The sequence below is a fragment of the Trifolium pratense genome, linkage group LG2, assembly GCF_020283565.1.
Source record: "Trifolium pratense cultivar HEN17-A07 linkage group LG2, ARS_RC_1.1, whole genome shotgun sequence".
NCBI classification, from domain to species: domain Eukaryota; kingdom Viridiplantae; phylum Streptophyta; class Magnoliopsida; order Fabales; family Fabaceae; genus Trifolium; species Trifolium pratense.
In genome coordinates, this window is record NC_060060.1 from 15,222,954 (window position 1) to 15,283,901 (window position 60,948).

At 34.4% G+C, this 60,948-nt stretch overlaps 4 protein-coding genes, 1 long non-coding RNA gene and 1 pseudogene across 16 annotated transcripts; all 6 read left to right on the forward strand.

The window, feature by feature from the left end:
• The first annotated feature begins 1,560 nt into the window (after positions 1 to 1,560).
• LOC123907509 lies at positions 1,561 to 5,076 on the forward strand (annotated as a pseudogene).
• A 7,351-nt stretch (positions 5,077 to 12,427) lies between these two features.
• LOC123907510 (probable LRR receptor-like serine/threonine-protein kinase At3g47570) lies at positions 12,428 to 16,199 on the forward strand. Of its 2 annotated transcripts, XM_045957811.1 has the most exons (4): positions 12,428 to 12,965; positions 13,074 to 15,278; positions 15,381 to 15,750; positions 15,897 to 16,199. In XM_045957811.1, the coding sequence occupies exons 1-4, from the start codon at positions 12,557 to 12,559 to the stop codon at positions 15,910 to 15,912; spliced, it is 3,000 nt and encodes a 999-aa protein (XP_045813767.1). In that variant the 5' UTR covers positions 12,428 to 12,556; the 3' UTR covers positions 15,913 to 16,199. The 2 variants fall into 2 exon arrangements, with proteins under 2 accessions (XP_045813767.1, XP_045813766.1); XM_045957810.1 differs by having other exon boundaries at positions 12,428 to 15,278.
• Positions 16,200 to 20,047: 3,848 nt separating this feature from the next.
• Positions 20,048 to 23,158, forward strand: LOC123907511 (putative receptor-like protein kinase At3g47110). The gene is given in 4 exon segments (XM_045957812.1): positions 20,048 to 20,994; positions 20,997 to 22,640; positions 22,643 to 22,738; positions 22,839 to 23,158. Coding segments are annotated over 4 exon segments (2,727 nt in total). The 5' UTR covers positions 20,048 to 20,327.
• A 4,459-nt stretch (positions 23,159 to 27,617) lies between these two features.
• On the forward strand, positions 27,618 to 31,020 carry LOC123907512. 8 transcript variants are annotated; one of them, XR_006809255.1, is made up of 7 exons: positions 27,618 to 27,928; positions 28,116 to 28,567; positions 28,728 to 28,819; positions 29,783 to 29,902; positions 30,221 to 30,297; positions 30,415 to 30,459; positions 30,585 to 31,020. It is a non-coding gene; the product is annotated as an uncharacterized LOC123907512 (long non-coding RNA). The 8 variants fall into 8 exon arrangements; XR_006809257.1 differs by having other exon boundaries at positions 30,226 to 30,297; positions 30,415 to 30,485; XR_006809256.1 differs by having other exon boundaries at positions 30,229 to 30,297.
• A 2,231-nt stretch (positions 31,021 to 33,251) lies between these two features.
• Positions 33,252 to 37,154, forward strand: LOC123907515 (probable LRR receptor-like serine/threonine-protein kinase At3g47570). 2 transcript variants are annotated; one of them, XM_045957818.1, is made up of 4 exons: positions 33,336 to 33,902; positions 34,119 to 36,215; positions 36,334 to 36,702; positions 36,864 to 37,154. In XM_045957818.1, exons 1-4 carry the CDS (start codon positions 33,485 to 33,487, stop codon positions 36,881 to 36,883), a joined length of 2,904 nt encoding a protein of 967 aa, XP_045813774.1. In that variant the 5' UTR covers positions 33,336 to 33,484; the 3' UTR covers positions 36,884 to 37,154. The 2 variants fall into 2 exon arrangements, with proteins under 2 accessions (XP_045813773.1, XP_045813774.1); XM_045957817.1 differs by having other exon boundaries at positions 33,252 to 36,215.
• A 16,771-nt stretch (positions 37,155 to 53,925) lies between these two features.
• On the forward strand, positions 53,926 to 57,645 carry LOC123907514 (probable LRR receptor-like serine/threonine-protein kinase At3g47570). Of its 3 annotated transcripts, XM_045957816.1 has the most exons (4): positions 53,926 to 54,373; positions 54,482 to 56,686; positions 56,803 to 57,171; positions 57,333 to 57,569. In XM_045957816.1, exons 1-4 carry the CDS (start codon positions 53,986 to 53,988, stop codon positions 57,350 to 57,352), a joined length of 2,982 nt encoding a protein of 993 aa, XP_045813772.1. In that variant the 5' UTR covers positions 53,926 to 53,985; the 3' UTR covers positions 57,353 to 57,569. The 3 variants fall into 3 exon arrangements, with proteins under 3 accessions (XP_045813772.1, XP_045813770.1, XP_045813771.1); XM_045957814.1 differs by having other exon boundaries at positions 53,926 to 56,686; positions 57,333 to 57,645; XM_045957815.1 differs by having other exon boundaries at positions 53,934 to 56,686; positions 57,275 to 57,556.
• Positions 57,646 to 60,948: the final 3,303 nt, after the last annotated feature.

The following is a 60,948-nucleotide window of genomic DNA, read 5'->3' on the forward strand; positions in this document are numbered from 1 at the left end:
CGTTAGCTTTCTGGAAATGTAAATACTATTGAAAAATGAGCTACAGGGTGAGAGACAGTACAAACATACCAGTAGTAGTTCCATACATTAATTGATTTGGACAGACCTTCACTAAAATGATAATTAATCTCTCTCTGTAACTCCAAATTTTATGGAGTTTGATTCTGTGAAAAACTAACTCGATTTCGGTCATTTCGGTACCAATTTGGTAAATTATGGATCCAAATGGAATTCTGTGCGAAGTTTTGAAGTTGTGACTCGAAAGCAGATTTTGTGCAGAATATTTGGGGGACATACCTTCACTAAAACGGTAATTAATCTCTCTTTGTAACTCCAAATTTAGTGGGGTTTGATTCTGTTGAAAGATAACTCGATTACGGTCATTTCAATATCCGTTTGGTGAATTATTGATCCAAATTGAGTTGTGTGCGAAGCTTTGAAGTTGTGACTTGAAAGCAGAATTTTATGGGGGGCAAAATCCAAAAAATTATAAAACAAGGGGGGTAAAAGTCCACGTTTTAAAACAGGGGGGGTAAAATTCTGATTTAATCAAAATAGGGGGGCAAAATTGCATTTAAGCCTTTAATTTATTTTTTTAACAACTCATATGAAGTGGTGGTAGTTTCCTTTTTTATTTTTCCTATTTTTCAATTTTCATAAATCTACTCTAAAAAATAACTAATTAATACACATGTTTTAAAATTTATATTTTTGTTTGGAATTTTAGAATTTATAGGATTAGTTTGTTATTTAAAATATATGATTTATTTAGAATATGAGAAAGAAAAATAAGAATTCTCCATATAACAATATATTTTCTTCTCCGTATATATATATATATATTAGCGCAGTTTTCCTTTCTACTGGTTCAAAGAGTTTTGTTGCAAAGAGATTCCAAAAGTAATTACAAGAAATAGCCTTCAAATCCTGATTCTCTACCTGAATACATTAGGATCTGTTTGGATTGATGGTACATAATGGAACAGAGCGCAATAGAATGAAGCGGGACGGAATAGAACATAAATTTTATGAAGAGGTTGTATTCCACTCATTTTTAAGGAATCCAAACTATGAAACTCCACTTCATGCCACTATATACCACTCGATTCCATCCCATTCCTCGATCCAAACAAAGATTTAAGGAAATTGGTTGAAATTAACAAACATATTCAATTCATATTCCACCATGTAAGTGATGTATCGAAAAGCTCGTGGCTTGACTTTAATATTTCCGTAACATGGCAAGTAAGTTACGTATCACGCAGGGCATGACTATAATGACTATATTAGTCTCTGTCTGTGTAGCAACATCTTCCACCTACTCCACTAGCCAGCATCACAAAATCTCATAGAAACTGTTGTTAAGTTGAAATACTACAAGCAAATGACATTTGTGAACAGAACAAACATTGACTTTACATAAGAAATAATTCATAATTAAATGATTTGGTCATAGTTAGTTGTTACTAATACTATATATATATATATGTTGCCATAAGAAAGGCACATTACATGTAGCCATAAGAAAACCAACAATCAAATATATATATACTTCTTGTTCCAAGATAAAGAAATGAAGTCTTTTTCTTTCTCGTTATCTATATTTTTGCATGCAAACCTTCATATGCATATTTTCTTTGCTTTAAGCATAATCTGGTTTGGCTCAAATAAAACTATGGGCTTAGCATTTGGAAATTAAACTGACCATTCGGCTTTGCTCAAATTCAAAGAATCGATATCCAATGATCCAAATGGAGTCTTAGATTCTTGGAATAGTTCTATCCACTTTTGCAACTGGCATGGAATCACATGCAGCCTCAAACACCAAAGAGTAACAGAGATGAACATGTCGGGACACGACTTGCGTGGATCCTTATCTCCTTATGTTGGCAATCTCTCTTTTCTGAGAAGTCTCAATCTCGGAAACAACCGCTTCTTTGAAAAAATTCCGCAAGAATTGGGACGATTGTTTCGATTGCAACAACTCTCTCTCCCCAATAACTCCTTCATAGGAGAAATTCCTACAAACTTAACAAATTTATATAATCTCAAAGGCTTAGACTTAGGTGGAAATCATCTGATTGGTAAAATACCAATTGAAATTGGCTCTCTTTGGAAGCTTCAGACATTAAAGATTGTGGAAAACAATTTAACCGGAGCAGTCCCACCATTCCTAGGTAACCTTTCATCCTTGACAACTTTTTATGTAGGTTATAACAACATAGAGGGAGTTATTCCACACGAAGTATGTCGTCTCAAAAACTTGACCAAATTATCAGTGGTGGCCAACAAATTGTCTGGTACACTCTCTTCTTGTGTTTATAATATGTCATTTCTTACTATAATCTCGGCTGCAATGAATAACTTCAATGGCTCTCTTAGGTCCAACATGTTTCACACCCTCCCTAGCCTCCAATATTTTGCAATTAGCATGAATCAAATTTCAGGTTTAATACCCACTTCAGTTGCAAATGCTTCTACCTTGACACTTTTTGATATCAGTCGAAATCATTTTTTGGACAAGTTCCAAGTCTAGGTAAGCTACAAAATCTTTATTGGCTAGATTTGTACCTCAACAATCTAGGTGACAATTCAACTAAGGATTTGGAGTTCTTAAAACCACTCACAAATTTTAGTAAGTTGTCTACACTTGGTATATCCTTTAATAATTTTGGAGGTAGTTTGCCAAGTTACATAGGTAACTTAACCACCCAACTTAGTCGACTGTATCTTGGGGGTAATCAAATATTTGGGAAAATTCCTTTAGAAATAGGAAATTTAATTAATTTAATTCTCTTGACCATGGAAAGTAACCATTTTGAAGGGAAAATTCCTTCTACTATTGGAAAGTTTCAAAAGATACAAGTGTTAGATTTGCGTGGAAACAGGTTGTCAGGAGAAATTCCAGCTTCCATAGGTAACCTTAGTCAGATGTATCATTTGGGTTTAGGGAAAAATATGTTAGAAGGAAATATTCCTTCAAATATAGGGAAGTGTAAAAGCTTACAAATGTTATACCTTTCAGAAAACAACCTTACAGGAGTGATACCCTCAGAGGTTTTCAGTCTTTCATCTTTAACAGTAGGACTATTCTTATCGCAAAACTTGTTGCGTGGCAAACTACCCGATGAAGTCGGTCATTTACAGAATATTGAGCAGATTGATGTCTCTGAAAATCATCTAACTGGTGAAATTCCTGGAACCTTGGGTGAATGCATAAGCTTAGAATACATTCTTTTGATGGGGAACTCATTCAATGGAAGCATACCATCCTCTTTTGCATCTCTCAAAGGTCTTCGATACTTAGACCTTTCAAGAAATCGATTGTCTGGATCAATTCCAAAATTTCTGCAAAATATTTCTTTCTTAGAATACTTCAATGTGTCTTTCAACATGTTGGAAGGAGAGGTACCAAGTGAAGGTGTGTTTCGAAATTCAAGTGCATTAGGAGTGACTCAGAACAAAAATCTTTGTGGAGGAATTTTGGAGTTGCATCTACCGCCATGCCATACTAAACACAATAACTTCAAGGAGATAGTTGTGATAGTTAGCGGGATTTCTTTTCTTCTCATTATGATATTTATTATAACAATCTATTGGATGAGGAGAATAGACAAAACAAAAAAATTTGATTCACAAATAAATGACCAAATGGTTCCGATTTCATACAAAAACCTGCACAATGCAACCAATGGATTTTCAACAAGTAACTTGATAGGATTAGGAAATTTTGGTTCTGTCTACAAAGGAAAGCTCGAGTCAGTTGATGGATTTGTTGCCATAAAAGTCCTAAACCTTAATAAAACGGGAGCCCAGAAGAGTTTCATTGCTGAATGTACTGCACTAAAAAATATTAGACACCGAAATCTGGTTAAAATTTTGACATGTTGTTCCAGCATAGATTACAAAGGCAATGAGTTTAAAGCTCTCATATTTGAGTACATGAGTAATGGACACTTAGAAAGTTGGTTGCACCCCACAACAGAAATTCCAGATCAACCAAAATCATTGACTCTTGAGCAAAGGTTAAATATTATTATTGATGTTGCGTCAGCATTTTGTTATCTTCACTACGAATGCGAGCAACCTGTTGTCCATTGTGATTTAAAGCCTGCAAATGTTCTTCTCAATGACTCTCTGCTAGCTCGAGTTAGTGATTTGGCTTAGCAAGGTTGCTCCCAAGTGTTGGAATCTCTCTAATGCAAAGTAGCACAATTGGAATAAAGGGAACAGTTGGCTATGCACCCCTAGGTAGGACTTGACATTATTTTATTAAGTTGTAAAATTTGTGAGTTTCAACTTTTAGTTCTTATTTCTTCTAACTATAAGAATTTTATGCATTACATTTCAGAATATGGAATGGGATCTGAGGTGTCAATTGAAGGTGATATGTATAGCTTTGGAATACTGATATTAGAAATGTTAACTGGAAGAAGACCAACAGATGAAATGTTCAAAGACGATCATAATCTCCATAATTATGTGAAACATTCAATTCCAAATCACCTTTTCCATATTGTGGACCAGTCTATTCTAGATCTCCCCATTGAATTAGACCACAATACTGACAATGGGAACCTTGGTGGTGGTATTATACATCCTAATTTAGAGAAATGTTTACTTGCAATTTTTAGTATTGCACTTTCTTGTTCAGTGGAATCACCAAAAGAAAGAATGAATATGGTTGATGTTATAAGGGAGCTCAATATCATTAAAAGTTTCTTTCCTATTGAGGCTCAATAAAGAAGAATTGCATTAATTACGACCACAAAACACACCATGCTTAGGTATCATCATACTATTACTTTCCTTGTTTTTCTTGCTTTAATTTCTTTTATTCTAAACTTGTTTTTAAGTTTATTTATCTTTTTGTTTATTTAAGCTTGATCTTCAGAAAAGAAGTTGCCAACAGAAGACGAGAATACGACAAGCAAACGGAGCTTTCAGAGCTCTAGGGTTTAGCTGAGGAGTGATTTGTTGGATGCTAGTTATGATTTATGTTTGTTATCCATCCAATGTATTAAATATTAATACCTCTCTGATTATGTGATATATATCATGTTGGTTATACTTTCTACATGGGTTTATTTTTCAAAGTTTTTAATTTATGCTTATTTTCCCCTATCTGGTTTGGATCGAATGTGACAGTTTAATATTTCTTTATGACATAGAAATTATGCTTTTTATCTATTGAATTGAATGTATGTATCTCTTCATCACTTTGATCACATTAGAGGGATACATTTTATTTGGATATGTAATAGTAGACCGCTGAGTTGAAAAATTCTATTAGGTCTAAGAATTAATAAATACTATTTGTGAACCAATTAGAATTATCCACCTCAACGGTGTATTGACACATATCTAAATAAGATGTTTACCGAAAGAATTCAGCCTGATTAAAAAGAGGGGAGATTGTAAAATTTGCAAATCAAATAACTAGATATCAGAAGAGGAGGATACAAATTGTGAAGAAGTAAGAGGAAAATGGCCATGGAGAACAAAGGGGAATTGATAAGAATGTTCACATCTAATGAATGGACATCAAACTGTCACGAATATCGAGGCCTAACTCATCCTTACAAAACCGGCTTGTAAGGTGAGGATTGCTTCCTCTTTATAAACTCTTCTCAAGAGTCCTATCAATCCGATGTGGGACTAAATCCCACCGAGTGTTGGCCGCTAACACACCCCCTCACGCTTCAGCCCGGCCCAATGGGCCCGAAGCGTGAACGATGTCGGAAGCCCAACGATGGACCCAATAGACTCTGATACCATGTCACGAATATCGAGGTCTAACTCTCATCCTTACAAAACCGGCTTGTAAGGTGAGGATTGCCTCCTCTTTATAAACTCTTCTCAAGAGTCCTATCAATCCGATGTGGGACTAAATCCCACCGAGTGTTGGCCGCTAACACAAACAAGTTCGCAAAAACAAAGGAAGGGACAGTGAAGAATTGATTATGGATATAAAAAGTTGAGGAGTGTTATTTAAACACAAAATTGACACATCTTTTTATGAGTCACATGCACGAAAATTCATGCATGCAAATAATATTAAAAAAACTAAAAGTATATATTTGTTGTATTTTTGTTTAAAAATTGTGTTGGAATAACATTTTCCTAAAAAATTTTAGAAAAATATTGTTATTTGCTGTAAAGGTACTTTGTTTAGTGGATTCAGATGAATTAGGTGTAATGGGACTTGGATTTACTGCAGTTGTAAATCCTGCAGTTTGGTGCTGTTGAAATAATTGTGAGGGAGAATCTTTTTTTTGTTAAGAGAGAGAAAACATGTTCCAACAAAAATAATAAAAAGGTTTTTTGTGTGTGTTAACAGCAGGAACTGCACCCAAATTGGACTGCAGCAAATCCAATTTCGGTGTTAATGGGCATGTAGAGAGAAGCTATAAATTAAGTATTAAGAGTGGAGGGTACGTAGTCAAAAAAAGAATGTGATGCTGAAATGTTAGTATTGGTTTTTAACTTTTTATGATAAAAATAAAGAGCACTCATATCATAGGGAACGTATTAAGCACTGCAGGGCAAGACTAAACTAATGATGGTCGATGAATGACTAGCAATAGTAGTTTCCATCCCAAAACACACGATTCTCAAGTTTGAAGTCAAGCAACTAATATTTTACATAAGTAGTGGATGGTAAAAAAATTTCAAAAGTTTGCACGATTTAATATTCCACGCCTCCTAGAAGCCCTGTGAGAATAATTTTATTCATTTCATTACATTTAACAATGAATATTATAAGATAAAACATTAAAAAAATTACGTTTTAAAGAAAGATTACATTCGATTAGTCATAATGATCAGTACCCTTCTTGGGTGGGTAAAAGCCGACTTTTGGGGACCTCCCACGATCAGCCCTATTGGGGTAAAAATAGATCTCGATGGGTCCCTTTCGATTAGTCATAACAATCCTAATAGGTCTCAAAAAGTCTCTTGTAGATTAGCATAACGATCTCAATCACCATCATCAAAGAACATAGATGAGATCATCATGACTAATCAACGATGGACATTGAGACCGTTTATGCCTAAAATAACGAAACTAAAAAACCACTAAACTAAAGAAAAAAGTAAAAAATAAACTAAGGGAGTATTTTAGAAGAAATGAGAATGAGAAAGAAATGCAAAGAAAAGGTTCCAATGCATAGATTTTTTGGTTGAATTTCATTGGCTAAACTACACTAGTCAAAAGTTACAATTTTAAAACAAACAATACTTGGCAAGAAAGAAATTATAACTCGAAAAGAAACAAAATTAAAGACCGACGCTCCTTGTTAAGGTAGGGGGTGACCATTTATATATGAATGGGATTCCTTCTTTTGAAAATCAACTGCTTGTTTGACGTTGATAAGGTCTTGGACCTCCTTGGTGGCCTTTGTCTCCTCAATTGGACTCGTCTGATCAAATAGGCCACCGTCCTTGACCGTTAACTATTACCAAAGACCCAAAAAATTGACCACTTGGCAGACCTTTGAGTGTGGCAGGAGACCTGACCACCGACTGGTCCGTAACTCAAGTGGTGGATGACATTTTCAAAATTTCACATTTTAATAATATCTATTACTTAAGTAACGGAATGGTAAATATAGAAATGCGTATGGCGTGTGAAATGTAGGTAGGGTGGCAAACAAATTCTCAAATGTAATTACCTTGCCTTGGACTGAGGCACTATCCCCTCACCCTTTTTTTATAATAAAAAAAAAGATTAATAACATTTTAGATAATTTAACTATATATGACATTACATTTCAATTTTAGGTTATAATAAAAATGTATCCAAAAGTCCTTTAAGTTTTACGTTTATATTTAGGTCATTTAACTTTCTAACTTTTCGTCAAAAAAAAAAAAAAACTTTCTAATTTGTTGCACCGTTACACCTCCGGTTAATCTCCTCTAACATATGTTACCTAAAAAATTAAAAGACCTAACTGTTACCTAAAAAATTTAAAGGATTACTAATACAAAACTTCAAAGACCTCTAAATACATTTTGCCTATATTTAAATATGCGAAAACTATTTCTCTCCAAAAGTATAGCAGTAGCAGCCAGAAACCTTAATTTCTCACAAGCTTCGGTAAGTCAAGGAAAGGTGAGACACTATTTCTATGAAAGTTGATGAAATAAATTAAATATAATCTTTCTTTTTCATTTTTGTAGAAATCTCTTTCTTTTCTTTTCTTGCCACCAGTATTTAAATGCATGCTTCTTTCCCACATAATTATCAAACCCAAGTAAAGCTATAAAGCATAAACCTCTTACTACTCAACCAAATGAAGCCTTATTCTTTCTTACCACCTATTCTTTTTATGTTCACCTTATATTTAATGTGCTTTGCTCCAAAAACAATTGGAGCAGTTGCATTAGGAAATCAAACTGATCATTTGGCATTGCTCAAATTCAAAGAATCAATTTCTAGTGATCCATATAAAACTCTTGAGTCTTGGAATGCTTCCATCCACTTCTGCAAGTGGCATGGAATCACATGCATCCCCATGCATCAAAGAGTTATAGGGTCGAATTTAGAAGGATATAACTTACATGGATCTTTATCTCCCCATGTTACCAATCTCACTTTTCTAAAAAATCTCACAATTGCAACAACTTTATCTTACCAATAACAATTATCGAAAAACAGAAAGTTTTGTGGAGGTATTTCACAGCTGCATCTACCACCATGTCCTAGCACACATAGGAAACACACAAAACACCATAAAGTCAAGTCGATAGTTGTGATAGTTAGTGTGATTTCTAGTACCTCTCATAAGAATTCTAGTACAATTGGAAATCATGAGAATCTTATTGCAACAGTTGAGGAGTGCTTAATTTCACTTTTAGGATTGGAATTATTTGTTCAATGGAATCACCAAAAGAAAGAATGAATATTACAGATGTCCCTAGAGAGCTTAGCAAAATAAAAAAGGTCTTTCTCTCCGGTGAGTTAAAGATTTTTATTTTCTTTTCAAAATCTTGCTTTAATTGCATAGTGAAATATGGGTTTGAAACAAATGCTTATGCTGCCTGCTACTGAGTCTGTGCGGAAACTGTTTGATAATATTCCTGACTGGGATGTTGTTGCTTCGAATTGTTTCATTCATGCCCATGGGTATGTCATTTCAATTGAGTGCACTAAATACATGCACAAACTTATTTTAAACATATTAATTTTGCTTGGACTTGTTTCATTCATGGGTATGTCATTTTGTAATTTATATAATCTAAAAAAATTAAAATTCTACTAAAATTATAATATTTTAAAGTAAAATAATTATTAAAAAATTGCAAAATAGGAATATTAATTTAAATTTTATAACAAATTAAATATAATTCTTTTGCAATTTATTATTTACCTATGAGATATATCATATATTTATTTAGATTATCTAACATGTATAATTGAGTTATTTATTTGATTATGATTCATATAAAAAAATTAAACTTGATTATTTTCTCATGATTTTTATTTAAAATTATATAAAGTTATTTGATTACTTATTTATATTTTTTATTTACAAAAATTCAAAGTATTACAAAATAATTTTGAAAAAATAATAATTTTTTACAAGGATAATTTTGTAATTTAAATATATTATATATCTTATCAAATTATTATGAACAAATATGTATTAAAAACATGATATAATAGTTATCTTATGTGTATCAAACACGTGATAGAATAATTGAGGATAACTGTTATTCTGCTAATATCATTTCTTAGACTGATTTTAGTCCTCCCATACATCAATGCCGTTTTCATGGTAAACAAGTGTTTGTGCAATTGGTTCAGAAACAAAGTTTATGGTCCATCAATAAAATTAGGTGATTGCAGTGTTCCCACACACCTCGATTAGTATTCAAAGGAGTTAAGAATTGGAGTAGATCTATCAATGAAAACAAGTTTGTTTTTCGCACCTAATGATCGACAATAGAACAACTTCATGCAAGATAGTTTGATTCATTGAGATGAGGAGTAACTATAACAAAATTTGATCCTTCACTCGGATGAACGTAGTAAACTGAGTCAGAAATCAATTGCAGATTCACAATTGGAGGTGGAATTTGGCAAAGGAGGCATGGTGAAAAAGGAAGATTTAGAACAAAAAGAGGAGAATATAGTGGCGTTAAATAAATGAGAATCATAAGCAAATCAAACTAATTTGATGAAGATCGTGATGAAGGCGATAGATGAACTTCGAAGAATGCAATGGAAAATGGTTATGGATTGTAAAATGTAAAAACTTTCCTTCTAGAAGGTAGAAGCTGATATCATATTAGAAACTCAATAGAATGAAAGCTTTTTGTTCCATAAATGAAAACTGAAAACCAAGGGCGGATCCCGCGTAGCCAGGGGTGCAACTGAACCCCGTCAATTTTATAAATTAAACCTGATATTTTGCTGTTTTTATGAAATGAACCCCTGGAATTTTATGGTGCGATAGAAGCTATGGGATTGGTAAATTGATCTAACTAAGTTTTTTATTCAACTTCTTTGTCCTTGTGTTCATGGTGCAATAGGCTCTTGAAAATTCCTGCTTATATTTTTTATCATGACTCCTGCAGTGGAAGATAAAATTAGGCAAATTTGTATTCATATGATAGAGCTCAAGAATCAATTAGTTTGGAAACACCCTGTATATGGTATATACCTTATCAACTAATCTAGTTTATTTGCATCTCAAGCTACGTACAAGTCAACCTTGTTAATTGGGGTAAGAAATTAATTTGGTGTTACTCCATCCCTCCCTCCCTCATATTCCTTCATTTTCTAGAGATTCATTCATGCAATGTTTCCCACTAATAACAATCTTTGGTCGAGGGGTTGCATAATGATTGGGAAACTACTGATCACCTCTTTCTTAATTGTCCTTTTTCAAATCAGATATGAGATTGGCGATCTTATCGAATTTGATATACTATATATTGATACAACTTTTGGTTTAGCTCTTCTTAATTATAGTAACATGTTAAGAAGTCTCACATCAGATATAAGATGGTCTGAACATAGATTTATAAGCAGAGGTAATCCTCACCTTATAGTTGGGTTAGTTTCTCGATTGTATGATGCAGCTGCATGCTTCATAGTTCATCTTAAAAAAAATAAAATCATAAGTGATAAATTGCTTAAGAGCGAGGTTATAAAAAATTATAAGCCTCTCAATTACACAAGTTATCCCATTGCAAAATTATCTTTAATTATGTAAGGTCTGAATACATCCCTCACACTAAGCCAAATTGAATATAAGTTGCCCCATCATCGGGGTAATGGTTTTGGCTTATCTTCCAGTTTTCTACCCCAAAATAAACGGTTGTCATGTTGAAATACTAGCTAGTATTTGTTTGTTTTTATCGTAAAAGCACTGATCATATATCATCAAGAAAGACGTATTTGCATTAGTCAAAAAAACAATTTATTAAGTGATGGCTTTGGCTTATCTTCCATTTTTCTACCCCAAAATAAACGGTTGTCATGTTGTGGGAATGAATTCTCTCGAGTGTAATTTATACTTGAGAGAATAAAGTGTGGTTTGTTACCATTGATTAAGAGAGAGAAACATATAAAAATTTAGAGAAAATGAATTTAGATGGTGTTAGATTACACTTTATTCTCTCAAGTGTAAATCACACTTGAGAGAATCCATTCCCAGAAATGCCAGTATTTATTTTTATCGTAAAAGCACCGATCATATATCATCAAGAAAGACTCATTTGCATTAGTAAAAAAAAAAGACTAATTTGCATATCATTTTTGTATAGTATTATTATTATAACTAGCGGGCCAGGCAGGCATGATGAATTTGTTAATAAAAGATTTTTATTGCTAGAAAAATAAGGATATTGTTGATATTATGAAAAATCGACACCAAAAATATTTGTATTATCTTTTTATATAGTATAGATGTAGTAATAAGTTGGTAATCATTCATGTATAGGCAACCCATTTGTCATTTATTCACATTTTTATGATTTGAATTTATTTTTTATTTTTTTAAATTGATTACTTAATGGAAGTTGTGAAACTAAGTCAAGGGTAAAATAGGTATATTGAAAAGTCCATCCCAATCTCACCTATCCTTTTTATATATTGTTATAGATTTAAAACTAATTTTCTCTAATTATTTTAATTTTTTTAAATTATAATAATTACATATGAACAAAAGGTAGACGGACAACAAGCTGCGCCGCTAAATTTTTTGAATAACAAAACTCAATATTTAAAAAACTACAATCATCGACCTAAGCGACAGAACATTACTATGCATGATCTTTTGAACTCTGTTTAAAAGGTTTAAGGCCTATATCCGAAAGACTAATTTGCCACATTTAGTTGTCCACATAATATAATAATAATATACAGAACACTGTCTGTCACTTAGTTAGTTTTGGCTCCCACCATGTGTTGTGTTCCTCTGTCTGTTCAATCAATTGACTTGACTATTCAATATAATCTCTATCTGTTTTTTTTTTTTTGGTGTGTTAAGTTAATAAAAATTTAAATTTCCATTACGTTATATAGTCCATTTCCACCAGTATTTATATGCATATGCATGCTTCCTCTCTGTTCCCACAAAACCGCTACTTCTTTCTTCTAAATCAAATGAAGTCATTTTCTTTCTTGTCACCTACACTTTTTCTGTTTACCTTCAATTTAATTGTGGCCGTGGCTGCAATATTAGGAAACCAAACAGATTATTTTGCATTGCTCAAATTCAAAGAATCAATATCCACTGATCCGTATAAAAGTCTGGAATCTTGGAATTCGTCCATCCACTTTTGTAAGTGGCGTGGAATCACATGCAGCCCCATGCATCAAAGAGTTATAGGGTTGAATTTAGAAGGATATAGGTTACATGGATCTTTATCTCCCCATATTGGTAATCTCACTTTACTGAAAAATCTCAACCTTGGAAACAACAGCTTCTATGGAGAAATCCCAAAGGAGTTAGGTAAGTTGCTACAATTGCAACAACTTTATCTCACCAATAACTCTTTTGTAGGTGAAATTCCTACAAACTTGACATATTGCTCCAATCTTAAAGACTTATTCCTGTCAGGGAACAATCTCATTGGTAAAATACCAATTGCAATTGCCTCGTTGAAAATGCTTCAAAGAATGTTTCTTACTAGTAACAAATTAACTGGAGGAATCCCTTCATTCATAGGGAATCTTTCATGCTTAACGCGGTTTTCGTTTACCGATAACAACTTAGAAGGAGATATTCCACAGGCAATTTGTCTCCTCAAAAACTTGACAGCTTTAGGAGTGGGTGTGAACAATTTGTCAGGTACCCCTCCTTCTTGTCTTTACAACATCACCTCACTTACTATATTTTACATGCCAATAAATAACTTTCATGGCCCTCTTCCACCCAACATGTTTCACACTCTCCCAAATATCAAACAGTTTGGTATTGCAAAAAATCAATTTTCAGGTCCAATCCCCACTTCTATAAATGCATCTTCTTCCATTACTCATCTCGATATCTCTGACAATAATTTTGTTGGACAAGTTCCAAGTCTAGGAAAGCTAAAAGATTTAAACCATCTGAATTTGGAACTCAACTATTTAGGTAACAATTCCGCTGAGGATTTAGAGTTTTTAAAACCTTTGACAAACTGTAGTAAATTGTATATAGCTTCTTTTAGTCAAAATAACTTTGGAGGCGTTCTGCCAAATTCTATAGGCAATTTAACCAATGAGCTTATAATGCTATATCTTGGGGGTAATATGATATCAGGAAAAATTCCTGCTGAATTAGGTCGTCTAGTTGGCTTAGTGTCATTGTCCCTGGAATCTAACCACTTTGAAGGAGTTATTCCAACTACTTTTGGAAAGTTTCAAACCTTGCAAATGTTAAGTTTAAGAAATAACAAGTTGTCAGGAGATATACCACCCTTTATAGGCAATCTCAGTCAATTGTTTGCATTGGAATTAAATCATAATATGTTTTATGGAGATATTCCTCCAAGCATAGGAAACTGCAAACAGTTACAAAAGCTAGAACTTTCGAATAATAAGCTTACAGGGACCATACCAATAGAGGTTTTTAATCTTTCTTCTATAACAAACTTATTGAATTTGTCACGTAACTCTTTGAGCGGTAACTTACCAAGAGAAGTAGGTATGTTAAAAAATATTTATTGGTTAGATGTCTCTGAGAATCATTTGTTTGGGGACATTCCTGGAACTATTGGTGAATGCACAAGCTTAGAATACCTTCTTTTGCAAGGGAACTCCTTCAACGGAACAATACCATTCTCTTTGGCTTCTCACAATGGTATGCGACATTTAGACCTTTCAAGAAATCAATTGTCTGGATCAATTCCAGATGTTATGCAAAATATCTCTAGCTTAGAGTATTTGAATGTATCTTTTAACATGTTGGATGGTGAGGTACCAACCAATGGTGTCTTTGGAAATGCAACCCAAGTAGCAATTATTGGAAACAATAAGCTTTGTGGAGGTATCTCACAGCTACATATACCACCATGCCCTATCAAGGGCAGAAAACACACAAAACACCATAAAATTAGGTTGATAGCAGTGATAGTTAGTGTGGTTTCTTTTCTTCTCATACTTTCATTTATTATAACTATGTACTGGATGAGGAAAAGAAATCAAAAACGATCTTTTGATTCACCAACAATTGATCAACTAGCTAAGATTTCATACCAAGAATTGCATCAAGGAACCAATGGGTTCTCTCCTACAAACTTGATCGGATCAGGAAGTTTTGGTTTTGTGTACAAAGCAAATCTTGTGTCGGAAGATCATGTTGTTGCCGTAAAGGTCCTGAACCTCCAAAAAAAGGGATCTCACAAGAGTTTCATTGTTGAATGTAATGCACTCAAAAATATTAGACACCGAAATTTAGTTAAGATCATGACATGTTGTTCGGGTACAGATTACAAAGGTCAAGAATTCAAAGCTCTAGTTTTTGATTATATGAAAAATGGAAGCTTAGATCAATGGTTGCATCCCGAGATTTTAAATGAAGAGCATGCAACAACATTGGGTCTTGGTCAAAGATTAAACGTAATTATCGATGTTGCTGATGCATTACATTATCTCCACCAAGAATGTGAGCATTTGGTCCTTCATTGTGATCTAAAGCCAAACAATGTTCTTCTTGATGATCATATGGTTGCTCATGTGAGTGATTTCGGAATAGCAAGACTTGTCTTATCCATTGGCGGCAGCTCTTGGAAGGATACAAGTTCAATTGGAATTAAAGGGACAGTTGGGTATGCTCCTCCAGGTATGGTCTAAATTCTTGAATCATACATTGTTTCTATGTTTTGTTGCAGACTCAATAATTTACTAGTGACATAGTATTAACAGCTTTTGCTTCATGTTTTAGAGTACGGAATGGGTTCCGAAGTTTCCAAATGTGGTGACATGTATAGCTTTGGAATCCTCATGTTGGAAATTCTTACCGGTAGAAGACCTACTGATGAAGTTTTTGAAGATGGTCAAAATCTGCATAACTTTGTTGCAATTTCATTTCCTGATAACCTTATGAAGATTTTAGATCCACATATTGTATCAAGAGATGTAGAAGTAGCAATACAAGATGGAAATCGTGAAAATCTTATTCCAACTATTGAAGAGTGCTTAGTTTCACTTTTTAGGATTGGAATTCTTTGTTCAATGGAATCACCGAAAGAAAGAATGAATATTGCAGATGTCACTGGAGAGCTTAGCAAAATCAAAAAGGGCCTTTCTCACCGGTGAGATAAACTGATATTTTCGTATGCTTATTTGAATCATAACAAACTCGTTAATTATATATTGTTATAATTTGATTTTAATAATCTTATTGTGCATTTAAAATTCCTAAACAGCTAGATGTGCTTTTTCTTGATTGAAATTTCAGGTGTTCACGCTCATAATTAGAAATTAAAGCTTAACTAAATTTCTAAGATGATTCGTGGAAAGAGAAGTGTATTCAGCTTGAAGCCTTGTTGTTTAGACACTAAATGGTTCAGCTGGAAGCGCATGTGCTTTGCTTAGTTTACTAGTTTGTTACTCTAAATTTGGTTATGTCATTTGATTTTGTATCATCGTGTTTAATGTAGATTTGCTAGCTTCAACCTACTAGTTGCTATAAATAAATAAGTAATCATGTTGTATTGTATTGGTTTCTAATTCAATGAAATGAGAATTGATACTTCTCCCATATTTATCTTCATTTTCATTTCTTTGTCATGCATTTTCAAGATCTAAGGCATTGCCGCGCTGTTAAAACTGTGAAGCCAATTGAACATAATGAAGCCAATTGACTTGTTGAACAATCCCTTGATTCCCTGCTAGTGAAGTTGGTACATTCAAACCCCAAAGCATTACTTACATTGTCATATAAGTAATGATTTTTATAGGAAAAGCATGTTCACATGGTAATTAAGGAAACATAGCTTCTGTATATTTCCAAGAATGCTCAAGAATTTAACAAAACTAAATCACAAACATGTTGCATCTACAAAGTTTGGTTGCAAAATTTCCACATAATTATCACACACCACTATCACTTCACTTATGACATGCTACTTTCTTTGTTCAATTAATTGCCATCCTGAGTAGTGAATAATGATATGATAATGAATGAGTGCTCCATAAAGCATGTTAGTAGTATTTTATTTTCCATCCCAAAAGACACGATTCTGAAGTTGGAGGAAGTCAAGCAAATATATATTATCCCTACAAGGTAGAGAATGTATGCAATACTCCTAACTATTTTGACCCCTATGTTTCAGAAACTTGCGATTTTGGCTCCCTATGTTTCAAAATAGCACTTCTAGCCCCCCCTATGTTTACCCAATTATCCCTTTTGCAAAAGGTCAATTTTGACCAAGTCAACCCTGATGTGGCAAGTCACCTAAGTGAAAATTAACAGATTTTAATGATGATGAAGAAGAAATGAATAACACATAATCAATTAGGACGGTTTAGTAACAAAATCGTTACATGAAATTTTTCTGTGATGGCGAAAAATAATTCATGAAGGAAGAAGAGAGAAAACAATTTGTAGTGAATGTTTTTCTCTAAAATGTTAGAAGAGTAAAGTAATTTAGTTTGCACAGTAAAAAACTATTTCTTATAACCTCTTATAATTCATGTTGTATTGTATTGCTTTCAAATTCAATGAAATGAGAATTGATACTTCTCCCATATTTATCTTCAATTTCATTTCTTTGTCATATGTTTTCATTTTCTAAAGAATCGCCACTGTAGTATAACATTAATCATTTGGTATAAGTTTACATCAATCTCAGTTATATACTTAGCAGTAGGTGTGAATTAGAGACACTGCAATAGGGCAAAAGGATGATTTGGTTCCTCTGCTATGAATATTTTAGAACAAGCCTTAAAATAATTTGTCCTATGATATATCACAGTTCTAATTCGTAAAAGGTCGAGATAATGTTCACAATACAAATTAAAAGATACATTTGCGCCGGACCAGGGTTGGCTGCAGATAAAAACTGTTGCATTCACGCATTTCGTACATTATCAGTCGTTACATAATGATCAATCAGTTTAGGTTTTAAGCTCGACATTTTAAATTTTGAAACAAATTTAAAATTACATTGAAACATGTATAATTTTGATCAAACTACAGAGCTTTGTCGAATACATGAATGCGGAATTTTAAAATTACATTGAAACATGTATCTTATTTGATTTGAACCAAAATAAAAGCAGTGTTCGGAGAACAAGTCATATAGGTCAACTCAAAAAAAAGCGCTTTCATTTTTATTTTTTTGAAGGAATAAAAAGAAAAACGTGTTCATGTCAATGGCTTATTATTAAAGGAAAACGGGTAACAAAATGTGCCGCTAACCCTTTTTGGATGACTTATTTAATTTAGGCTTAAATGCAGTTTTGCCCCCCTGTTTTGATTAAATCGGAATTTTACCCTCCTGTTTTAAAACACGGACTTTTACCCCCCTATTTTATAATTTTTTGAATTTTGCCCCCCCCCCTAAAATTCTGCTTTCAAGTCACAACTTCAAAGCTTCGCACACAACTCAATTTGGATCAATAATTCACCAAAAGGATATCGAAATGACCGTAATCGAGTTATCTTTCCACAGAATCAAACCCCACTAAATTTGGAGTTACAAAGAGAGATTAATTACCGTTTTAGTGAAGGTATGTCCCCCAAAATTCTGCACAAAATTTGCTTTCGAGTCACAACTTCAAAGCTTCACACTCACACACAACTAAATTTGGATCAATAATTCACCAAATGGATACCGAAATGACCATAATCGAGTTAGATTTCCACAGGATCAAACCCCACTAAATTTGGAGTTACAAAGAGAAATTAATTACAGTTTTAGTGAAGGTCTGTCCAATTACTAATTTTGTAGAAATCTACTTATGACCTTAAAATTCAACATCGTCTACCAAACACATCGTAACTCCAAATTTGACGAAATTTAAATGAAAACAAGGGTAATTTCGTTAGCTTTCTGGAAATGTAAATACTATTGAAAAATGAGCTACAGGGTGAGAGACAGTACAAACATACCAGTAGTAGTTCCATACATTAATTGATTTGGACAGACCTTCACTAAAATGATAATTAATCTCTCTCTGTAACTCCAAATTTTATGGAGTTTGATTCTGTGAAAAACTAACTCGATTTCGGTCATTTCGGTACCAATTTGGTAAATTATGGATCCAAATGGAATTCTGTGCGAAGTTTTGAAGTTGTGACTCGAAAGCAGATTTTGTGCAGAATATTTGGGGGACATACCTTCACTAAAACGGTAATTAATCTCTCTTTGTAACTCCAAATTTAGTGGGGTTTGATTCTGTTGAAAGATAACTCGATTACGGTCATTTCAATATCCGTTTGGTGAATTATTGATCCAAATTGAGTTGTGTGCGAAGCTTTGAAGTTGTGACTTGAAAGCAGAATTTTATGGGGGGCAAAATCCAAAAAATTATAAAACAAGGGGGGTAAAAGTCCACGTTTTAAAACAGGGGGGGTAAAATTCTGATTTAATCAAAATAGGGGGGCAAAATTGCATTTAAGCCTTTAATTTATTTTTTTAACAACTCATATGAAGTGGTGGTAGTTTCCTTTTTTATTTTTCCTATTTTTCAATTTTCATAAATCTACTCTAAAAAATAACTAATTAATACACATGTTTTAAAATTTATATTTTTGTTTGGAATTTTAGAATTTATAGGATTAGTTTGTTATTTAAAATATATGATTTATTTAGAATATGAGAAAGAAAAATAAGAATTCTCCATATAACAATATATTTTCTTCTCCGTATATATATATATATATTAGCGCAGTTTTCCTTTCTACTGGTTCAAAGAGTTTTGTTGCAAAGAGATTCCAAAAGTAATTACAAGAAATAGCCTTCAAATCCTGATTCTCTACCTGAATACATTAGGATCTGTTTGGATTGATGGTACATAATGGAACAGAGCGCAATAGAATGAAGCGGGACGGAATAGAACATAAATTTTATGAAGAGGTTGTATTCCACTCATTTTTAAGGAATCCAAACTATGAAACTCCACTTCATGCCACTATATACCACTCGATTCCATCCCATTCCTCGATCCAAACAAAGATTTAAGGAAATTGGTTGAAATTAACAAACATATTCAATTCATATTCCACCATGTAAGTGATGTATCGAAAAGCTCGTGGCTTGACTTTAATATTTCCGTAACATGGCAAGTAAGTTACGTATCACGCAGGGCATGACTATAATGACTATATTAGTCTCTGTCTGTGTAGCAACATCTTCCACCTACTCCACTAGCCAGCATCACAAAATCTCATAGAAACTGTTGTTAAGTTGAAATACTACAAGCAAATGACATTTGTGAACAGAACAAACATTGACTTTACATAAGAAATAATTCATAATTAAATGATTTGGTCATAGTTAGTTGTTACTAATACTATATATATATATATATGTTGCCATAAGAAAGGCACATTACATGTAGCCATAAGAAAACCAACAATCAAATATATATATACTTCTTGTTCCAAGATAAAGAAATGAAGTCTTTTTCTTTCTCGTTATCTATATTTTTGCATGCAAACCTTCATATGCATATTTTCTTTGCTTTAAGCATAATCTGGTTTGGCTCAAATAAAACTATGGGCTTAGCATTTGGAAATTAAACTGACCATTCGGCTTTGCTCAAATTCAAAGAATCGATATCCAATGATCCAAATGGAGTCTTAGATTCTTGGAATAGTTCTATCCACTTTTGCAACTGGCATGGAATCACATGCAGCCTCAAACACCAAAGAGTAACAGAGATGAACATGTCGGGACACGACTTGCGTGGATCCTTATCTCCTTATGTTGGCAATCTCTCTTTTCTGAGAAGTCTCAATCTCGGAAACAACCGCTTCTTTGAAAAAATTCCGCAAGAATTGGGACGATTGTTTCGATTGCAACAACTCTCTCTCCCCAATAACTCCTTCATAGGAGAAATTCCTACAAACTTAACAAATTTATATAATCTCAAAGGCTTAGACTTAGGTGGAAATCATCTGATTGGTAAAATACCAATTGAAATTGGCTCTCTTTGGAAGCTTCAGACATTAAAGATTGTGGAAAACAATTTAACCGGAGCAGTCCCACCATTCCTAGGTAACCTTTCATCCTTGACAACTTTTTATGTAGGTTATAACAACATAGAGGGAGTTATTCCACACGAAGTATGTCGTCTCAAAAACTTGACCAAATTATCAGTGGTGGCCAACAAATTGTCTGGTACACTCTCTTCTTGTGTTTATAATATGTCATTTCTTACTATAATCTCGGCTGCAATGAATAACTTCAATGGCTCTCTTAGGTCCAACATGTTTCACACCCTCCCTAGCCTCCAATATTTTGCAATTAGCATGAATCAAATTTCAGGTTTAATACCCACTTCAGTTGCAAATGCTTCTACCTTGACACTTTTTGATATCAGTCGAAATCATTTTTTGGACAAGTTCCAAGTCTAGGTAAGCTACAAAATCTTTATTGGCTAGATTTGTACCTCAACAATCTAGGTGACAATTCAACTAAGGATTTGGAGTTCTTAAAACCACTCACAAATTTTAGTAAGTTGTCTACACTTGGTATATCCTTTAATAATTTTGGAGGTAGTTTGCCAAGTTACATAGGTAACTTAACCACCCAACTTAGTCGACTGTATCTTGGGGGTAATCAAATATTTGGGAAAATTCCTTTAGAAATAGGAAATTTAATTAATTTAATTCTCTTGACCATGGAAAGTAACCATTTTGAAGGGAAAATTCCTTCTACTATTGGAAAGTTTCAAAAGATACAAGTGTTAGATTTGCGTGGAAACAGGTTGTCAGGAGAAATTCCAGCTTCCATAGGTAACCTTAGTCAGATGTATCATTTGGGTTTAGGGAAAAATATGTTAGAAGGAAATATTCCTTCAAATATAGGGAAGTGTAAAAGCTTACAAATGTTATACCTTTCAGAAAACAACCTTACAGGAGTGATACCCTCAGAGGTTTTCAGTCTTTCATCTTTAACAGTAGGACTATTCTTATCGCAAAACTTGTTGCGTGGCAAACTACCCGATGAAGTCGGTCATTTACAGAATATTGAGCAGATTGATGTCTCTGAAAATCATCTAACTGGTGAAATTCCTGGAACCTTGGGTGAATGCATAAGCTTAGAATACATTCTTTTGATGGGGAACTCATTCAATGGAAGCATACCATCCTCTTTTGCATCTCTCAAAGGTCTTCGATACTTAGACCTTTCAAGAAATCGATTGTCTGGATCAATTCCAAAATTTCTGCAAAATATTTCTTTCTTAGAATACTTCAATGTGTCTTTCAACATGTTGGAAGGAGAGGTACCAAGTGAAGGTGTGTTTCGAAATTCAAGTGCATTAGGAGTGACTCAGAACAAAAATCTTTGTGGAGGAATTTTGGAGTTGCATCTACCGCCATGCCATACTAAACACAATAACTTCAAGGAGATAGTTGTGATAGTTAGCGGGATTTCTTTTCTTCTCATTATGATATTTATTATAACAATCTATTGGATGAGGAGAATAGACAAAACAAAAAAATTTGATTCACAAATAAATGACCAAATGGTTCCGATTTCATACAAAAACCTGCACAATGCAACCAATGGATTTTCAACAAGTAACTTGATAGGATTAGGAAATTTTGGTTCTGTCTACAAAGGAAAGCTCGAGTCAGTTGATGGATTTGTTGCCATAAAAGTCCTAAACCTTAATAAAACGGGAGCCCAGAAGAGTTTCATTGCTGAATGTACTGCACTAAAAAATATTAGACACCGAAATCTGGTTAAAATTTTGACATGTTGTTCCAGCATAGATTACAAAGGCAATGAGTTTAAAGCTCTCATATTTGAGTACATGAGTAATGGACACTTAGAAAGTTGGTTGCACCCCACAACAGAAATTCCAGATCAACCAAAATCATTGACTCTTGAGCAAAGGTTAAATATTATTATTGATGTTGCGTCAGCATTTTGTTATCTTCACTACGAATGCGAGCAACCTGTTGTCCATTGTGATTTAAAGCCTGCAAATGTTCTTCTCAATGACTCTCTGCTAGCTCGAGTTAGTGATTTGGCTTAGCAAGGTTGCTCCCAAGTGTTGGAATCTCTCTAATGCAAAGTAGCACAATTGGAATAAAGGGAACAGTTGGCTATGCACCCCTAGGTAGGACTTGACATTATTTTATTAAGTTGTAAAATTTGTGAGTTTCAACTTTTAGTTCTTATTTCTTCTAACTATAAGAATTTTATGCATTACATTTCAGAATATGGAATGGGATCTGAGGTGTCAATTGAAGGTGATATGTATAGCTTTGGAATACTGATATTAGAAATGTTAACTGGAAGAAGACCAACAGATGAAATGTTCAAAGACGATCATAATCTCCATAATTATGTGAAACATTCAATTCCAAATCACCTTTTCCATATTGTGGACCAGTCTATTCTAGATCTCCCCATTGAATTAGACCACAATACTGACAATGGGAACCTTGGTGGTGGTATTATACATCCTAATTTAGAGAAATGTTTACTTGCAATTTTTAGTATTGCACTTTCTTGTTCAGTGGAATCACCAAAATAAAGAAGAATTGCATTACGTACGACCACAAAACACACGATGCTTAGGTATCATCATACTATTACTATCAGTTATTCTTTCCTTGTTTTTCTTGCTTTCTTTTATTCTAAACTTGTTTTTAAGTTTATTTATCTTTTTGTTTATTTAAGCCTGATCTTCAGAAAAGAAGTTGCCAACAGAAGACGAGAATACGACAAGCAAACGGAGCTTTCAGAGCTCTAGGGTCTGTTTGGTTCAAAAAAATGAGAGTGGAGGGGAGGGAAGGGGAGGGGAGGGAAGGGGAGGGGAGGGTAAACTTTTAATTACATGTGTGTTTGGTTCAAAAGAGGGAAGGGGAGGGGAGATGAGGGATTTTAATTATAGATATGTTTGGTTCACGAGGGGAAGGGAGGTATTTTAAAATTAATTTACATTTTTATCCTTATAAACAACGTCAAAGAGTCTACAAATCAAACCATATATTCACAACGATTTCTCAAATTTGATGATACATCTAACAAAAGGCTATATAAAATTTTAAAATATTTATAAATACATGAAAATAATTTATTCATAATTATTAACATAAATGGCAACTGTACAACAAAAATAGTAAAATATAACCGCAAATAATAATATGTAATGTTTCAAAAAAAAATCTAGAAAAACGTAATAATACAAGCAAAACGTTAACTTAATAACAAACAGAATATACATTGTAATAAAAAACAAAAAAGTATTAATTTAGTCCAAAAAAAATATATTGAGGGCACGCAAAAGAAACTTTTTTTACCCACAACAAATAAAATATGTAGGATATAGCATGAATAATAGAGAGATAATTTCCCGTAAACAATGTACCAAAAAAAAATCCCATAAACAAAAAATAGAGATAATTAATCTTTAAAATTTTAATAATGATAGTTTTGGATTTCAACATAAAATTAGGGATAATTTTGTCAATGTAATTAAAATGATAATAACACTAGAACTTTGACCCATGCGGTGCATGGGTCTAATTAGGTGTAATATGTAACAATAAAAAATAAAATACAAAAATTCTAAGAGCATTTTCAATAAGAGTAGTATAGGAAATTTCATGGACTAATTATTCTATATTTGTTAATGTGCTTATTTTATATTTTATATATTTTTTAAATAATTTTGGAACCCAATCGTTTTGTTTATTTATTAAAAAAAAATTGCTGATAACTAAAGGTTAAAAAATTGATGATAATTAAAGGTTAAAAAAAAATTAAAGACATAATCAAGAACATAAACTTAAGTAGACATCCATAAATAAATAAAAACTGTGATTAATTCCGCCGTTCAAATTTATCGAAAACAGGGTTAACATATTAGGATTCCTAAATTCTTTCATAATTAAAATCAAAATAATGAATGTGATTAGTGACATGACTATGGTTGTGTTTGGTTGTATTGCAAAAAAAATTGATTTAGCAGAATTGAGTTTGATAATAACTTTCTAAATTACACGTGATAATAACTTTCCAAATCTCACATGATAATTATTCTCTAAATTTATGATCCGGTAGAAAAAAAATCATTGATCAAGAAAGACATAAAAATATTTCGTGATGAATAATATAGTCAACAATAATTTTGATCTGATATACTTTTAAAATTGATGGTGCTTATCAATTATTGCACATAATTTTAATTACAATTGATATACTTGCCATAATGGTTGGAAATATTGCCTTGCACCGAAGGGTTGCGGGTTCGAATCATTGTTAAGACAAAATTGTATTATTTTTTAATAAAAATTGCAAAATAAATTGGAGGGAAAACATGGAAAACAAATTAGGGTTTAAAGTTTGCTTACGTATACAAACTTATAATATAAAAGATTTATTACCTTCCCTCCCCTCCCCTCCAAATCCCCCAATTTGGGGGTTGCAAAAAATGAGTTTATGAGGGATTTGGCTCACCTCCCCTCCCCTCCCCTCCCCTCCAAAAAAAATGAACCAAACACATAAAATCTAAAATATTCTCTCACCTCCCCTCCCCTCGAGAAATCCCGAACCAAACAGACCCTAGGGTTTAGCTGAGGAGTCATTTGTTGGATGCTAGTTATGATTTATGTTTGTTATCCATCCAATGTATTAAATATTAATACCTCTCTGATTATGTGATATCATGTTGGTTATACTTTCTACATGGGTTTATTTTTCAAAGCTTTTAATTTATGCTTATTTTCCCCTATCTGGTTTGGATCGAATGTGACAGTTTAATATTTCTTTATGACATAGAAATTATGCTTTTTATCTATTGAATTGAATGTATGTATATCTTTATCACTTTGATCACATTAGAGGGATACATTTTATTTGGATATGTACTTGTAGATCGTTGAGGTGGAAAATTCTATTAGGTATAAGAATTAATAAATACTATTTGTGAACCAGTTAGAATTATCCACCTCAACGGTGTATTGACACATATCTAAATAAGATGTTTACCGAAAGAATTCAGCCTGATTAAAAAGAGGGGAGATTGTAAAATTTGCAAATCAAATAACTAGATATCAGAAGAGGAGGATACAAATTGTGAAGAAGTAAGAGGAAAAAGGCCATGGAGAACAAAGGGGAATTGATAAGAATGTTCACATCTAATGAATGGACATCAAACAAGTTTGCAAAAACAAAGGAAGGGACGGTGAAGAATTGATTATGGATATAAAAAGTTGAGGAGTGTTATTTAAACATAAAATTGACACATCTTTTTATCACGAAAATCCATGCATGCAAATAATATTAAAAAAACTAAAAGTGTATATTTGTTGTATTTTTGTTTAAAAATTGTGTTGGAATAACATTTTCCTAAAAAGTTTTAGAAAAATATTGTTATTTGCTGTAAAGGTACTTTGTTTAGTGGGTTCAGATGAATTAGGTGTAATGGGCATGTAGAGAGAAGCTATAAATTAAGTATTAAGAGTGGAGGGTACGTAGTCAAAAAAAGAATGTGATGCTGAAATGTTAGTATTGGTTTTTAACTTTTTATGATAAAAATAAAGAGCACTCATATCATAGGGAACGTATTAAGCAGGGCAAGACTAAACTAATGATGGTCGATGAATGACTAGCAATAGTAGTTTCCACCCCAAAACACACGATTCTCATGTTTGAAGTCAAGCAACTAATATTTTACATAAGTAGTGGATGGTAAAAAAAATTCAAAAGTTTGCACGATTTAATATTCCACGCCTCCTAGAAGCCCTGTGAGAATAATTTTATTCATTTCATTACATTTAACAATGAATATTATAACATAAAACATTAAAAAAATTACATTTTAAAGAAAGATTACATTCGATTAGTCATAATGATCAGTACCCTTCTTGGGTGGGTAAAAGCCGACTTTTGGGGACCTCCCACGATCAGCCCTATTGGGGTAAAAATGGATCTCGATGGATCCCTTTTGATTAGTCATAACGATCCTAATAGGTCTCAAAGAGTCTCTTGTCGATTAGCATAACGATCTCAATCACCATTATCAAAGAACATAGATGAGATCATCATGACTAATCAACGATGGACATTGAGGCCGTTTATGCCTAAAATAACGAAACTAGAAAACCACTAAACTAAAGAAAAAAGTAAAAAATAAACTAAGGGAGTATTTTAGAAGAAATGAGAATGAGAAAGAAATGCAAAGAAAAGGTTCCAATGCATAGATTTTTTGGTTGAATTTCATTGGCTAAACTACACTAGTCAAAAGTTACAATTTTAAAACAAACAATACTTGGCAAGAAAGAAATTATAACTCGAAAAGAAACAAAATTAAAGACCCCAGGGATGAGCCTAGCTCCTTGTTGATCCACTGACTTTAAGAGAAGCTTTTTGACGCTCCTTGTTAAGGTAGGGGGTGACCATTTATATATGAATGGGATTCCTTCTTTTGAAAATCAACTGCTTGTTTGACGTTGATAAGGTCTTGGACCTCCTTGGTGGCCTTTGTCTCCTCAATTGGACTCGTCTGATCAAATTGGCCACCGTCCTTGACCGTTAACTGTTACCAAAGACCCAAAAAATTGGCCACTTGGCAGACCTTTGAGTATGGCAGGAGACCTGACCACCGACTGGTCCGTAACTCAAGTGGTGGATGACATTTTCAAAATTTCTCATTTTAATAATATCTATTACTTAAGTAACGGAATGATAAATATAGAAATGCGTATGGCGTGTGAAATGTAGGTAGGGTGGCAAACAAATTCTCAAATGTAATTACCTTGCCTTGGACTGAGGCACTATCCCCTCACCCTTTTTTTATAATAAACACTAGTAGAAAATAGACTTTTGGATAGGAGATTCCACTACTGATATGTGAATACCAGTAGTGAAAAGTTGACACGGTGGCAATGTTGTAATTACATTGAAATTTGTTTTAATTGGATTTCACTACTGTTTTTGTTTACACGGTAGTTAAATCCCTTACCTTGAAAATTTAGAAAGGTTTTCTTTAATTCAATATTGCTGAAACGCGTACCCTTTCCTTCTCATTCTCTCGTACGCGAAATCTTTCTCACTCAAAACCCTAAAACGATTTCCCTTCCTCTTTCTCACTCAAAAATCCTTCAAATCCGCTGCACGTCATAAATCTTCTATGCTGCACATTGTGTAACATCAGTTTGTCATCAAGTTTGAACTCTTCTCTCACAAACCCCAACCGAGCAGCAGCCGTCGCCGTTCTTTCCTTGATATCTCGTCGTTGGTTGTGTCTGTTGAACTCAAGAACGCAGATTCTGTTGATTCTTCGTCTTCACCCTCTCTGGTAAGTTTATTTTCTCGTTATTTATTGTTTTTGTTATTATAGATCTATACATGTATAAGCATGATTATAATGATTTTCGCATTATTTTTGGTTTCTACTTGTTCATCAATCTGTTCAACTCTTCATTATGTTGTCTTGAGAGTGAGTATATGGTAGTAGAACTCTAATTTCACTCTCATGGTAGTAGAACCATAAGGAATCAAGTATGAAAGAAACAACTATTCATCTTCCTCTAAAAAGGGCGTGAATCCCCATCTCACAACCAAAGGGGCAAACTCTAATTTCACATGATTTGGTCATGCATGTGTTAAATTAATACATCACTGCATCTTCTGAGTTGATCAAGGATTAAGGTGAGAATAATTAGACTTTCTCTTTCCCTCTGATTTCCCCATTTCTTTTGTTTAGATGTTTCATAAAAACTCACCAATTTCCATTTTGGTAATTGCATGAGAAATCTATGGTTTGAAAGGGGTTTAAGGACCATAAGAACAGTGGGTAATTGGAAGATGCAAAAGCTTCAAGTAGAGGGAGGCAGTAGCATCATGGGAGATTTGGAGAACTAGATTGGTGAAATAGGAATAGGGAATTGGAAGAAGTATGTGAAACCCGTATTCTGGACAGGGTCTTACTAAAACGGTCAGTACTCTCTCCTCATAACTCCGTTTTAAATTTCGTTTGTTCCCATGGAAAGCTGACGAAATTCCCTTCGATTGAGTACCGAATTTATAATTTTTGAATAAACAATGAAGTCTCAGAAGGCTTCTGAAATTGAGGGTCTGCTATGAATTTTATGCAGAAAATTCCCTATACGGATTTGAAGTACCTTGTAAATTCTGCATTTTGGCGAACTCCGAAGATGTCGATAGTGCGGTTCAACTTCAATTTCAGGTGGGTTTGTTTAAGTAAAGTCATGGCAACCATAAGTCCAAAGCATAGGGTTTTTGTTTATTAAGTTTTGTTGGTTATGAATAAATAGGGTGTTAGTGTTTGTGTGAGTTTAATCCCAAAATTCACACCTAGAGTTATTGTTTATTAAAGTTATGAATTGCTCAGAATGAATGGAATGATGTTGTAGGTGAATAAAATGAATTTTTACTGATTCTGCTGAGAAAACTTTGTTTTCTGCAACTCTCGCTTAGCGAGCTAAAATACTCGCCCAACGAGCGTACCAGAAGATAGAAACTGCAGATCCTTTTTCAAAAACTGATGCAGAAGGGATTAATTGGTTGTTAAGCAATGAATTAATGCCGCTGCTTATTTTAAATATGCAGTTCACTCGTATTAAGCTTAAGACATCAGTTATTTTTGTGTTAAGAACTTTGGATGTAGGTGAATCCTATTGTAATTTTTGATGTATTCCAGTACCAATATGTATATTCTATATCGTATTCTAGATATTCGACATGGGATGTTATACATTGGCTGTTTTTCATTCTATTATGATCTTTTGTGCCTCATAGAGTATAAGATTATCAATTTGTATTTAGATTTTAAAGCTCTTGTGGTCTTATCAATCTAGTAAAGACTCGGCAGGTTAAAGTTACAACATTATTCAAAAAGGGGATGATTTATTTCATGTTGTTTCTATCTTGTCTACTTTGAAAGAGAAGAATTTTCTGTCATAAGGTTTTTGTAATCCTTGTATTATAATATTGAGTTTATAATGTCCATCTTGTTTGTCTATTTGGGCAGCAAATGATATTAAAAATAACTAAAACTGTTAAATGTGAAAATGTTTCCATTTGAATCCAAAAAACTGGTGACACGATAATATTGAAAAGCTTAAGCTGAAAGAAAAATATAAAGGTTCCATTTCTTCAGGGCTTAAGTTACCTCTTATTTTTGGTTCAGGATAAGTTCCTCCATTTCCCTCTGAGACTGCTTTAGCTATTGTTGAAGAAGAGCTTGGAGCTTCTGTAGGTGATATCTTTGATCAGTTTGACTACGAACCAATAGCTGCTGCAAGTCTTGGTAATCAATGTTATACTTTGTTTATCTTTTTAATAATATGTAGTATTATATTAAGATAATAACAAATTGCAGGATATAGAGAAATAAATATTGCAACATCTGATTTATCATATCTCACACACCCTGAAATGAAACTAAATTTGCAATAGCTGGTCATACTTGGTCTATGTACTCATTGAAGGATTAGTAATAGTAATAGTGGATATGCAATCACACATGCTGCATTAAATTGTAGTACATGAACACTAACTAGGATTCTTTGTTTTGCATATGATACTTTCTTTTGAGCTTCCATTCACTTTAATTTCACTCCTTAAGTTTAGCAGCGGTAGTACAAAGATGGGACCTCGTAAGAATTCAATGACTTATGCAGAGAAAGGAGTGCTTCATTTTGGGTAAGCTGCTCTTTTTTACCTGACGCTATACTGCTATTAATTAGTCTGGCTTGATCATGAATAAGGTTTGCTTGCTGCATTTTGGTTTTACAGTACCGAAATTTTCTGGTTTGGCAGGTTGTGAACATGTTTGTTCTTTCTGATTAATAAATTGGTAATTAGGTATATATTTTGATTATTCAAATTAGGTATTCCAATTATTTATTCATGTGAGTGTTTTGGTAGATTTGTATGTTTTGATTGAGTATGAATTATTAACTATGTTCACCTACGTGTTCTGAAAACAGGTTCGAATGCTCGATGATGATATTCCCCTTGCACAATTTGCAGTAGCTTTTGAAGGTGCTTCTTGGAAGGATCCAGATTCAATTCCTCTGATGATTATGCAAGCAATGCTGGGTTCATGGCACAAAATGAACCTGACAATGGATTTTTGCTTATGCTTTATATTAAGAAGCTTTGGCTGTATTCATTGTCCAAAATGGAGAGAGCATTGATGAGGTTACTTGGAAATTCAACATCACTAGCTTCATGTCGTTTTCATTAGTGGTAAATTAGTTGGTTCTATGGATAGAGTTTTGACTTTTCATATTAATGGGCTGTATGCTTGGAATTAGACTAGATAATTAGTGATAATGTTAAGCATTGACTTTTAATGTGTTGAATGTAACTTGTTAGGAATTGACAATGACTTGTGGAAAATAATATTCGGAATTATGTCAATTTTCTTGTGCGTTATTAGCTACTAGTAATTTCTAGATTGTACGTATAATTTCTGCGCCGGAAGACCATATAATTAATTTGCAGGCACAGGAAGCTACGAAAAAAAAATAAAAAAATAAAACTAACATACCACTACTGATATTTATAACAATCAGTAGTGAAAACTACACATACCACTACGGGTAAAAGTAATGACCCGTAGTGGAATCCCCAATTCTTAAAAAAAAAAAAATGGAAACCATACATACCACTACGGATATTGTAAATACCCGTAGTGGAATCTCATACATACCACTACGGGTATTTGTAAAACCCGACGTGGAATACCCATAATTTTAAATAATAACTACAGTGTAAACCATACATACCACGACTGGTATAAAAAGACCCGACGTGGAAAGTGTATACTTACAACGTCAACTGCATTTACTACTGGCCGCGGCCAGTAGTGGAAAGTCTGTAATACCAGTAGTTGTATCTCCTTTCTGCACTAGTGAAAAAAAAAATTAATAACATTTTAGATAATTTAACTATATATGACATTACATTTCAATTTTAGGTTATAATAAAAATGTATCCAAAAGTTCTTTAAGTTTCACGTTTATATACAATTAGGTCATTTAACTTCCTAACCTTATAATAACATGTTAAGAAGTCTCACATCAGATATAAGATGGTCTGAACATAGATTTATAAGCAGAGGTAATCCTCACCTTATAGTTGGGTTAGTTTCTCGATTGTATGATGCAGCTGCATGCTTCATAGTTCATCTTAAAAAAAATAAAATCATAAGTGATAAATTGCTTAAGAGCGAGGTTATAAAAAATTATAAGCCTCTCATTTACACAAGTTATCCCATTGCAAAATTATTAGTTTCTCGATTGGATCGGTTTTGTGGCAAAAATACATCCGATCCAAAATTAAAATTACCCGCAGTTCGGTTCGGTTTTGGATGGTTAATTAAAAAAATCCGATCCAATCCGATCCAATTTTGTGCGGTTTAATTTGGATCGGTTTTTGGATATCCAAATTACAAATTAAATTTTACTTATTTAAATATTAATGTTATAAATACATGATAAAATAATATATTTTATGTAAAATATAAGACATAATATGTTAAAAATTAATATTTTGCAATGACAATTATCAAATATATTTGAAACATATGAAATAGTAAAAAGAAATAGATGAAATTGAACTAATATGTGTTATTAAGTAAACTAAAAACCAACAATTAATATGTTAATGTAATATATCATACTAATAAAAAGTTAAATAACTATTAAAAATTATGTATGCGGTTTGGTTCGGTTTGGATCGGTTTTGAAAAATCAATCCAAAATCCGATCTGATCCAGCGGTTTTCACAAAAGGACATCCAAACACATCCAAAAATATTCGGTTTTTTGCGGTTTTCGGTTTTTTTGGATCGGTTTGCGGTTATTTTTTGGATTGGTTTGAATTTGAGCACCCCTAGTCTGAATACATCCCTCACACTAAGCCAAATTGAATATAAGTTGCCCCATCATCGGGGTAATGGCTTTGGCTTATCTTCCAGTTTTCTACCCCAAAATAAACGGTTGTCATGTTGAAATACTAGCTAGTATTTGTTTGTTTTTATCGTAAAAGCACTGATCATATATCATCAAGAAAGACGTATTTGCATTAGTCAAAAAAACAATTTATTAAGAAAGTGATGGCTTTGGCTTATCTTCCATTTTTCTACCCCAAAATAAACGGTTGTCATGTTGTGGGAATGAATTCTCTCGAGTGTAATTTATACTTGAGAGAATAAAGTGTGGTTTGTTACCATTGATTAAGAGAGATAAACATATAAAAATTTAGAGAAAATAAATTTAGATGGTGTTAGATCACACTTGAGAGAATCCATTCCCAGAAATGCCAGTATTTATTTTTATCGTAAAAGCACCGATCATATATCATCAAGAAAGACTCATTTGCATTAGTAAAAAAAAAAGACTAATTTGCAGATCATTTTTGTATAGTATTATTATTATAATTTAAAACTAATTTTCTCTAATTATTTTAATTTTTTTAAATTATAATAATTACATATGAACAAAAGGTAGACGGATAACAAACTGCGCCGCTAAATTTTTTGAATAACAAAACTCAATATTTAAAAAACTACAATCATCGACCTAAGTGACAGAACATTACTATGCATGATCTTTTAAACTCTGTTTAAAAGGTTTAAGGCCTCTGTCCGAAAGACTAATTTGGCACATTTAGTTGTCCACATAATATAATAATAATATACAGAACACTGTCTGTCACTTAGTTAGTTTTGGCTCCCACCATGTGCTGTGTTCCTCTGTCTGTTCAATCAATTGACTTGACTATTCAATATAATCTCTATCTGTTTTTTTTTTTTGGTGTGTGAAGTTAATAAAAATTTAAATTTCCATTACGTTATATAGTCCATTTCCACCAGTATTTATATGCATATGCATGCTTCCTCTCTGTTCCCACAAAACCGCTACTTCTTTCTTCTAAATCAAATGAAGTCATTTTCTTTCTTGTCACCTACACTTTTTCTGCTTTTTCTGTTTACCTTCAATTTAATTGTGGCCGTGGCTGCAATATTAGGAAACCAAACAGATTATTTTGCATTGCTCAAATTCAAAGAATCAATATCCACTGATCCGTATAAAAGTCTGGAATCTTGGAATTCGTCCATCCACTTTTGTAAGTGGCGTGGAATCATATGCAGCCCCATGCATCAAAGAGTTATAGGGTTGAATTTAGAAGGATATAGGTTACATGGATCTTTATCTCCCCATATTGGTAATCTCACTTTACTGAAAAATCTCAACCTTGGAAACAACAGCTTCTATGGAGAAATCCCAAAGGAGTTAGGTAAGTTGCTACAATTGCAACAACTTTATCTCACCAATAACTCTTTTGTAGGTGAAATTCCTACAAACTTGACATATTGCTCCAATCTTAAAGACTTATTCCTGTCAGGGAACAATCTCATTGGTAAAATACCAATTGAAATTGCCTCTTTGAAAATGCTGCAAACCTTGTCTGTTTCTCGTAACAAATTAACCGGAGAAATCCCTTCATTCATAGGGAATTTTTCATCCATAAAGCAGTTAAATTTTGGTCATAACAACTTAGAAGGAGATATTCCACAAGCAATTTGTCTCCTAAAAAACTTGACATTTTTAGCTGTGGGTCTGAACAATTTGTCAGGTAGCCCTCCTTTTTGTCTTTACAATATCACATCACTTACTATGCTTAACATGCCATTGAATAACTTTCATGGCCCTCTTCCATTCAACATGTTCCACACCCTCCCCAATCTCCAATATTTTGAAATGGGGGGAAATCAATTTTCAGGTCTAATCCCCACTTCCTTGAATTCATCTTCTTCCATCATTTTATTTGGTATAAGTAGAAATCATTTTGTTGGACAAGTTCCAAGTCTAGGAAGGCTAAAAGATTTACATTTTCTGATTTTAGAATTGAACAATTTAGGCTATAATTCAACTAAGGATTTGCATTTTTTAAAATCTTTGACAAACTGCAGTAAACTAGAAGCATTTTCTATATCCGATAATAATTTTGGAGGTAATTTGCCAAATTACATTGGCAATTTATCCACTGAACTTACTAACATACATGTTGGAGCTAATCAGATAACAGGAAAAATTCCTAGAGAATTAGGCAATTTAATTGGCTTAATTTTATTGGGCATGGGATCAAACCACTTCGAAGGAATTATTCCAACTACTTTTGGGAAATTTCAAAAGATGCAAGTGTTATCTTTGAGCGAAAACAAGTTGTCGGGGGATATACCACACTTTATAACCAATCTCAGTCAATTGTTTGATTTGAATTTACAGCATAATATGTTCGAAGGAAATATTCCTCGGAGCATAGGAAACTGTCAAAAATTACAAATTTTAGAACTTTCGCATAATAAGATTAGAGGAACCATACCTTTAGAGGTTTTTACTCTTTTTTCTTTAACAAACATCTTGGACTTGTCACATAACTCTTTGAGTGGTAGCTTACCAAAAGAAGTGGGTATGCTAAAAAATATAAATTGGCTAGATGTTTCTGAAAATCATTTATCTGGGAATATTCCCGAAACTATTGGTGAATGCACAAGCTTAGAATACCTTGAGTTGCAAGGGAACTCCTTCAACGGAACAATACCATCCTCTTTGGCTTCTCACAAAGGTCTGCGATATTTAGACCTTTCAAGCAATCAATTCTACGGACCAATTCCTGATGCTATGCAAAACAGCTCTAGCTTAGAATACTTGAATGTTTCTTTCAACATGTTGGAAGGTGAGGTGCCGACACATGGTGTATTTGGAAATGCAACCCAAGTAGCAATTAGTGGAAACAATAAGCTTTGTGGAGGTATTGCAAAACTGCATCTACCACCATGCCATATCAAGGGCACAAAACACCCAAAACACCATAAATTCAGGATGATAATAGTGATAGTTAGTGTGGTTTCTTTCCTTCTCATTCTTTCATTTATTATAACTACCTATTGGATGAGGAAAAGAAATAAAAAACGATCTTTTGATTCACCAACAATTGATCAACTAACTAAGGTTTCATATCAAACCTTACATCGAGGAACCGATGGGTTCTCGACTAGAAACTTGATAGGCTCAGGAAGTTTTGGTTCTGTGTACCGAGGAAATCTTTTGTCAGAAGATAATTTTGTTGCTGTAAAGGTCTTGAACCTACAAAAACAGGGAGCTCACAAGAGTTTTATTGTTGAATGTAATGCACTCAAAAATATTAGACACCGAAATTTAGTTAAGATCTTAACATGTTGTTCGAGTACAGATTACACAGGCCAAGAATTTAAAGCTTTAGTTTTTGATTACATGAAAAATGGAAGCTTAGAACAATGGTTGCATCCTGAGATTTTAAATGCAGAGCCTCCAACAACATTAGACCTCAGTCGTAGACTAAACATCATTATTGATGTTGCTTCTGCATTACATTATCTTCATCATGAATGTGAGCAATTGGTCATTCATTGTGATCTAAAGCCAAGCAATGTCCTTCTTGATAATGACATGGTTGCACATGTGAGTGATTTTGGCATATCAAGACTCATCTTAACCATTGGCGGTACCTCCCATACAGATACCAGTACAATTGGAATAAAGGGAACTGTTGGCTATGCTCCCCCGGGTATGTTCTAAATTCTTGAATATTACTTTGTTTCTTTCAATCCTTCTATATTTCGGTGCAGACTTAATATTAAACTAGCTAGGGACATATTATTAATCACTTTTCCTACATATGTTAGAGTATGGAATGGGTTCTGAAGTGTCCACATGTGGTGACATGTATAGCTTTGGAATCCTTGTGTTGGAAATGCTTACTGGTAGAAGACCCACTGACGAAACTTTGGAAGATGGTCAAAATCTGCATAACTTTGTTTGGATTTCATTTCCTGATAATCTTATAAAGATTTTAGACCCACATATTTTATCAAGAGATGCTGGAGTTTCAATACAAGTTGGAAACAGTGAGAATCTTATTCCAAGGGTAGAGCAGTGCTTAGTTTCACTTTTTAAGATTGGACTTGTTTGTTCGATGGAGTCACCAAAAGAAAGAATGAAAATTGTGGAAGTCAATAGAGAACTAATCATAATAAAAAAGGCCTTTCTTGCCGGTGAGATAAACTGATATTTATATATGCTTATTTGAATGATAACAAAGTCATTAATTGCTTATGGATAATTATTTTATTTTAATAATCTTATTGTGCATTTCAAGTTCCTAAACAGCAAAATACAATGGTAATAATGTGCTTCTTCTTGATTGAAATTTCAGGTGTTCGCGCTCATAATTAGTAATCAAAGCTAAACTAAATTTCTACAGTCGTTTGTGGAAAGAGAACTGTATTCAACTTGATGCCATGTTGTTAAGAAACTGAATGGTTCTTCTGTAAGCACATGTGACAATTTCTAGTTATTCAGCGACTTCGGTTTGGAACATTTGGTTCTGTATGATTTGCCTGCAATCTACTAGTTGCTATAAATAAGTAAATAGTAATTAATGTTGTATTGCTTTCTGTTTCAATGAAATGAGAATTGATACTTCTCCAATATTTATCTTCAATTTCATTTCTTTGTCAAGTATTTTCTTTCATTTCTTTGTAGTTAAAACTTAAAACTGTGGGTGCAAAAATTGTAGATCATGCATATATACAAATTCAGAACACCAAGTTGATAAAATGAATACCTCTCAAAGAAATTTGTATTTAACACACTTGGATAGAGCAGAGGATGTTCATCTCTTAATTTTCTGTTTTCTGATTTGATGGAGCAATAACAGATCAATGATGATCAACCAAAATCATCAATATTATTTCATGAAATTGAAAAGACGTTATTTATTTGGAGACATACCTAAAAAGTTGTCTTGTTTCAACCGTTATATACACATTTCCTTATTTACATGATTCGGATTCAACACTCCTACCACAAAATTAACTGTTAAGAAGTCTCACATCGGATGTGAGTTGGTCTGAACGTGAGTTTATAAATAAGAGACAATTCTCATCTTACAAACTGATTTTGTAGAATTGAATTAGGCTCAACTCTCAATTATAAGACTATTACTGTGTGTTTTGTCTCTTGAATTTTTGTGAGTGTAGTCCAACTCGTGTTAGTTTTCTGTTAAGAGCTTATATTGCTGGGGTAGCTAGCTACACCAAACTAGCACTAGTAGAAAAATGACTTTTGGCTAAGAGATTTCACTACTGGTATGTGAATACCAGTAGTGAAATACATTTGACCAAATGATTCCACTACGGATATTTGAATATCAGTAGTGAAAAGCTCATAGACAAGGGATTTCACTACTGGTTTTCTTAAATCAGTAGTGAAAAGTAGACACGGTGGCAATGTTATAATTACGTTAAAATTTATTTTAATTGGATTTCACTACTGATTTGGTCTTCAACCGTAGTTGAATCCCTTAACATATGTTCATTTGTTCATTCATTCATTCCCAATCCCTAACATATTCTAATAGGTTCACCCAAATCCGAAATCCCTAATCGATTTCAGTTTCCCTTCTCGCCTTAGATCGCTACTCTACAAACCCAAATCGATTCCAGATCCTCAAACCCAAATCGCTTCACGCATCAAACCGCATCCTCACGCCTCAGATCTTCGATTTCTCTCTTCACACCTCAAATCCCAAATCGCTACTCTTCATACACAACTCAGATCGATTTCTATTTCCGAATCTCATAATATGCGTAACTTCTCTCTGCTTTCGATTTCTATTTCGCTTATTATTGATTATTGATTTTGCGTTATTTATGTTCCAAACCTGAGAATCTGTAGTGTATTGTGGTGTGTCCAATTTGAAGTTTTTTTTTGCATTGTTTTTTATTTTGAATGTTGTGGTGTTTCCCTTTTGAATGATATATACAAATTTTTAGCTACCGTGAATAGATGAGATTAAGCAAAGGAAAGGATTTATGGTTCATTTCATGATTTTACTAATTTGTGTTGATTTCGTGATTTTGAAATCTGGGTCGCTGTTATTTTTGCTCAATATGTTATTGAGAATCAGATTTTATAAGACTTGTTGTATTGAAGTTTTTGTTTACTGATTAAACTAATTAAAATATTATGGTTTGGTTTGTTTGCTTGAGTATGTTTTTGGACGCAGGTGTAGGGTGTTGTTGGCCTTTCGCTCTTGTTTTTTTCTTTTTTTCTTTTTTCCCGAAGGTTGCAGGTCTTATTTTGTTGTATATCAGGTCATGTGTAGTGTTATTTGATTGTTTTCTTGGCTTGTTTTGGTAAGTGATTTAAAGTTTCTCCTACTGCTATATCAGTTTTTATCTTGTATCTTTGTGTCCCTTGTACAACTTATACTTGGCCACTTTAATTTTGGCAATAGTATTTGCTGGTTTTTAGTGCATTTTTTTAGTAGACTTTTCCTGATCTTTTGGTTAGGCCGTAATTTTCTACTTCATGTTTTGATGGTAGTATGATCTTTTTGTAGCAAAATAAAGTGAAATGGTTGTGTTTGCTATTAGCAGAAAATATTCAGATGTTAGTGGCTTTGTGTTGTCAAGTACAATTTTGTAGATTTTGAAATTTGATAGTCCAGTGTCCTCTTTAATTAAGGTATGCCTTAGGATTAAATTCCAAATTTTAAGTAGATGTAGTTAGAGTTTCAATGGAATTGAGGCATAAAGTTAGTGTTGATGTGAGTTAGACATGTTATTAAGTATTAGTTTTTTGGTCGTAAGTTGATTTATAACTAAGTTTGATTTTGGCTATAAGATGGTGTTTAGTAAGAAAATGGTAGACAAATTAAGATATTGAAATTAGTTAATGGTTTAGAAGATGTGAAAGTTATAAGTTATTACACGTCTAAGGATATGGAAATTGATATTCTGGATGTTGGTAATAATTTGATAAAGAGTCAAGAGATTTTATTGGTGTAGAAATTTAATTTGGATTTTGTTAGAATCATAAGTTATGATCTATGCTAGATGAGACATTCTACAAATTGTGTAGCATCATAATTGTACAAATTGTGTAGCATCATAATTGTGCCTTGACGTTGATTATGTATTTCTTTGGAAGCTTTGTGGAAGTGTCGAGGATGTGATAGAAGAATTTTCTTTTTCCCATAATTTGTGGTGTGGTTATTGTTATAGAAGGTGATCTGGTTCTGGAAATTTGGGCAGGAACTCTTTGTAAATTATGATGCATTTATTTTGGGCAGGAACTCTTTGCATTTATTTTTTAATATATTTGACTTTGTACCAGTGTGATACTAAATCATGGTTTTAGGAAACTTTGAAAAAGAGAATATACAATATAAATCCTATATCAATTCAAATAGAAAAACCAAAATAGAAAAAGATTCCATTGAGCCAAAATGGTAGAAAAGAAAGTATTTTACAACTTAATTATAACATTGAATCCTTCCTTAGAAGTATTCTGTAACATGCAAAAATATTTATGTTATAGTTGTGTCTTTAGGGCCTTAAGAACTTTACAAAATCTGCCCGTGAACTCATATTGCGATTACAAAAGATTGACGGTGAAAATTACCCTGAGGTGAGCAATCTCGGTCATGTTCATTGTTCTGCTTTTATTGGTTTAGTTATAGGAAATTTTGAAGATGAACATGTACTAAAGCCTCAATGATTAATGATTTTTGTTCATACAGACTCTTTGCCAAATGTTTATCATAAATGCTGGCCCTGGGTTTAGGATGCTGTGGAACACTATCAAATCTTTTCTGGATCCCAAAACAACTTCAAAGATTCATGTATGTAAAAATGTTATATGCTTTAGCTGTCATTTGTGATTTTTTTATGGTTTAAGGCTGGTCATTTGGCTTGATGTCTCTTTTCAAATCATTATTTAGGTTCTTGGAAACAAGTACCATAGCAAATTGCTTGAAGTAATCAATGCCAGGTACATAATGAATTTCTTAACACATTTCTATTTCTCGGTATGTTTTAGAATTTGTCTGTAGATGAATAGAAGGAAATCAGATTTGGTTCTCTTTGATTTTATTTTATTTCTTTATTCTGTCTTTTCTAGTCATTATGAGACGTTATTTCTATCATTGTAATTCCTTAGTACATTACTTTCTCTTTGATTTCAATGCGGTGTATTGTAATTTCAAAGTGAAATCTGGCACGCAGTGAACACAATGTTGCACAAGATGTTATAGCATACGTTGCAGCAAGACAGTCGCAGAACACAGGAAATAAATAAATAAATTGCAGAATAATAAATAAGACAGATAGTTGTTAACCCAGTTCAGTGCAACGTCACCTACTCTGGGGGATACCAATCCAGGAATGAATCCACTATAATAGCTCTAGTTCAAAGCCCTCGACCAACACCCGGTACTTGACTTATCACCTAGACACTACTCGTGCAATCCTACCTAAGAACCTCTTAGATAATGAGACCCCGTCCCAAATTCCTTCTAACAACACATACTATGTTGCTGTCAATAACAATAATCAGGATGGAGACACTCTCCTAGAAACTAGACCACACTCTTGCTTAAAAGCTTATGAGTGAATCACACACACTAACTCCGTGCTTAAAAGCTTAGGAGTAGCTTACAATTAACAATAAAACACAGTCCTAAACTTGCATCAAAGTGACACAAGAAAGGCTGACAAAAGACACAAACTCTAAACCTTAAAAACTCACACTTTGTAAAAAACACGGTTTAGAATACATGAGTAGAATAGCTTGAGGCTTCACATATTTATAGTCTTCAATTGTCTTGATGGGCAAGCTAGGTCTTCAGACAAATACAGCTGTAGGAATTGTGGCCAACCCTAAATTATTTCCAGAAATATAATTCATGTTGTACCAAACAAAAAAACGCTAAAAATATAATATAATTATATTTTTGTTTTAAATAACATTCCTTCAACCGACTTCAATAAAACTTGCTGAGCAAGGCTCGTTTTGCCCAGACGCACGTGCCTGAATATATAATTGAAGCAAATCTTGATCAAGATTTGAAATAAAAATTCTGCACGAAAAACAGAGCATCAGGATGCTGTACTATAATGCTACAGCACCTCAGTCCAGCATCTGGCTGGTTGGCTTTTGCAAAATGTAGCCAATCAAAACACCAACAATCTCCCGCTTTGGCAAATTTTGGCTAAAACAACCTTAGGCCAGTGCATAGAGAGATACAGTCTAAACTTTCCTTCGAGTCAACATAAGCACACAACTAGGAAAGAAAGTAGAACGATGCTAAGCTATTTGAACTTTCCTTCGAGTCAACATACGCACACAACTAGGAAAGAAAGTAAGGAAATTCATCAGATGAAGAGAAAGGAATTCATCAGATGAAAAGATAGCTAGCACGTAAGCATCAGAGGCATGCAACAGCGGAACATAACACATCTTAGCCTCAAAGTACAGATAGAGAGAAATAAACTCTCACATAGTGGATTCAAGATCGGAGAAATAAACTCCTTAAAATTTAAGCAGCGCCACAGAGAATAGGAAAAATAAACTCCTATATGAACACTTCAGACATGCATATCATAAGTAGTAGAAAAATAAATTCTACCTACTCCCCCTCGATATATGCATAAACTTCACTTCCCCTCAAAACATGCTATACTGGATGCTATGCACACAGATATTACTCCCCCTTTTTAGCCATAAATTCTGACAACTAAAGTCATTACCATAGAATAGGAGCAAAGTACAGACTTCCACAGAGTTATCAGAGCATAGAGAAACATAGAGTGCAGAGAGTATCAGAGCATAAGAGATCCTAAAGTGCATATTACAGACCATCATGGCAAAGAGAACCTGGAGTGTCGGAGCCAAAAGACATGGATTGTGCATGTTACAATCCAGAGAGCATCAGGGCGTAGCCCACAAAATTAAAATCCAAAAGGATATGCAAATAAAGCATAAGCAGGGCACATAGAAGGACTTGCGTCAGAGTCCTCCTCCTCTACCTTAGTATCATCACCTGCATTATCATCAAGAACACCAGGATTGACATTGGAAAACACCTTGAGGTCAACAATCATTTGCTTCCTAGGCAAGACATCAGTTGACTGATTGACAGATGATGCAGCACAGTCTGCAGCATGTGTACCCTCAAACAGTCATGCAGAACAGTTTCATCAAGAATATAAGAACCAAAGGCAAAAGGTGATCTGGTCCCTACAACATATATAAACCTAGCCAAACCTGTAACCACAGTATTGGAATGAGTAGTTGGAGCCCAGTTGCAGTTTTCATCAATCCAGCAGCTGCATTAATCAAATCAACAAGCTTTTGGCATTGTAAAAAAACTTCACTTAAATTCCTTTCCACAGCAAGCCTTCTTTTTATCACAAATTTCCACCTGTCAACATTTTCAAAACGATGAAAGGAAATGTTGTCAATGGGTACAGGGGATACATCTTGAGGGATCCTCTTTTTCTTCACAGACTTCTTTGAGGATGCTGCAGGCGATGCAGTAGCATGTTGGTCTTCCTCAAACTCTGAATCACTAGAGGAAATAGTCTTCCTCCTCAAAAGCTACTTCTTTGGCTCAGAGGGCCTAGTAATCTTACTCCACTGTCTTTTAAGACCATAGATTTTCTTTTCCTTGGCAGTCTTGACAGGAACATTAGAAACAGCTACACCTTTACCAGCATTGCTCCTTAACCTCCTAGTACTAAAAGCAGGAGTCCTCTCAGTAAGGTTGAGATTGTCCACATAAATAACATTTGAATCTTTCTCAGCAGATTCATCAACATTCAAAGGAACAAACATAGTTTTACCACTATCATCAACATAAGGGATCACATAGATATCATGAACAAAAACATTATCAGTAGTAGTTGCTTCAGAACCCTTTTCTTTGTCAGGAACAATAACATCATCTGGAGACTCGGGTATCACGATGTTATCCAAATTTTCCCGTGCTGCAGATGTTGTAGCATCATGTGCAGCATCTTTCTCAGGAACACTCTTCTTGACATTTTCCAACACAAAGTCATCTTTGACCTCAGTTGGAGCGCTAATATCATTACCAACAAATGTTAAACACAGCAGGGGAGAACACCACATAACTTTCTCTGACAAATACTTTCTCACCACAAGAAACATCCTTATCATCAACAAACACACAATTCTTACCAAATCTTCAGATGTTTCAACATTACCCATAACAGCGTGCATTACTAAATAAGTTGAAGAGAAAACTGCACGCCACACTTGCAATAATTGCTATAACTCTTCAGATAGGCAAATCCCAAGTTTGCCTCGCAATTTTTCAAATTGGACCGCATCTAGAGCCTTAGTAAAAATATCAGCCAATTGTTCTTCAGTTGAAATATGCTCAAGAGTCACAATACCTTCTTCAACTAGGTCTCTAATAAAGTGGTGCCTAATATCAATATGCTTCGTTCTGCTATGTTGGATAGGATTCTTTGAAATATTGATGGAACTAAGATTGTCACAGTACAATGCCATAGCATCTTGTACCACATTGTACTCCAGCAACATTTGTTTCATCCATAATAGCTGGGAGCAGCTACTACCAGCAGCTATGTACTCAGCTTCAGCTATAGATAAAGATACACAGTTCTGTTTCTTGCTGAACCAAGATATAAGATTGTTGCCTAAAAAGAAACAAGCTCCTGATGAGGTGCTTTTTCTATCATCTGCACAACCTGCCCAATCAGCATCACAATACCCTACTAGCATAGAATTCTCACCATGAGTATACAGGATTCCATAGTCACATGTACCATTCACATACTTCAAAATTCTTTTCACTTGAGCAAGATGACTCATCTTTGGCTCAGCTTGGTACCTAGCACATACTCCTACAGCAAAGGTAATATCAGGCCTGCTGGCTGTAAGATACAGTAAGCTTCCTATCATGCTTCTATAAATACTTTGATCAACATCAACTCCCTTTTCATCTTTGGTAAGCTTTAAATGGGTTGCTGCAGGTGTTCTTTTATGAGCAGCACTTTCCATACCAAACTTCTTCACTATATTTCTTGCATACTTGCTTTGGGAGATAAAAATAGTATCTTCCATCTGCTTTACCTGGAGCCCAAGAAAGTAGGTTAGTTCACCTACAAGACTCATCTCAAACTCAGACTGCATTTGCTGCACGAAATGTTGTACCATCTCACTAGACATTCCTCCAAAGACAATGTCATCAACATAGATTTGTGCTATCAGAAATTTGCCTTGATCTTCTTTCACAAATAGGGTCTTGTCATTTCCTCCCTTCCTGTAGCCTTGACTAATAAGGAACTCAGTCAATCTTTCATACCATGCTCGAGGTGCTTGTTTTAATCCATATAGAGCTTTCTTTAATTTGTAAACATGATTTGGAAAGCTTGGATCAACAAACCCCTTTGGTTGTTCCACATACACTTCTTCATTTAAGTACCCATTGAGGAAGGCACTTTTCACATCCATTTGGAATAACTTGAATTTTAGAATGCATGCCACTCCTAGAAGTAATCTAATGGATTCAAGACGAGCAACCGGAGCAAAAGTTTCATCAAAATCTATCCCTTCAATCTGTGAATATCCTTGTGCAACCAGCCTTGCCTTGTTTCTGGTCACAGTTCCACTTTCATCAGACTTGTTCTTGTAGACCCATTTGGTACCAATTACATTTGCATTTTCTGGTCTAGGAACCAAGTCCCAAACTTCATTTCTCTTGAACTGATTTAGCTCTTCTTGCATAGCATTTATCCAGAACTCATCAGTGAGAGCTTCCTTCACATTTTTTGGCTCAAACTTAGACACAAAACAAGCATTAGAAACTAAGTCGAGTGTCCTTCTAGTAGTAATTCCTTGATTAGGATTACCAATAATCAGGTCTGTAGGATGATTCTTTTGAGTACGAGTAGAAGGGCCTTTCTTTGGAGTAGCAGAGATTTGTTCAGATGTAATAACCTCTGTATCATTCTTGGATTCATTAATAGTTTCAGAATCTTCACCACCTGTTATAGATGCTATAGCATCTTCTGTATCATCTTCAGCAGTTTCACTTGAGGTGTCATCTATTACCACATTTATAGACTCCATCATGGTTTTGGTTCTATTATTATATACTCTGTAGGCTCTGCTATTTGTTGAGTATCCCAAGAATATGCCTTCATCACTTTTAGGGTCCATTTTGGTTCTTGGTTCTCTATCAGACAAGATGTAGCATTTACTACCAAACACATGGAAGTGCTTAACAGTAGGTTTCCTCTCTTTCCATAATTCGTACAGAGTAGTTGTAGTTCCAGATCTCAGGGTGACACGATTATGGATATAACAGGCAGTATTCATAGCTTCTGCCCAAAAACCATGGGAAAGTTTCTTTGCATGTAACATTACCCTTGCAGACTCTTGTATAGTTCTATTTTTTCTTTCTACTACACCATTTTGTTGTGGTGTAATGGGAGATGAGAATTCATGTATGATACCTTCAGAGGCACAAAAGTCAGAGAACCTGGAGTTTTCAAACTCCTTACCATGATCACTCCTGATCCTTAATACAACATTGTTTTTCTCCCTTTGAAGTTGAATACATAGATCTTTGAACACATCAAATGTTTCTGATTTCTTTCTAATAAAATTTATCCAGGTGTATCTAGAAAAGTCATCAACAACAACATAGGCGTACCTTTTACCTCCTAAGCTTTCAGTTTGCATAGGACCCATCAAGTCCATGTGTAGAAGTTCAAGAACTCTGGTGGTGGTAAGATGCTGCAGCTTTGGATGTGGCATCTTGGTTTGTTTTCCAATTTGACAGTCTCCACATATGCTACCTTCTTCAATTTTGAGATTTGGTAGTCCTCTGATGGCTTCTTTAGATATTGCTTTCTTCATGCTTCTTAGATTAAGATGACCAAGCTTTTGGTGCCATAGTTTTACTTCATCTTCTTTAGTGATTAAGCATGTTGACATATTTGCTTCTTCTTGGGGGACCCATAGATAACAGTTGTCTTTTGATCTGACACCTTTCATCAAAATCTCACCTTCGTTATTTTTAACCAAACATTCAGATTTAGTGAAGTTTACTTTCATTCCTTGGTCGCATAGTTGACTAATACTTATCAAGTTTGCAGTCAATCCTCTTACTAACAGTACATTGTTTAGTTTAGGCAAGCTATTACTTCTGAGCTCCCCTATCCCAACAATTTCTCCTTTTGCACCATCACCAAAGGTTACAAAGCTGGTTGAATAAGACTTTATACCGACAAGAAATTTACTTATTCCGGTCATGTGTCTTGAACAGCCACTATCGAAGTACCAGTCTTCCCTTGATGAAGCTCTAAGTGATGTGTGAGCAATCAGAGCAGTAATCTCTTCTTCAGGTTGAGTTGTATCACTTTTCTTCTTATTTTCACCTTTAGGTTTCCATTCTTGTTGAGTAGAGGCAGTTGTGGAAACAGGTTTATGCTGAGGACGTCTGTTAGGGTACCCAAATAGTTTGTAGCAGTAAGGCCTTATGTGCCCTTTTCTACCACAGTAATGACATCTCCAAGCATGGTGTTTTCTTCTATTTCTTGACATGGGATGCTGCTGATGATGCTGCGGCTTCTGATAAGGCATCCTTTGCTTCTGAGTTTCTCTAGGATCCATGTACATGAGGTCAGGACTGTATTTTTTGAATTTGTTGACATTCTTATAGCTAAGCCCAATATTCCTAGGCTTTCGAACATTTTTCTCTAAGATTTCCTCCAGCTGGCCATCAGCCTTATGAAGTTTGTCAAGATGCTCATCATCTTTATACAACATGTCAGAGAATTTTCTCAGCCGCCAAATGTCAGCATTTAATTTTTCAATGACTTCCTTAGCTTCTTCAAGATCAGAGGATAGATAATTTACCTTCTTTTGAAGTCCCTCCATCTTTTGATATATTCTCAAATTTTTCTGCTTTTAACTCATTGATGGTTACCTTTTGTTTCTCAATAACCCTGCAGATTTCTTCACTCTTAGAACAAAGTTCCTTGTAGGATTCAGCAAGCTCTTCATAGGTTACCTCTCCATCATCAGATTTTGTATCAGATGTAACAATACCTGTTAAGACTGAGATATGTTTAGCAGTTACAGATGTTGTATCATCTTCTGAGTCATCATCCTCAGACCAACTGACAGTTAGCCCTTTCTTTGTTCTCTTCTGATATGTTGGACACTCAGGTCTGATGTGACCATATCCTTCACATTCATGACATCGAATGTTTCTGTTTAAGTTTGATTTTTCATCACCTTTTGGTTTTCCTTGATTTTCATTGCTGCGCATATTGCCTGGAGCATTGTTTTTGAAATTTGATTTTGGTCTCTTATCCATTCGTTTCAGAACTTTTTGAATTGTTTTCCCAATAACACCATGGCCTCAGAAATGCTCTCATTAGTTTCTTCTTCATCCTCCAGTTCTTCTTCATTATTTTTAGATGAGAAAGCAATGCTCTTATTTTTCTTTTCACTTCTTCCATTTGCAGCACTTTCATAAGTTTGGAGTGATCCAACCCGTTCATCCAGCTTCATCTGAGATATGTTTTTGGCTTCTTCCATAGCTGTGACTTTCATATCAAATTTCTTTGGAAGAGATCTGAGCATTTTTCTTACTAACTTTTCTTCGGGAATTTTCCCCCCCAAAGAATCAAATTGATTATCATAATCTAGAATAGTCATATGAAAATCTTGGATTGTTTCCTCATCCTTCATACGTAAATTTTCAAACTGAGTAGTAAGGATCTGTAATTTAGACATCTTTACCTGAGGAGTACCTTCATGAACAGTTTCAAGAATCTTCCAAACTTCCTTTGCTGAGACACATTTTTTGATCAGCTTGAAGATGTGTTTGTCTACCCCATTGTATAATGCATATAATGCTTTTGAGTTTCCCAAAGCAAGCTCATCTTCTTCTTTAGACCAGTCCTCCTCAGCTTTTAGTTCAAGTGTTGGCTTTCCATCTTTGTCCATTACCACAGGGGGGTCCCATCCTTTCAGAACAGCTTTCCAAGTTTTGCTATCCATAGATTTTAGGAAAGCAATCATGCGTGATTTCCAATAATCATAGTTGGAGACACCAACGAGAAGCGGTGGTCTGCTTACAAGCCCTCCTTCTTTATCCATGTTGCCAGACATTCTCCCTGGAGCTCACCCTATAACCAGAAAGGGTGCCTGCTCTGATGCCAATTGAAATCTGGCACGCAGTGAACACAATGCTGCACAAGATGCTATAGCATACGTTGCAGCAAGACAGTCGCAGAACACAGGAAATAAATAAATAAATTGCAGAATAATAAATAAGATAGATAGTTGTTAACCCAGTTCAGTGCAACGTCACCTACTCTGGGGATACCAATCCAGGAATGAATCCACTATAATAGCTCTAGTTCAAAGCCCTCGACCAACACCCGGTACTTGACTTATCACCTAGACACTACTCGTGCAATCCTACCTAAGAACCTCTTAGATAATGAGACCCCGTCCCAAATTCCTTCTAACAACACATACTATGTTGCTGTCAATAACAAAAATCAGGATGGAGACACTCTCCTAGAAACTAGACCACACTCTTGCTTAAAAGCTTATGAGTGAATCACACACACTAACTCCGTGCTTAAAAGCTTAGGAGTAGCTTACAATTAACAATAAAACACAGTCCTAAACTTGCATCAAAGTGACACAAGAAAGGCTGACAAAAGACACAAACTCTAAACCTTAAAAACTCACACTTTGTAAAAAACACGGTTTAGAATACATGAGTAGAATAGCTTGAGGCTTCACATATTTATAGTCTTCAATTGTCTTGATGGGCAAGCTAGGTCTTCAGACAAATACAGCTGTAGGAATTGTGGCCAACCCTAAATTATTTCCAGAAATATAATTCATGTTGTACCAAACAAAAAAAACGCTAAAAATATAATATAATTATATTTTTGTTTTAAATAACATTCCTTCAACCGACTTCAATAAAACTTGCTGAGCAAGGCTCGTTTTGCCCAGACGCACGTGCCTGAATATATAATTGAAGCAAATCTTGATCAAGATTTGAAATAAAAATTCTGCACGAAAAACAGAGCATCAGGATGATGTACTATAATGCTACAGCACCTCAGTCCAGCATCTGGCTGGTTGGCTTTTGCAAAATGTAGCCAATCAAAACACCAACACAAAGCATCACTATGAAATACCAATTCTAATTATCCTTTAAAAGGCCTAATATTTTGTTAACTTTGATAAAGCGAGTTGCCAGATTTCTTGGGAGGTACCTGCACATGTTTAGATCAGGGAGGTTGCCTCAGATCCGATAAAGGGCCCTGGAATAACCCTGAAATTATGAAGGTTAGGCTATGTGTTGTACTTACCTGCCTTCTAATTGTTCATCTGGTGATCTACGATATCAAACTTGTTACATGCTAACTGTTAATTGTATGTGTTCGGACATTTTGCAGATCATTCTCAGTGGGGAAGCAAGGCGGCCAAGAAAGGTCGTAAAAGTTCTAAACAGTGAAGGAAAGGTTATTGCATATGCCAAGCCACGATGCCCAATGGTAAATTATTGTCTGATTTTCATTATTTACTGAATTGAGCGGAGCCTGTTTCGATTCTCGTGCCTCTTCAATGTCCTTTTCATCTTATGTCCTGATAGATTTTGTCACTTCTTTCTTGCAGGTAAAAGGCAGTGATACATCCATAGCTGAATCGGGGTCTGAAGCTGAAGATATAACTTCTCCAAAAACGGTGAAGAGTTACTCACACCTGAGGTTGGCCCCTGTTCGTGAGGAAGTAAGTGTTGACCTTGTCTTTTGTTAACTCGGTGTTTAATTGATTGATTGTAGGTTTTCGCACATTCCTCCCCTTAGTAGTTAGTGGTAACTTAGCTGGGTATCACGAATACATTCCAATGGTAGACAAAGCTGTTGATGTTGTCTTGAAGAAACAAGCATCACTCCAGAGGTCTCCTAGTACAAAAGGTTAACAACTTTAACTTATTATTTATGTTATACACGCTTTCTAGTGCTCAGTAACCAAAAGTATCAAAATTTTGAGTGTTGTTTGTTGGTTTGTCCTAAATCTCTATAGAAAGCATTACATTTTGAGCTCCTAATCTTTGGACATTTGCTGGGTGTAAATGTATGAATGTCACTATCACAAGCTTCAGCCTACTATGACATGTCATAATAGAAGAATCTGTTTGATTAAAAATAATGAATTCATGACTAATCAATGTTGGATCAAACATAAACTAGTTTGTCTTTAATTCTCATTCTATTGCCAGTACATTGTGTAGCATGCACTATTGCCATGAATATGAATCCACTGCCTTGTCTAGTAGAATTCACTATAACGGACGTGAAAACCATACATACCACTACGGATATGTGTAAATACCCGTAGTGGAATCCCCATGATTTATATTAAAAAAAATTGAAACCATACATACCACTACTGGTATTCATTATAACCGACGTGGAATCCCATACATACTACTACGGGTATGTGTAAATACCCGTAGTGGAATCCCCATGATTTATATTAAAAAAATTTGAAACCATACATACCACTACTGGTATTCATTATAACCGACGTGGAATCCCATACATACCACTACGGGTGATTGGAAAAACCGACGTGGAAAGTCCATAATTTTAAATAATAATTAAAGAAGAAATATACATACCACGACGGGTATTAAAAGACCCGACGTGGAAAGTTTGGACTTACAACGACGCCAGCAATCACTACGGCCACGGCCAGTAGTGGAATCCCCTTTCTGCACTAGTGTAGCTACCCCAATTAATCTCTTGTAGTTCTCTTTTATGGGTCTTGTGTCACCTTTTTTAACAAAACAAAAAAAAGTGTATTCCTAACCGTAACCTTTACTCAATTTAGTGGAAATGAAGTTCATGGAAATTCCATTAGTGGATTTGGAATTGGAGCTTCCATTATTATACATGTTGAAATTGACCAAGACTAATAGAATCATACCGTATAGATAATTGTTAATATTGTTTTGGCTAATTATTGATAGCATATACTTCACTTCCCACAAACGATATCTAAAGTCCATGGAAATTGATTAAGTTAGTGGATTTGGAATTATGAGTAACTTAAGAAATCCACTTGGGTACGTTACTATGTTTGTAGTGGATTTGGAATTATAGCTTCCATTATCATATACATGTGCATCTATTGTTTGATAGCTTTCATTCTAGGATATGTTGGAGATTTTCCAAAACATATATGAAAGGTTGCGATGGTTAATTTGAAATTCAAATTTATATTTTTGAAAGTCTTTTAAAGGTTGTGTCCCTCCATCATTTGACATAAGTTTCTCTATAAATAGAGACACTTAAGAGACAAAAAATACACAACAGAAATTATGTGTTTTTATGTGCCATTTATGAGGGGTTATGTTACTTGATGTTTCTCGATTGGATGCCATATTGTATCCATCTTCAAATCAATAAATGCAATTATTGCAAAACAAAACCGTTGAATATTGCCTTGAAATCATGTAAAAATCAGAAAATCATGTTTTGGGAGATTCTGCCTGCTCACGCTCAGGTGTGGGAGCTGGCGCCCAAGCGTGAAAAGTTGGGCTCAATTCTGCCTGCTCGCGCTCAGGCGTAGCGCCACCAGTATTCAATAAGTCATCCAAACCAAACCAATGTGGTTATAGGATTGATTCAGTTTGTGCGGTTTATCGCGATATGAAAATATGACAATATTACCAACTTGTTACAAAATAAACATAGAAAACTTTAATTTATTGGTTTGCGGTTTTACTTTTGAATTGGTTCGGATCGATATGATCACCCCTAGGTATTAACTTGTTTATATTTGAAGTGTGGTAGATGGAAAAGTAGATGTTGAGGACCCATGAACCAAATGTCTTGAGGTTTTGGGTTAAAATTGTGGCGTCAAACTAACCTTAGTTGTTCAAGGCTCAATGTGATGATTCTCAAACCTCTCATAATCGAACAGTGATATAAGAGCCGATTGTTGAATTGACTCCAACCGGCTCACTTATAAGGTTGTTCAAGGCTCAATTTGTGATGTGGTTTTTTTATTTTTGTATTGCGGAATTTGAAAGGATATAATTTTATGTTTATACGGATGAGAAGATATATTATTACATGGAGAATTCTCATGTAATATTTCATTATAAATCATAACTATATACAAATAATTGTTGCATATTTTGTGCAAGCCAATCGCTCCGCCGTGATGCCACTGTATCTTTATTCTTGAGGTCAGACGGTCTTTTGGTCTCACTCCGGGCCATTTCGTCGCTCATTGCTATATGACTTGCCTCGTCGTCGTGGCTTCTATGTGCAGCAATTGTACGGTTGCTGCTTTGTGATTCTTGCATGCATATTTTGCTTTTCCCCCGTTTTCTTTTTAATTTTAAGGAACAAATTGAAACCTAAAATAAACATAACGATCAAATATACAATTAAGCCTAAAACCTATTAAACTATAGGCTTAAATGCAGTTTTACCCCCTGTTTTGAAAAGTGCGGAATTTTACCCCCCCTATTTTAAAATGCAGAATTTTACCCCCCCTATTTTATAATTTGTTGGATTTTGCCCCCCACCAAAATTCTGCACAAAATCTGCTTCTGAGCCTCAAGTTCAAAGATCCGCACATAACTCAATTTAGATCAATAATTCACCAAACTGGTACTGAAACGACCGCAATCGAGTTAGTTTTTCACAGAATCAAACTCCACTAAATTTGGAGTTAAAGAGAGAGATTAATTACCATTTTAGTGAAGGTATGTTCAAATTAATTATCGTATGAAACTACTACTGGTATTTTCGTCATGCCTCTCACCCTGTAGCTCATTTTTGAATATTATTTACATGTATGGAAAGCTAACGAAATTACCCTTGTTGGCATTTCAATTTCGTCGAATTTGGAGTTACGATGCGTTCGGTAGACGATGTTGAATTTGAAGGTCACAAGTTGATTTCTGCAGAATTAGTAATAGGGCAGACCTTCACCAAAACGGTAATTAATCTCTCTCTATAACTCCAAATTTAGTGGGGTTTGATTCTGTGGAAAGCTAACTCGATTATGGTCGTTTCGGTATTAGTTTTGTGAATTATTGATCCAAATTGAGTTATGTGCGAAGCTTTGAACTTGAGGCTCGGGAGCAGATTTTGTGCAGAATTTTGGTGGGGGCAAAATCCAACAAATTATAAAATAGGGGGGTAAAATTCCGCATTTTAAAATAGGGGGCAAATTTCCGCATTTTTCAAAAAAGGAGGGTAAAACTGTATTTAAGGCTAAACTATATAGGGACAAAAAAAATTAAATTTCCATTCACCGCTAGCTCTTGCCACCAGTATATATATGCATATGAATGCTTCCTCTCTATATTCCCACAAAACTATCAAACACAAACAAAACTAAATATCATAAACCACTCTCCTCTAAACAAAATGGAGTCATTTTCTTTCTTGTCACCTACACTTTTATACTTTCATCTGCTTTTTCTGTTTACCTTTAATTTAATGTGCTTTGGCCCAAACAAAATTGTAGCAATGGCTGCAATATTAGGAAACCAAACAGATCATTTTGCATTGCTCAAATTTGAAGAATCAATATCCAATGATCCAAATGGAGTCTTAGATTCTTGGAACTCTTCCATCCACTTTTGTAAGTGGGGTGGAATCACATGCAACCCCATGCATCAAAGAGTTATAGGATTGAACCTAGAAGGATATCAGTTACATGGATCTTTATCTCCCCATATTGGTAATCTCACTTTACTGAAAAATCTCAACCTTGGAAACAACAGCTTCTATGGAGAAATCCCAAAGGAGTTAGGTAAGTTGCTACAATTGGAACAACTTTATCTCACCAATAACTCTTTTGTAGGTGAAATTCCTACAAACTTGACATATTGCTCCAATCTTAAAGACTTATTCCTGTCAGGGAACAATCTCATTGGTAAAATACCAATTGCAATTGCCTCGTTGAAAATGCTTCAAAGAATGACTCTTTCTAGTAACAAATTAACCGGAGGAATCCCTTCATTCATAGGGAATCTTTCATGCTTAACACGGTTTTCGTTTGCCGATAACAACTTAGAAGGAGATATTCCACAGGCAATTTGTCTCCTCAAAAACTTGACAGTTTTACGAGTGGGTGTGAACAATTTGTCAGGTACCCCTCCTTCTTGTCTTTACAACATCACCTCACTTACTATATTTTTCTTGGCAATAAATAACTTTCATGGCCCTCTTCCACCCAACATGTTTCACACTCTCCCAAATATCCAAATGTTTGGTATTGCAAAAAATCAATTTTCAGGTCCAATCCCTACTTCTATAAATGCATCTTCTTCCATTAATTTTCTTGATATCCCTGACAATAATTTTGTTGGGCAAGTTCCAAGTCTAGGAAAGCTAAAAGATTTATACCATCTAAATTTGGAACGAAACAATTTAGGTAACAATTCCGCTAAGGATTTAGAGTTTTTAAAACCTTTGACAAACTGTAGTAAATTGTATTTGCTTTCTTTTGACACAAATAACTTTGGAGGCGTTCTGCCAAATTCTATAGGCAATTTAAGCAATGAGCTTAAAATGCTATATCTTGGGTGTAACATGATATCAGGAAAAATTCCTGCTGAATTAGGACATCTAGTTGGCTTAATATCCTTGTACTTGGAATCTAACCACCTTGAAGGAGTTATTCCAACTACTTTTGGAAAGTTTCAAAAATTGCAACTGTTAAGTTTAAGAAATAACAAGTTGTCAGGAGATATACCACACTTTGTAGGTAATCTCAGTCAATTGTTTATTTTGGATTTATATGATAATACATTTGAGGGAAATATTCCTCCAAGCATAGGAAACTGCCAAAAGTTACAATATCTAAAACTTTCACAAAATAAGTTTAGAGGAACCATACCTTTAGAGGTTTTTAATCTTTTTTCTTTAACAAACCTCTTGGACTTGTCACATAACTCTTTGAGTGGTAGCTTACCAAAAGAAGTGGGTATGCTAAAAAATATAGATTGGCTAGATGTTTCTGAAAATCATTTGTCTGGGAATATTCCTGAAACTATTGGTGAATGTGTAAGCTTAGAGTACCTCAATTTACAAGGGAATTCCTTCAACGGAACAATACCATCCTCTTTGGCTTCTCACAAAGGTCTGCGATATTTGGACCTATCAAGAAATCAATTCTACGGACCAATTCCTGATGCTATGCAAAACATCTCTAGCTTAGAATACTTGGATGTTTCTTACAACATGTTGGAAGGTGAGGTGCCGATATATGGTGTATTTGGAAATGCAACACAAGTAGAAATTATTGGAAACAATAAGCTTTGTGGAGGTATTGCACAACTGCATCTACCACCATGCCATATCAACGGCATAAAACACCCAAAACACCATGAATTCAGGTTCATAATAGTGATAGTTAGTGTGGTTTCTTTCCTTCTCATTCTTTCATTTATTATAACCATCTATTGGATGAGGAAAAGAAATCAAAAACAATCTTTTGATTCACCAACAATCGATCAACTAACTAAGGTTTCATATCAAGCCTTACATCGAGGAACCGATGGGTTCTCGACTAGAAACTTGATAGGCTCAGGAAGTTTTGGTTCTGTGTACCGAGGAAATCTTGTGTCAGAAGATAATTTTGTTGCTGTAAAGGTCTTGGACCTACAAAAACAGGGAGCTCACAAGAGTTTTATTGTTGAATGTAATGCACTCAAAAATATTAGACACCGAAATTTAGTTAAGATCTTAACATGTTGTTCGAGTACAGATTACACAGGCCAAGAATTTAAAGCTTTAGTTTTTGATTACATGAAAAATGGATGCTTAGAACAATGGTTGCATCCCGAGATTTTAAATGCAGAGCCTCCAACAACATTAGACCTCAGTCATAGACTAAACATCATTATTGATGTTGCTTCTGCGTTACATTATCTTCATCATGAATGTGAGCAATTGGTCATTCATTGTGATCTAAAGCCAAGCAATGTCCTTCTTGATAATGACATGGTTGCACATGTGAGTGATTTTGGCATATCAAGACTCATCTTAACCATTGGCGGTACCTCCCATAAAGATACCAGTACAATTGGAATAAAGGGAACTGTTGGCTATGCTCCTCCGGGTATGTTCTAAACTCTTGAATATTACTATTTCTTTCAATCCTTCTATATTTCGGTGCAGACTTAATATTATACTAGCTAGGGACATATTATTAATCACTTTTCCTACGTATGTTAGAGTATGGAATGGGTTTTGAAGTGTCCACATGTGGTGACATGTATACCGTTGGAATCCTTGTGTTGGAAATGCTTACTGGTAGAAGACCCACCGATGAAACTTTGGAAGACGGTCAAAATCTGCATAACTTTGTTCGGATTTCATTTCCTGACAATCTTATAAATATTTTAGACCCACATATTTTATCAAGAGATGCTGGAGTTTCAATTAGAGATGGAAACAGTGAAAATCTTTTTCCAAGGGTAGAGGAGTGCTTAATTTCACTTTTTAAGATTGGGCTTGTTTGTTCAATGGAATCACCGAAAGAAAGAATGAATATTGTGGATGTCAATAGAGAGCTTATCATAATCAAAAAGGCCTTTCTTGCCGGTGAGATAAACTGATATTTTTATATGCTTATTTGAGTGATAACAAACTCATTAATTGATTATGGATTATTATTTGATTTTAATAATCTTATTGTGCATTTCAGGTTCCTAAACAGCAAAATACAATGGTAATAATGTGCTTCTTCTTGATTGAAATTTCAGGTGTTCGCGCTCATAATTAGTAATCAAAGCTGAACTAAATTTCTAAGGTCATTTGTGGAAAGAGGATTGTATTCAACTTGATGCACTTTAAGAAACTTAATGGTCCTCCAGCTGGAAGCGCGTGTAACATTTTGTTTAATGTAGATTTTCTTGTATTTAGTTGCTATAAATAAGTAATGTTGTATTGCATTCTGTTTCAATGAAATGAGAATTGATACTTCTCCGATATTTATCTTCAATTTCAATTATTTGTCATGTATTTTATTCTATCAATGTGCTTCTTTTATTTTATGATGATGATAAACTCTAGACATATCAGTTTGCTTCTATGCTAACTAAGGATGTATGAAGTAATTATATCAGTTTGCTTCTTTTATTTGGCACCAATAGTTAAAAGTTCTAAATAAGAAGTATTGTCTCCACAAGAATGAATACAATTTATTGTTTTTGGCTTATGAGTATTGTTTATGTAACCTCAGGCTTCTTCCTTCTCCCTTCACGTGTGTGTAGCCACAAGGTCAGCCACCTCTGCAACGGCATCGTCCCACATCAGGAACCGCATATGACGATTTCGTTTATGTTCATTTAAATCTTCCGACCAAAAATTAAAATTTATGCAACCCTAGATCCCAATCTACTTTAGTTATAATGAAAAATCTGACCTTAAATAGTCTTCAACAGTGTATTTCTAGCAACTTCCCAATTAATAGGCAAAATTACACCGTAGGTCCTTTATCTTATTTTTTTTTGTAACACTTTGGTCATTTATCTTTTTTTTGTCACACTTTGGTCCTTTATCTTGTTTTTATAATACTTTGGTCCTTTATCTTATTTATTTTGAACACTTTGGACCTCCTTATAATGGTGTTGTGAGGCAGATATACATTAAAATTCTAATAACATATGTTTGCTTTCATTTCTTTGCGCTGACACATGACATAGCTGCCATGACAAACACATACAGCAGAACATTCTCCTGGTTAATGTTGTTGAAGCATCTGAACCAAATACTATGAAGAAAGTTGTAGAGATTGAAAAAGAATGATGACCATTTATTTTTGGTGTATCAAAAGAATAACATATATGCCATATTTGTTATTTTGGCTTAGTTTATCAGCATTGGCATGTTGTCTTTGGTTCAGTTCAGTCAAGTTTATCAATTTTTAATTTATTCTGTATGTTTTTTCCTATATTTGTGTTTTGAAGTCATTTTAATCAACAATGTTTATGTTGTATTGAATGCTTCTTAAATTAGATGATGTATGATATTCTAACAACACTTGCTGAATTGAGGGAGGGGCCTTGTGGACCAAGTTACAGACTAAACTCTACAGAGTGCATCTGCCTCTAATTTGAAATCAAAACCAAGGAATTTGTGAAGCCTAGCCTGCTGTTCAAGGGTCTGCTAGGAAAAGATTTAAGAAGAACATCAAAGCATGAAAAGTAGCTGGGGCATTTTCTGAACCGTGCTTTACACCTCTCGTTTGGACTATAAGCTAGAATATAGTTGAAAAGCTAGTCGATAGCTGAAAATCTAGCTTATAGCCGATACCTTCTGTGGAGGGAGCTTTCCAAGCCAAATTACAAAACTACAAAGGTGGAAAGAATGAGAAAAAGAACCAGAGCAATAATGCAAGTCTCTTTTCACCGTGTCCATACTGCAGAAAAAAACAACCGTGCACCAAACAAGTGTTGGTGGAGACCAGATGTAAAATGTTATAATTGTGGTCACTTAGGACATGTGGAAAGAATATGTAAGGCTCAAAAACAACAAGGAGAATCCAAGGTTGCTGAAGATCAACCTGCTACCAACATCACCACGGAGTGTTGGCTTATAGACAGTGGTTGCACAAACCACATGACTCATGATCGTGAACTTTTCAAAGAACTGGATGAGACAACTATTTCCAAAGTCAGAATTGGAAATGGAGCACTTATTGAAGTAAAAAGGCAAGGGAACAGTTGCAATTGAAGGCCACTCGGGTTTGAAATTAATTTCTGATGTCTTATATGTTCCTGAAATTAATCAAAACCTTTTGAGTGTTACTCAACTGTTGGAAAAAGGATATAAGGTGTTGTTTGAGGGCAAAAAATGTGTGATTAAAGATGCAAACAACATAAAAATGATCAATGTTCAAATGAAAGGCATGAGCTTTGCCTTGGATTTGATGAATGAGAGGAACAACAGGCTGCTGTACACAAGGAAGATGACAATACAATGCTTTGGCACAAGAGATTAGGACACTTTCATCATGCTGCTTTACTTTTCATGAAGAAGAACCACATGGCGTATGACTTTCCTGAATTAGAAGACATGCCTCCAAAATGTGCTGCTTGTCAATATGGAAAGCAAAGCAGACTTCCTTTTCAACAAAACAAGGCTTGGAAGGCTACACAGAAGCTGCAATTAGTACATACAGACGTGGGAGGACCCATGAAAACACCATCATTGAATGGCAGTAAGTATTACATTGCATTCATTGATGATTATTCAAGGATGTGTTGGATTTATTGTATGAAGCTTAAATCTGATGTTGCTAACATCTTCATGAAGTTTAAAGCTTGGGTTGAAACTCAAAGCGGGTGCAAAATGCGGGTGATCAGGTCCGATAATGGAACTACATATACCTCTGAAAAATTTAGCAACTTTTGTGTTGATGCAGGCATTGAACATCAATTCACCGCACCATACACTCCACAACAAAATGGAGTGGTTGAAAGGAAAAACAGAACAATTATGGAGATGACATGGTGCTTACTTCATGACAAAGGACTGCCAAAGAAATTTTGGGCTGAAGCTGCAAACACAGCAGTGTTTTTGCTAAACAGATTGCCAACAAAAGCATTGCAGAAAAAGACTCCATTTGAAGTATGGTGACTACAAACCAAAGCTAATAAATTTGAAGATATTTGGATGTCTATGTTTCTCTTACAGATATGAATTGCAAATTTCTATGTCAGCAGAGATGTCAAATTTCTAGAGTCGGATAGTTGGAATTGGGAAGACGATGAGAAGCTTGAATTTCGGGAGGAGAATGAAGATGTTGATGATGAACCAGTTAGAGGAACTAGATCACTTTCAGACATCTATCAAAGGGGCAATGTTGCTGTCATGGAGCCAGAAGGATATGAAGAAGCTGCGGCTGATCAGAAATGGGTCAATGCAATGAAGGAAGAGCTCAAAATGAAATATTTGTTTGCCAAGAGAAATATGCAAATGAAGTTCTCAAAAAATTCAACATGGAAGGTTGCAAACCAGATGCAACGCCAATGAATCAAAAGGAGAAGTTTTGCAAAGAAGATGGAGCTGAAAAAGTGGATGAAATGTTGTACAGAAGCCTTATAGGCTGCCTAATGTATTTAAGTGCAACTAGGCCTGACATCTTGCATGCAGTCAGTTTGTTATCAACTGATTGGGCTCTGGATGTGTTGATGATATGAGAAAGTACTTGGGGTTATCACTTTAGCTTTAATTTGGTTCTGGAATATTTTCATGGCATTCAAAAAAACAGGAAGTGATTGCTCATAGTAGTTTTTTATGCATTCTTTTAGGCCTTTTTATGTATAAGTTAAGATGATCATCATTATTGAATAATAAAATAAAAAGTTCTAATTC

Excerpts from the sequence above, each read along its gene's own strand:
- LOC123907510 (XM_045957810.1), top strand. The coding sequence starts at position 12,557 with ATGCATATGCATGCTTCCTCTCTGTTCCCACAAAACCGCTACTTCTTT. Across the intron at positions 15,279-15,380 it reads AGTTGGGTATGCTCCTCCAG|AGTACGGAATGGGTTCCGAA; the intron begins GTATGGTCTAAA and ends TTCATGTTTTAG.
- LOC123907515 (XM_045957817.1), top strand. The coding sequence starts at position 33,485 with ATGCATATGCATGCTTCCTCTCTGTTCCCACAAAACCGCTACTTCTTT. Across the intron at positions 36,216-36,333 it reads TGTTGGCTATGCTCCCCCGG|AGTATGGAATGGGTTCTGAA; the intron begins GTATGTTCTAAA and ends TACATATGTTAG. Across the intron at positions 36,703-36,863 it reads AAAAAAGGCCTTTCTTGCCG|GTGTTCGCGCTCATAATTAG; the intron begins GTGAGATAAACT and ends TTGAAATTTCAG.
- LOC123907514 (XM_045957814.1), top strand. The coding sequence starts at position 53,986 with ATGGAGTCATTTTCTTTCTTGTCACCTACACTTTTATACTTTCATCTG. Across the intron at positions 56,687-56,802 it reads TGTTGGCTATGCTCCTCCGG|AGTATGGAATGGGTTTTGAA; the intron begins GTATGTTCTAAA and ends TACGTATGTTAG. Across the intron at positions 57,172-57,332 it reads CAAAAAGGCCTTTCTTGCCG|GTGTTCGCGCTCATAATTAG; the intron begins GTGAGATAAACT and ends TTGAAATTTCAG.